This window comes from Lynx rufus, unplaced genomic scaffold (genome assembly GCF_022079265.1).
Source record: "Lynx rufus isolate CCGP_SWC_20201006 ecotype Redwood Valley unplaced genomic scaffold, mLynRuf1.p SCAF_2, whole genome shotgun sequence".
NCBI classification, from domain to species: Eukaryota; Metazoa; Chordata; class Mammalia; order Carnivora; family Felidae; genus Lynx; species Lynx rufus.
This window is the reverse complement of record NW_025814834.1, coordinates 199,821,328-199,891,813: the sequence shown is the minus strand read 5'-3', so window position 1 is coordinate 199,891,813 and position 70,486 is coordinate 199,821,328.

Here is a 70,486-nt window from a genome sequence, read left to right as displayed (position 1 = left end):
AAAAATAAATAAAAATGTTAAAAAAAATTTTTTTAAATAAAAAAAAGAGGAGGACCCTTCACCAAATGGAGATCAACAAAGAGATAGAGATTAGTTTTTAAAAAGCACCAGACAGAAATTGGTATGTTGACCAAGAATTCCATAGCCAGAAAGATCACCCTTCAAAAATGGAGATATTAAGACACTCCCAGATAAACAAAACTTGAGACCGTTGACCCCTAGCAGATCTGCCATTCAGAAAATCCTAAAGGGGAGTGAAAGGCTGAAGTGAAAGGGCACTAGACAATAATTCACATCCTCGCGAGGAGATGGAACGCAGCCTTCAGGTCACGGCCATGCAGGTGGCACCACAGTGGACATCTTGGGGCCTTCCCTCTACTCCCCTTAAACTTCTCAGCTCAGCTGCAACACGGAGCCTTCTATTTCAGCTCTCTTCACATTCATTCCTCCAATTCCATTCCCACAACCACTACCAGTTACGCATTCATTTATTCACTAAGGGATGTATTTATATATCAAAGTATGTATCCATTGGAAAGTCTGTAATTGATGACATTTTGTCGCACAGAGGCCTTGTGAAATCGCAAATCAGATTCGCTATTGAAGCACACCTTGGTATTCTTTCCTCGTGTGCCACAATTTAGCAACATTGACCGACTCCAGTGGAAGTTCTAGTGGCACAAACAGAAATCTGAAATCTCATAAGAATTTTGTACAACGTATGGCCTCCCAGTGGCCTATAAAGTTACATGTTTTTTTCCCATCAGACCCAGACCTCCTTTTTTCTAGATATCGGACCCAAGTGAACTGAAAGTTTATGTTCACACAAAGACCCGTACACAAATAATAATATAGTACGCAGCTTATAACATAAGTAGAAGTAAGATATATGGCAACAATTGCATAGCCATAGGACAGATTTCTGAAAGATTCCTAAACTCTACGGAAGCAGCACAATATCATGTAGGTAGACTGTGTTAGGTTCACCATCTATACTATAAACACTAAAGCAACCACTAACATAACAAAACAAAGAGTTATAGCTAATAAACCAACACAGAAGACCGAGTAGAATCCTAAATGATACTCAGTCCAAAAGAAGGCAGAGAAAGGAGAAAGGCATCCAAAGAACAGAATGGACTTATAGAAAACAGATGGAAAGATGATAGAGTTGAACCCAACAATATCACTATGACCATCTCCTTTGTTTTTTTTTTTTTTCAGGGAAGTAAACCGAGGCACAGGGACAGAAAGGAACCCGTCCAAAGTTACAGAGACAGGAAGGAGTAGGGCCAGCCTTCAATTCAGCCTGTCGACCCGTGCTCATAACGTCACAAGGAATGCGCCCCTGGCCCTAAGGATGCTGGAAACTTCTGTTCCCCAGCCAGATTCCCCAGTCAACGTGGACACGTAACTGGATGGGGCTGTAGAGATGATCTGTTCAACCCTTTCATTTTACATCTGGGGAAACTGTGGCCTAGAGAGGCAAAGGGGCTCATTGAAGTCACAGTCCAAAGTAGGGGCCCAGCTGGGATTGTGACCCAGCCACCAGCCCAGTTGTCTCTCCCCACCTCCAGCTGCTGGGGTCGTCACCGCTGCTCCCAGTTCCTTTCCTGCCCCTCCCAACCTGCTGTGACAGCACCTGGCCCTTGATCCCCTCATGTCCCAGCAGACATTAATTACGAGCGCTGATGATTGTATTTTAATCATTTTGCAAATGCTCCCAGGTGTTTTCCAGCAGACATTTTTCTCGATTATTTTCCTCCATATAAACAGGTTCAAGAGTCATCAGTCTCCCATAATTGGAGAACACCGGGCTCCTCTGATATTGCTGCCTGCTGCCTTCTCAGAGGGCTTCTGGCCTTTGGAGTCAGGAAGCCCATTAGAGATCACTGATGCAGACTGGGGAAACTGAGGCCCAGAGGAGGAGGGGCTCCCTGAGGTCACCCTGCAGGGTAGAAGCTGAAGCAGAACCTGAACTCGGATCTCTGGCCTCCTGCACCTGCTCTGTCACCGCAGCCTCTTTGCCGAGCCTCGAGCGTGACCTTGAGATTCAGTTTCCAGGTGATGTCATGATGTCAAGGTCACCGAGCACAAAGTCGTCTGATTTCCTTTTGCAATAGCTTCGTAAAACAAATGGTTCACCCTCGGAGGAAAATTCAACGGATACGAAAACAGAAAGAAACCAGAAGGCTTTAGGGAGGTCATGATCTCACCCTTCCCGAGTTCGAGCCCCACGTCAGAGTCTGTGCTGACAGCTCAGAGCCTGGAGCCTGTTTCAGATTCTGTGTCTCCCTCTCTCTCCGCCAGAAATAGTTGGGGGTATCCCTTCCTGCTCTCCTCCTGGATTCAACTCTGTCTCTGCAGCTCCTGACGCCCCAGGGCAGGGACCAGGCCAGGTCTTAACAAAGGCACCCACAGGTGGTCTTAGGCCTGACTGCCCGCCGGAAACCGCCTGGACTCTGGCTGCCACCCAGACTGGCCTTCGGCTTCCTCACTTGGGTCTTGGGGGCCCACCCCACCTGGGCTGCAGCCCCAGAAGTGGGGCTTTTGCTGCCCTTCCAGCTCCTCTGCGCTTGCCTCCACTTCCCTCGGGGGCCCTGCTTCCCTCAGCCAGACCTCCGAGACCAGCCGACCCGCTTGCCTCCGGCTCCCTTCTCAACTTCACTCGTCCTCCCAGGCTTGTGCAACGTGGGGTAGTCATGGTGGGGAGGAGGTGACTAAGATGGGGTCTCCCCCACCCAGCAGCTCCTCTCCAACCTGCCGCTGCCCTGCCCTTTCCCTGCATGAGCTTTTGTCAGGGCACGCTATAGGACCTGGCCTGATGGAGCACATCTCGTTTTCCTCAGGCTCCTACGCTAGAATGGAAGAGGTGCGAGGGCAGCAGGGAGGGAGTCTCTGCAATTCGCCTTTACAGCCCTTGTGCCTGGAACAGCGCCCCTAGAGGCTTAACAAATAAGTGCTCAGCGATGTCTGGGCTGTGAATGACTGTGTACAGGCGGAGCTCCTGGTCCAGAGGAGGGGAGAGAGCAAACGCTCAAGTAGCCGCGGTTACAGGGATGTCTAAGAAGGAGTCAAGGGCGTGAAGGAGGAGGGGGACCTGGCCAGCGCTGACGCACACAACGTCGCGTTTGTACCGGGCTCTGAGACCGGAGCAGACGCTGGGCACGTCAGTCCCTGCCCCAGGAGCTCTCCTGCAAATGGAAGGAGACAGACACGTCCCCAGGAAGCCTATCCGAGGGCTAAGCTCCAGAGCAGGACGCGCGGCGAGGCCTGCCGGAGGAGACGCCAGCCTCTATTGAGCTACTCAACTCCGTCCTTGGTGACGGCCGCTTGAGTTGGGTCCTCGGCACTTTGAGCCAAAGGATTCAAGCCGCTTTCACCAAAGAGGGAGTTGCCTAGCCTGCAGAACTGGGAAAGAGCGAGGCACAGCTGGATTCGGGGGCTCCGATGATTCCCCTGGGTCGCTCATTCCGTCTCAACATCTCCTTATTATACTTCTGCATGGGTGCGCCTTTCTCTTTGCTCTTTTTATGAGGCAGGGGAGGGGAGGGGAAGGGAAGCAGAGGCGTAGCTTTCAACCTCGCTTCTAGGGACTCCCAGTCTAGAGAGACGCTCTCTCTCCCGGGGTGGGGGCGCATAGAAAGTCCCCGTCAAGGATTCTGATGGCCTGATTTCGCTCTCATGCTCTCTTGGACCAATCACTAGTTGTTGGGTCACTGGAGTGCTATGATTGGTCCAGCCAAGGCTCGTACCTTGTCAAAGGAGTGCGATAGAGTCACTGACTGATAACCTGGCCAGACTCTCAGGGCCCCGGGGGGTACAAAAGCCTCAGTTTTCTGGAGGAAGGCTGGTAGGAGAGAGGGTGCTGAGAATAGAGGGGGAAACAGATGGGCCGAAACAGCGTGCGTGCCAATTACAGCAAACAGCCTTATTCCCCTGTATCGAGAAAGAGGCCAGGTCTCAGAGAAACGAAGCAATTGCTGTAAATCAGCAGAGGGCAGAACAGGACCCTGAACCCTTCTCCGCTGGACACAGATGCCCTGTGCTTTTAACAGCCCAGCGACGGCGCTCCCCGCCGAGTCCGGCTTCTGTGGCATCTACCAGCTCCACACCCTGAGTTCCGACCGGTTTAAGCGCATAATTCCTACCCACACAGGAAGATCCTCGAAGCTCAGGCACGCAGGCCCCTCGCAGGCCCCAGCACTTACAGATCTCATCCTCGTGATGGATTTAACTGGAGGCTCCCTTTCCTTCTGGAAAACACTGCTCCTGGCAGTTTCTTGTCCACGGAGCAGGGCTGAGGGGGAGCACATCAAAGAGAGGAGAGGCCAGACTGATATTGCCAGAGGCGACATTAGCGGGGAGATAGAGAGAGCATTAAGGTGGCTGAAGGGTGATCTGTCTGACATATGAACGTACCCTCCGGGGAAGCACAGGGCTCAGAACGCTCAGACGAGCCTCCTCTTCTTCTGGGGTGGGGGTGGGGGTGGGGGCTTCCGGCCCGCCCATTTCATCTAAGGGGCGATTCATGGCCATACAGCTCGCTGGGGCTGGAGGGAGCCTCTGGTACCAACTTGTTCCCTTAACAGATGAGAAAACGGAGCCCGGAAGAGGCCCAGGTCCGTGCCCAAGCTCAAAGAGCAAGTTAGGCATCCGTTCCCGTTGACTGAGGTCGTCTGTGCGCCAGGCCCGGGCCTGGACGTTTGCACATACTTATTTAATCCCGGTACGACAGCCCTGCAGGGTGGATGTCATTATCCCCATTTTCTCCGAGGCTCTGAGAGATTAAACGACGTGCTCGGGGACACAGAGCTGAGTTTCCAACTGTTTGGAATTAGCACCAAAGTCCAAGCCATGGGCCATCGTGCGGGGCCCTCCGTCCGTGGGCTGTGTGCTCTGCCCTGTCACAGCGCGGCGTGATGCTGGGGCCTTGCTGGCCCTGTTTCCCAGGTCCCCTTGCGCCCCAGCCTCCAGGTAGCCCCGGACGCGGGAGGGTGGAGTGGAGAACCGAAAAGCAGGAGGAGGGAGAAGCTGTTTGCGTCCCCCTCTCTGCTCCTGGAAGAGGTTCTGGCTGCATCCGGTGGCCGCCAGTTCTGTGGCTCTTTGGCAGCTCTGGGAGGGGGGTCTGTGGTGACAGGGGTGGGGGCGGGGGGGGGTGGAGGGAAGGGATGGAGGCGGGGTGCAAAGCCGGGCTCACAGCGCCTCCCCAGCCAACCAGGCCCCAGGCCCTCTCATCATTCCCTTTTTACCGTTCCAGCCCTTGAACACATTTATAATCAGCTCCCTGCGTCAAATCCCCCCTGCAGCTCCTCGTGTAGTGTCTGTGTTCTCTAAATGAGCCTGAATCATACAGCCTTTGGCATCAGCAGTGACGTCGGGAACAAAACCTTCACTGACGGGGCTTGAGGCCGGGCTGTCTGCCTGATGAGGCTGGAGCGCGGTGGGCGAGGACGAGGACCTCGATGCCAGGGGGCGGGGGGACCGCAGCCTTTGGCCCCTGAAATGCCCCTGTGGCTGGCCACTTTGTCAGACCAGCGGCTGCTGCACTGGTGGCCTCCGTTACAAGACAGAGGAGTGTGGCGGCTGCTTAGGACACGGCCGGACCCTTTGCAGAAGGCCAATGACAAGCGCGGTGTTTCAACTCCCCGCGCCGGAAAACCAGAGGCCTTCCTTCTCTGGTGACCCTAAAGGAAGCTTTGGTTTTGTGGCCAGGAGGCGGACACAAATGGCCGTATCTAAAATGCCATCTTCGAGTTGAACTCAACTGTCCTGCACTTGAAAGTGAAGGCATTGATGGGGAAAGGAGGCACCGCCCAAGAATGAGGTTCAAGGCTCGAGGGCCTCTCTGAACTTTGGCAGCTGCCTTTAGGACACGCGTGTGCCTCGCGCCGTCCGCTTTTTAGCGACTGGCACGGCTGAGCGGGGCTCCGAGCCAGAAGGGGTCCCCGTCTCCGGGGCCTGCTGCCCTGACACCTGGGCCTCAGGACCCAGGCTGTCCGGCGGCACCCGACTCCGTGCAGGTCGGGACGCTGCGTGGGGCCAGCCCCGGGCCCCGACGGGAGCCTCGCGCACCAGCCTCTTTTGCAAAGAGCTGTTGGCTTTTCACTGGGACCTGGTAGAGGTGGGATGGCTGACCTGGGGCTGCCACACGACGGGGAACCCCGGAGGGGCCCATCTAGCCCTGGGGCAGTACCGTGCAGCGTCCAGCCGGGGCCAGGCGGCAGGGGCACCTGTAAACTAGGGCTCCAGCGCGTCCTGGAGGCAGGTGACTTTCAAGAACAGGTGGCGACTCCCCCAGCACCCTGGCCACTTGCATCACCGCCTTGCCTTCAACCCACGCGACTGGCCTCGTGTGACACTTCCCATCACCCGCCGTCCAGGCATACCTTGGAGACCTCACGGGCTCCGTCCCCGACCACCACCAGAGAGCAAGTTCGGTGATTCTTATGGTGTTTCAGTGAATAGGAGAGTCATGTTTACATGATACTCGAGTCTCTGCGTGTGTGACAGCAATTAACATCTAGAAAAGCCACGTATTTACCTTAATTAAAAAAATACGTCATTGCTAAAAAACGCCCACCGTCATCTGAGCTGTCGGTAAGTCATAATCTGAGTTGCTTTTTGAGGGTCTCACCTCAATGTTGATGGCTGCTGACGGCTGGGGGTGGTGGGTGCTGACGGCTGGGGCGGCGGGGGCCGGTTCTTCAAAATAAGACAACAGTGAAATTTATCTCATTGATGGGCTCTTCCCTACACTTGAACACTGAGAGGCCACTGTAGGGTAATAAATTGGCCTAATTTCAAGATGATTGTATCTCAGCGAGCAGAGAGGGCTGAGGAGATGGGGGGCGGTGGGGGGAGGAAGTGGGGGGGGGAGATGGGGGGAAGGGCTGGTCCCGGGAGCAGTCAGCACACACGTTTATCGGTTAAGTTCACCGCCTTCTGTGGGCGTGGTCTGTGGCACCCCAAACCGTTTCAATAATAACATCAAAGATCAATGATCCCAGATCCCCATAACAAATATTGTGATAATGGGAAGCTTTGAAATATCGTGAGAATTACCAAAATGTGATCCAGAGTGAGCAAATGCTGTTGGAAAATGGTGCCGACACACTTGTTCAGGGCCGGGTTTCCACAAACCTTTAGTTGGTAAAAAAAAAAAAAACAAACAAAAAACAAAAAACAAAAAAAAAAAAAACTCATCATCTGCAAAGCTCAATAAAGCAACAAAACCAGGTATTTGTTCCCTGCGGCTCCTGTAACAGATCCTCACAAATTTGGTGGCCATGCTCTCACTAAAGGCATTGGGGGAGAGCCTTCCCTGCCTCCTACAGTTATGGATGCTTCCGGGACCTGTGGAAGCTTCCAGTCTCCAGCTTTCACCCCCTCCCCACAGGACCCTCTGCACCCGTCCCTGGGTCTTCTCTTCTGTCTCTCATAGGGACACACAGGGACATTGTCATTGGATTCAAGGTCCACCCTAATGCAAGGTGATGTCATCTTGACATCCTTACCTTCCTTACATCTGCAAAGACCTCTTTTCCAGGTAAGGTCACACTCTGAGGTTCTGGGTGGATATATCTTTGAGGGGGGCCACAGGAAAGGGACCCTTCAATCCATTGCCCCAGGTGACACGATGGCACTGGCTGAAGTGACCTGTGCGGCACTCCAGAGTGACCCAATGACAGGAAGGAAAGAGCAGCCTTCCGGGGGGCAGGCCTTCAAGCGGTTCATCTCTTTGTCCGCTTAGCCCGGATGCAGAAATGGCCAGAGGCAAAGATCCACCCCATACACAGGCAGTGACAAGTTTGGCTAAATGATAGAGGGCTTTGAGAGAACCAGCTGGAAGGGTTGCTGACAGGCAGGAAGGCGAGGAAGTGTGTGGACGGCCCTCTCCGCACTGCCTACAGGGTGAGGACGTTAGGGACCCCCTCGGATGCTCACTGACTGCACAGGAAGTGGCTCTGGGGGTCCCTGCAGCAGCCACGGGCTGTCAGCCACAGCGGCGCGTGGGCACGGGCTCTAGGGGACGTGGGGTGGGTCTGGCAGTGGAGGCCGAGGCGGCCCCAGAAGCAGCGTCTCCCCCAGCGCCACAGCAAGTGCCCGGGGCGCTGGCTACACGGCCCCTCCCTGTACTGCACTTGGCTCAGCAGCCCCTGCGGGAACTAACCTCTGTGTGGTCTCTGCTTCCCTTTGGCGCCTGCGGCCCTTCCAAAGCTTTTGCAACTGGTTCCTTCTTTCTTTTTTAATGTTTTATTTTATTTTTGAGACAGTGCAAGCAGGGGAGGGGCAGAGGCAGGGAGGTGGGGACAGAAGATCCGAAGAGGGCTTCCTTTGAGTTGCTGACACCAGGGAGCTCGATGTGGGGCTCGAACTCACGAACTGTGAGATCACGACCTGAGCCCAAGTTGGACTCTCAACCCGACTGAGCCATCCAGGCGTCCCACACTGGTTCCTTTTATCAAAGTCCTCTGCGTGAAACACCCGCTGTAGTGTCTGTGAGACCAACGGTGGCCTTGGCCTTCAGGGGTCTCGGGACCTGTACTGCATGGGGTGGGCTTCCTCATGGCTTCAGCAGAGCACCTGTGGCTTGTCTGGGCCACCCCCCCCCTCCACCCCAGAAGAAGGCTGGCCCATCACTGTTCCCACCTGCCACCTTGTAGACGCGGCCCCTTCCAAATCATGAAAGTGGACCTCCCAGGACAGGAGAGAGAGACGGAGACAGAGGGCGATGGTATTATGACACAGCGTTCAATGCCCCATCCAGATGCGGGATCGAATTCACAAGTTCATTGAATGCCAGAGCCAGACCCCCCTCCCCCCGCCCCATCCTAGCCCGTCCCAGTTCTGAGTTCTGAAGACAAAGCCCATAGACGTTAGGTGAGCTCTTCAAGGCCACAGGCCAGGGAGTGCCAGCTGGGGACAAGAGCCTGGGGCTCCAGACTCCTATCCTGGGCACCACACACTGGTCCATCTCAGGCGGGCACAGAAGTAGCCCAGACAGCGTCTGGCATTGTGATATATAACGTGTGTATCTCCCGTGCGGTGTGATGCCTAGTTCGATTTCAATGACTAACAAGGGAAAGATGACATCGCCATCCGGGCGATAAGAACGGCTCCTGACGTGAGGCATAGCTCCTTCCTCCCCAAACTCCCGCCAGCGCCTGCAGTCGCCACAAGGGTGATTAAATTTTACATAGTTTTCTTTTTTAATACTTCAATAAATATTGCCTGTGAAAATCAATTGGCATTTTCTGTACTTAATGCGTAATAACTGGTCTTATAAATTTAAATTATCCCTATAAATCTAAATTAAATGCCCAGGTTTCAGTGTATTTAGGACACTTAATTAATAAAGCGCTAGCACATAACCGCTACTAATCTGTTTACTTCGAGCCGGCTTTCACGTTCGAAGCACGTGGTTCTCCCCGGCGTGTGGGTGGGAGGGAGCAGCAGTTTGCCCCTGGCGGTGGGCACTGCCCGCCTTCACGGTGCCCTCCAGGGCTCCCTACCTGGGTCTCCACGTGTCCAGCTGCTTCCTGCTCCTGGGTCACCTCCCTGCCAGCGCCCAAGGACGCAGTGGCCAGAGCCGCGTGTAGACGGAAGAACCCTGGGCAGGAATCAGGAGGCCTGGCTCAACTACGAATGTGCCGGGTGGCCGTTAAGTTGCTTGCCCTCTCGGGGCCTCAGTTTCCCCTTCTACATAATAAGGAAAAGACTGGATTACCGCGGAGGGCCTTCTCTGCGCCCCTGGGGAGCAAATTACCTCTGAGGAGAGGTCAGCCTGCTCTCTGCTCAGTTCGTGTACATGTCATGTAAATATCAGCTGCTGTGCCTCCCCCAGGAAGGCTTCCCTCCTTTAGTTTCTCAAATGGTTGTCAAAACTGGATAAAAAGATTTGGAGGAAGCGGTAGGAAACCCACGGGGATATAGTAGAGCTGAAACAGCAGTAATCAGTGACTGTGTCTTTCCCTGGTCTCACTCTGCGCCCCCACCTGTTGGGTCCGGGACCCGCTACCTCTGCTCCCACTTTGGACAGCCCACAGCCCAGGGCTCTGCGTGACAGTGTCTCTGAGCATCCGGGAGAAGGAAGGGCGCACCTCCGGGGTGGAATGTAGCACCCGACAAAGCCGAGAGACCCCCCCCTCCCCGCCTTGTGCTGCCATCCCCCAAATTCCGTGGCAGAAACTGGCACAGCCTGTCTTCAGGGTCTTGGCACCCCCACGGTCCCAGAATCTTCCTTGAGAGTCAGATCTGTGCCCCCACCCCTCCCAAAGGACTCTGTCTCCAGGAGGCTCCCAGAAGACATCCCGGCAGTGAGCCTGGGGAGGTTCCTTACTCTGAAGAGGGCAGAAAGCAAAGGGCCGCCAGCAGGAAGAGGCTGAAATGAGGCCAGATTTGCATCTCGGCTGTGACTGTGGGAGCACTGTGGCCTGGGGACCCCCGGGGTATGCACGGGGCCAGCCAAGGGGACCTTGGGAGGTCTGACAGTGGTCCCCCACGGCAAGGCACTGGGGACAGCGATAGGAAGTGTGTGTCCTAGGAGGCACCGTGGAAAGGCCATCCTGAGACCAGGGAGAAACAGTGCTGCCGGACGTGAGCAGCACTGGAATAGCAGGGGCTCGAACAGCTTCTCTGTGCTTCTGCTGGTGCCCAGGCTGCAGCTCTGGTTGTCAGCCAGATAACCCACCCCAGCCCCTTCACCCATCTGAGTCATCCCCATCCGCCTCCATCCCGAGTTTGCCCCGACAAGGTCTGTTTCTGCAGACCTTGCTGCTTCTAGGAACCACCGTGCCTGCCTCGAGTGACCCAAAGGCTTCTAACTGGTCCCCGGCCCACCGTCCTCACCGCCCCTCCCCCAGCCTACCCTCCTGGCCACCCTTCCCCCAAACCACTCTCCCCACCTTCCCAGATCAATTCTCCACCCAGCTCACCCTCCTCCCCACCCTTCCCCACCAGCCCACCCCACAAGCAGCCGGATTATGATCTTTCTAAAATGGACCACCTGCAGAAACTCTCCATGGCCTTCCATCCCCAAGGTCTCTCATCGGACTCAGGGTCAAGGTGGAATCCCTTCATGTGACCCCAAAGATCCCTGGGGATCCAGCCCCCACTGCTTGTTCTGTCTTCTCAATTCTTGGTCACCCCCCATCCTGCACGACCTACCTGGGTCATACGGACCCACCTGCCGTCCCGCCAATGTGTGTCGGGTCACTTGTTCTCTCTTGGGCTTTTGCAGAAGCTCTTCGCTCTGCCCCAGGAGCCCCTCCTCCTTTACGGACCACCGCCCCTGGGGTTCCTGGGGCTCCACAGGGTGTCCTCAATTCAGGGAGGCCTGCCCTGACCTCCCCACACTGCTCGGGGCTCCCTTTGTGCCCCCACATCCCCCGGCACCAGCAACTGCCCTGTGGATGTAATCCAGAACAGACCCCTGTTCTGTCGGTGACTAGCTGGGTGGCCTTGGGCAAGTCACCTAACATGCGAACGGTAGTTTTTCTTCATTTATTCCGTGGAGTGAACAGACCCTACCATGTAGGTACCATTCCATGAGGCAGGGATTGTGTCTGTCTCGCTCCTTGTGGCACCAGCACAATACTGACAATTGCTGACGTTTATCAAGAACTCACTCAGCTGTGCCAGGAATCAACCACAGCACTTTGCATGGACTCTCTACCTTCGTCCTCACCAACACACTGTGAGATAAATAACATTGTTACCAAATCGTAGAGGTGAGAAAACGGAGGCACAGAGAGGTTAAGTCGCTTGCCCTGGGACACACAGCCGGCAGTGGCACAGATGGACTGTGAACCCCGTCGGTCAGATTTCCTCGTGTGCCCACCTAACCAGGGTGCCCTGCTGCCCGGCACGCAGTAGGTGCTCACTAAACAGTTGTTGGGTAGTGGACGAACACAGCACGACTTGCTCAAGGGCGCACGGGCTCTTGGCCCAGCTTCTTCCTCTGTTGCCCCAAGATTTCGGGGAAATGCTGGGTCACCGACGAGGCGGGGGGAGCCCCTGAGCTTGTACCCTCCCCCACCCCCGGGAAGGCCCCACCTCTGGCACACTCAGGCTCCTGGACCCAGAGCTGGGCAGGTTTCTGGACACCCTCTCAGGACCTTCTGTGATGAAGGTAATGTATTTGCTTGTATGTCAGCTTCGGCTACTTTTTGACTTTTCCGGCTTGCTTCAGCTGTGTCTATTTTTATCTGTTTAAAGTAACAGATGCACTCTTTCCCCAACAGAGTGGGAGAGACTGTAAAAGCCAGTGATTGTAGCCAGAGGTCCTTGATTCTATGAATGGGGCCATTCTCTCCTGAGGAAGACAGCAGAAGGGGCGTCCCATCGCTCTGGCCACAATTGCTGGGTGGGGAGGGGCCTCAGGGAGACTGTCCCCGTTCCAGGTGGGTGGGGGGGAAGCTGGGCATGTGGGCAGGCACTGGGTGAGGGGCCTGAATCTAGGTGTGATGAGCAGAGGCAGAGGATTCTGGAAGTGAGGGCAGGACCGCGTCTGAGCAGAGGGAGAAGGTGGGGGAGGGGACGGAACCTCGAGGAGCAACTGAAGGTTTTGGAGGGGGGCGTGCTGTTGGCCACCTTGTAGAAAGGCCACCCGTGCACCCTGCCCTCAGTCTCCACCCCCTCAGAGAGAAGAGCCCCGATCTTCTCCATGGGCTCTCGGGACCAGCACGTGAGGGCTAGCCTACGTCCCACAGGTCAGCTGGGAGCTGCTTTCTTGTCTGTCCCTTCATCTTTATGGATGACGGTTGTTATTTTTAAATTCAGAAGGAACATTGCAACCATAGCTGTGGGCGAAGAAGGAACACCCGCCCACGAATGACCCAAACCCCAGCCACCTGGACCAATCATTTCCATCTTGGAGCCTCAGTTTCCTTGTCCGTAAAATGGGACTTGTAGAGTCAAGGCTCTAAAGCCCCTTCCGGTGCAGACATCGAGGTTCCTTCTGGTTCCACCTGGTCTCAGCCACCTTCGTGGGTCACCGTGAGGTCTGTGTGCAGAAGGAGTCAGTTCATCAGGAATTCACCATCTTCTTCAGTCCTCACAACAGTCCTTCCAGGGGGTGTCCCTGTGACCCCCTCCCCCCAGCCCCACTGCAGATGAGGAGAGACCCAGCGTCACTCAGATGGCGAGGTGTTTAAACCAGGCTGGAGCCGCTCCGGAGCCCAGGCTTCACCACCCTCTACCCAGAAGCTGTGAGGCTTGGAGCAGGTGGCCACACCTCTCTGTGCCTCAGCCTCCCATCCGGGAAAAAAAGGCTAGTGCTTCCCCGGAGGGGCTGATGTGCAGAGGAAACAGGTCAGCGCAGGTCAGGTGTCGGACTAGGTACTGAGTATACAGTTAGTGCTCGTTATGCTATCTGGAGGCGGGCTAAGACTCCTCGTCTCAGCTGGAGGACGATCGCGAGAGGGCCCGCGGAGAGAACTGGGACCGGTGCGGTAAGTGATCAGTGGGGAGACGGCTCCCTCCGCCCTCACTCTCCAAGCCCCAGGTCCCAACCCCTGCGCCGAATTTCGTGGAGAAAAGCAGCGCGAACGCGATGTGTAAGTCAGTCAGAGCCTCTGATCCCGATGAGTTAAAGGAAAGGCCTCTCCCAGAGTCACTCAGAAACCCCCCGGCCAAGTGCAGGTGCAAGGTCCCTGCCTTCCATGTGCAAGCCAGGCCCCGTCTGGCCGCCTGTCCTCCTTGCCACCTGTCGCTCGGCTTGCCTCGGGTTGGCCGCGCGGTACTCGCCACCGGGGATACAATAGCGAGTAATCCGCCCGCGCCCCGGCCGTCGTGCTTTCCCGAAGCAGCTCAGAGTCTCGTGGGGGGAACACAGCTATCTAAGAGTCACAGAAACAAATTGGGAATCAGGATGTGACACATTCCATGGAGAAGGGCAGTGTGATGGGTCTGCATCTGTGTCTGTGCATGGGCACACGAGTGTGTGAATGTGTGTGTGTGGGGGGGGGGTGCGCGCATGCGTGCATATGTGTGCCTGTGCGGGTGCACACACGAGTATATTTTTGTGCACGTGCTTATGCGTGCACGGGATGCAGGTGCGTGCATGCGGGTGTGTGTGTGTGTAGTCGGGGAGGGCAGGGAAGTGTTCTCTCTCTCTCCCTCTCTCTCTCTTTCTCTATCTCCCTCTCTACACACACACACACACACACACACACACACAACTTCTTCTGATTGGCTGACACAGTAAGACCAGTGTCTTCCTGGCCTTCTCTCCCTAGCCCAGCTCCCACCCTCTGCTCTCCCGCCCCCTCTCTCTGCCCCCTGCTCCCCGCTCTGCCTTGCAGGAGGACCCGGCCGCAGGCCCCTGGGAAAGTCAGCTGTATACTTGTCGCTGTGGACCCTGAAGCTGCCTGATTCCCACCCTGTAGAGAATAACTTGGGTGAAGCTCTTTGCTGACTGAGCTCAAAGACTCAGGGGCTGTCGGTGTGAACAGACCTCCTCGCTTTACGGCCCCCTCCTACGAGGGCCAGTGGAGTAAGTTACCCAGGTGACCGGTAACCCCAAGATCACTTGCGTACTCACGCTCGCATGACAATGGGTCAATGAACCCGTTCTAGCTCGTGCTTCTGAGACAATATGGCCCCCTCTTCCCCTTGTGAGGACGGGGCTGAGCTCTCTGCTGTCTGTGCATCCCTCACACTGATGTCTGCTCAGTGAGTGCCCATCTCCTGCAGGGTCCCTGGTGCTGTCTGGGGGGAGCTGAGCGGGGCTGGTGGGCACTGAGCCCTCGCTGTGGCCCTCCCACCTCCTTCCCCACAGCTGGCCGGTCCCACCCACAAACCTCCCGATTTCACCGTGCAGGAGTCTCGCAGAGACCTGGGAATCCGTTAGAGTCCTGATAAATGAACACACAGAGAAAACATGGCCCGTGTCCCTCCTGTTTCTCTGTTATCGATCGGTGCGCGGCTCCCTCTTTCCTATCATCTCAAATCTCCACCCATCCATCTCCTCCTTCCGCCCTCCCTCCTGGACCCGAGTGTTCAATTCCTTTAAAAAACAGAGCAGTGACTGAAGAGCCAACACTGGAGAAAACATCGCCTGCCCCCAAGGTGGGGGGGGGGGGTTGGTGCGCCGAGAGGCTCAGATCAGCCGGGCAGTGGGGCAGCGGGAGGACTGAGCCGGTGGGGCGGGCAGCACCCTCACAGCACGGAGGACCCAGCCTGGGCCTGCAGTGCGCGCATCACTCCTCACCAGTTCCTTCCCCTCCTGTGCCTTAGCTTCTCTGGTGGGAAATGGAGAGAGAATATTGACACCACCTCTTAGGGGCGCAATAAAGAGGAAATGCATCCATTTGGATAACCCGAGGGCTAAGTGCGCAGGACGCATGAAATGGGTTTAGCTGCCACCACCGCCATCATCGTCATCTTACTGAGCCTTCACCTGTCTGCCGGGACAGGTGCTAATGTTTCCATTTCACGGACGGGGACACTGAGTCTCAGAGGGGACCCCCTTGCTCCAAGTCCCGCCTCTCAAAGCCCGTGAGGACAGCTTGCACGTAGGCATAGAGAGAATGTTTCCTGGGAGCTCTCTCTGTGCCAGGTGCTGCGCTCGGCCCTCGGGAAGCCTGTCTCGGGCTACCGCTGCCACGTCACTGGAGGGAGGGGCTATTCCTGATGGTTCTGAGTTAGAGACGTGCAGGTGGGACTTGCAGAGAAACCACCCGCTCAGCGGCCCAGGAGAGCCAAGGCTTGAACCCAGACCTGCCTGATTTCAGACCCCGGGGCGTTAGCCAGCTGTTCATCAATCAGCTCACGTGTTCAGCCGGGACTTTTTGCGCACCGACCCTGTGCGGGCACTCTGCTGGGCAAGGGGACCCCTGTGAACAGGATGGACCCAGTCCCCTGCAGGTGGGACTAGCATTCCGGTGCAGGGAAAAGGAACAAACATCCGACTCTGGAGCACCAGGGGCGCCAAGGGCCGTGACGAAAGTAAAGCAGGGTTAGGGGGCAGAGAGCGGAAGGGCGTCAGGGCACTGAGATGTCTGCAGATTGAAGACAAGCATGCATTTTCATTAGGAGGGATCTGAAGAGATCGACTGTCCCCACGCTGCCTGACTTTAATTCAGGGTTTATGTACCTTCTTTCTGGAGTCAAGCGACTCAGCCTACAACACCCAGAGACTGTGGGAAGGAGGGGGTGTCCAACCAGCCCCCTCCCTGGGGCAGTGCGGTTTCTATTACACAACGAGATCCCCCATCGGGGCTGATTGATGTCACCATGAACCACTCCCTGGCGACCATTGTCCAGAGGGGGAGAAGGACACATGGATGCACCCTAAGCAAGGGGGAAACTGATGCTTTCACAGGAGGACTCTGTCCTGGGTTGGGGCTCTGGGAGCAGAGATCAGGGAAGACTTCCCAGAGCAGGTGACACTTGGTGTGGCCCTTGAACCAAGAGCATACTTTCCCTGATGGAAACGCCATGGGGCAGGTGGAGGCCACTCTGAGAAGAGGACACAGCAGGTGCATCATTGAAGCTCAGGGTCAGAAGCACAGGTGCCAGAGTCAGCAGTTGAGGTGACATCTGGTGGTTGGTGCTGGGTGACACCTCATCCGTAGACCCTGATGGCCCCGCCCAGAAGGTGCGTGGGGACTGAGGGAGTTAGCCCACCATGTGCCCTTCCAGGTGCCCGGAGCCAGTGCTCGGTGACACTAATGATCCGGGGGACAGAGCCCAGAGGCGGCGGGTAGGATGACGGCAGGACAGGGAGGGCGCAGGCTCTGAGCCCAGATGCCAGTGGCCCTGAGTGGGCTCTAGTCCCCCTCGCTGGGCCCCAGCTTCCCATCTGTAAGTGGAGGATGGGGGTCAGGCCCACCTTGCAGGGCTGCCGGAAGCATCGGTGACAAACCGGCAAAACACCGGAGCTCAGGGCAGACGTCCACGTGGTTCAAGGGCTCGGCCAGGCAGATCCATGGGATACGAGGGGTTTGGGGATTAGCAACAGGGAGGTGATAATACAGGTTGTCAAGGGAGAGTTTCTTTACCCTGGCAGGCCAAGGCAAAATCAGAAAGGCCTCCAGGAAAGTCTCTGTTCTACATGCTGCCTTCGGCTCCCGAGGTGGGGACGAAAGCTAGTCCCCCCAGTGTCTTAAGGAAGGACACACGTGCATAACCAAAGCCTGGGGGACGAGAGTCTGAGTTTTCGCACTTCCTCAGCTCCAAAAGGCACAATCGGTTCCATGTTACAGGTGAGGAAACGGAGGCTCAGAGAAGGAGGTCACCTGCCGGAAGTCACACGGTCCAGGTTTGATCCAACCGGTTTTGTAAGGCTGCCTGAACGGGGCAGACTTTTGGGTTTCTGCCTCTTGGAATCCAGTGGCGCATTCGGTCAAGCATCCGACTTCGGCACACGTCGTGATCTCACGGTTCATGGGTTCGGGCCCCGTGTCAGGCTCCACACTGATAGTGCTGAGCCTGCTTGGGATTCTCTCTCTCCCTCTCTCTCTCTGCTCCTCCCCGACTTCTGCTTTCTCTCTCTCTTTCAAAAAAAATAAACTTAAAAAAAAAAAACTGTATACAGATATAGAATCTGAAGTTCAGAGAGGCCTAGTGAACTGCTTGAGGCTGCACAGCGGGTGAGGCACAGAGTCCCGCTCACATCCTGACCACCCGAGTTTCGGGCCACTGACCTATGACTTCCCAGGCGGCTTTCCCTGGCTTTAGCCACACTCATGGGTGTTAGTGAGTCGTGAATGGTGGGTCAGGGGCCAGTGGCCTTCCAGCCTGCTTCCTGCCCAATGTTTCCATGATTCCCATCCATAAAGACTCACCGACTAACGTATGTTCTCTCACTTACTACCCTTCATGGCGGGAGAGGTGAGGCCCACGACAGAGGTATGGAAACTGTGGCTCAGAGAGAGCAGACACGTAGGCCTGGGTTTTGGAGTCACTGGGATTCGAACAAGTTGCGTGGTCGCAGAGCCAAAGTGGAGCCACCTCGTCCCGCCCGCCGCCTTGCTGAGACCCCCACTAACCTTCCACCTGCACAGCGGGTGTCTCAGTTCGGCCGGATCATAAGTGCTGCCCAAGTTCACCAGGTCACGCACGGGCTGTCAGGTCTGTCTTCAAAAGCCAGAAAGGCGGGTGAACCCTGAAGAATACCCAGGTCCCGCCCGCCCCGCCCCCACGGTTCACCTTGAATGCAGGGAGCCTCCTGTTCCTTTGTGGGATCTGAAGACGTGGCCGGGAGCCCGCAGGACTCACGCACGGGTTCCGGCTACAGCCCCGTGGGTTGGCATTATCAAACTTAATATCATGCTCAATTTGATCTCCATGATTTCCAAGCTCAGCAAAGCCGATTTTTCCTCATTAATCTGCATTTATACTTAAAGGCAGTGCACCAAAGTTCAACCCTTTTTGACTTCGTTGAATGAACACGGAAAGGTCAGAAGACTTTTTCACAATCAGAAAGCATCTCCCTCTCGCTGGCTCTCCTCCCTCCTCTTAGCCGTCCGCCCGCCCCTCCACATCCTGCTGCTCTGGTCCTACTCACCGCGGCTGTGTCCCCACGCCCCGGGTCAGGAAGGGCACGTTGCCGCTGGCGATGAAGGGAAAGATGCAGAACGGCTTCGCGGTGGAGAGCCAGCCTGGGTCACACAGATCCAGACGTGAGCTCACGCTTTCCTGCGTCCTCCAGAGCAGGAAACAGCCAATCTCTGAGCCTTGACTTGAACCTGTGCAAAATAACGGTAAGAACTGTACCGCTTCACAGGGCAGCTATCAGGATTCAAAGAGAAAATACACTTGGGGAACTTATCACTGGGCCTGGCGTGAGGGAACTGACCGGTCAGCTGTGTTGAGCAAACTGTCACTTGGGGTGCTAAAGGCCTCTCCACCGGGCATCCGGAGGCGGGGCTTCTAGGTCCGCCTTGGCCCTGACCATGAGTGAGGTACCTAGCTCTCCGGCAAGGTTGGGGGTGGGGGTGGGGGGTGGGGTCTGGTTTCTCAGCCAGGAAATCAGGGGGTAAGATTGAGCCCAATCAGAGCCCAGACAGAGTGGAGCTGTCCCAGTGGAAGGACCATCGGGAGTCAGTCTTGGGATCAGTGGGGGAAACTGACATCTTCAGACTCGCTCATTAGTAAGTGACAAGCCACAGTCTCGTGGCCAGTTCTGGTCTCGGTTCCGCGCCTGGGCTCGGGGACCATGGGAGCTGACAAGGCCCCAAGAAAGTACTTTGACCCGAACGAAGATGAACATGTAACGTGTCAATATGTATGGGATGCAACGGAAACAACTAGAGGGAACTGAACAGCACTGAACGCCGACGTGAGACAAGAAGGGAGGTTTCAAATAAATGACCTTACATCCCACCTTAAGAAAGTAGAAAAAGAATAGCAAATTCAGCGGCACTTGGGTGGCTCAGTCGGTTGAGCTTCCGACTTCGGCTCAGGTCATGATCTCACAGCCCGTGAGTTCGAGCCCCGCGTCGGGCTCTGTGCTGACAGCTCAGAGCCTGGAGCCTGCCTCGGATTCTGGGTCTCCCTCTCTCTCTGCCCCTCCCCTGCTCATGCTCTGTCTCTCAAAAAAAATAAATAAATGTAAAAAAATAAAAGAATAGTACATTCAAAGGAAATAATAAAGCGAAGAGCTGATATTAGTGAAACTGAAAAAAGGAAAATAGAGAAATTCATCAAACCCAAAGCTGATGGTCTGAGAAGATCAACCACATGACATATATATATATATATATATATATATATATATACATACCCAGAGTGATCAGTTAGAAAAAGAGAGAAAAGACAAATCACTGTATCAATAATAAGAGGGGTGAAATCACTCTTCTACGGATATTCAAAGGATCATAAGGGGATAGTAGTGACAGTGTTTTCACAGTACATTTGGCAACATCATATGAATGGTCGAATTCCTTGAAAGACTCAACCTACCAAAGCTTACTCAGGAGGAAACAGATACACTTCCATAGCCCTCCCTTTATCTCGTCAAGAGGTTGAATTTTAACCACGAGCCTTCCTGTAAAGAAAACTCCAGGACCACACAACTTCCCTAGTAAATCCAATCAAACACGTAAGGAAGAAATAATACAAGTTCTATAGGAACAATATCAACTCTACGATTCTATGAATGGTGCCTCCCAACTTGTTTTATGAGGCTGGGATCATCCTGATACCAAAACCTGACAACGACATTACGAGAATGGACATCTACAAGCCGAGAGCCCTCAAGAACACGATGTAAAAATTCTAAACATTGTTTTATCACGTAAAATCCAATGATACATAAAAAAGAAAAGAAGCTAATCATGACCCAGTGGGGTTATCCCACGGATGCAAGACTGGTTTAACATTTAAAAATGAAGAAAGTAAGTTCATTATATTGACAAATGAAGAAGGAAAGATCCTATGACCAACTCAACAGATGCCAAAAAAGCATTTGACAAAATCCAATCTCCATTCCTGGTGATGAGTGTCGGCAAAGTAGGACCAGAAGGAAACTTCCTTGGCCTGACACAGGGACAGGGTGTCTACGACAATCCTAGACCTAACGTTGTGCGCCATGGCAAAAGATTGAATGCTGTCACATTAGGATCAAGGCACAAGAGTAGGATGCCTACTCCCACCACTTCTATTCAACATTGTTCTGGAAGTTCCAGCTGGCACAGCACTATTTGAAAGAAAGAAAGAAAGAAAGAAAGAAAGAAAGAAAGAAAAGAAGGAAGAAAGAAAGAAAGAAAGAAAGAAAAGAAGAAAGAAAGAAGAAAGAAAGAAAGAAAGAAGAAAGAAAGAAAGGAAGAAAGAAAGAAAGAAAAGAAGAAAGAAAGAAAGAAAGAAGAAAGAAAGAAAGAAAAGAAGAAAGAAGAAAGAAAGAAAGAAAGAAAGAAGAAAGAAAGAAAGGAAGAAAGAAAGAAAGAAAGAAAAGAAGAAAGAAGAAAGAGGAAGAAAGAAAGAAAGAAAAGAAGAAAGAAAGAAGAAACAAAGAAAGAAAGAAAGAAAAGAAGAAAGAAAGAAAGAAAGAAAGAAGAAAGAAAGAGGAAGAAAGAAAGAAAGAAAAGAAGAAAGAAAGAAAGAAAGAAAGAAAAGAAGAAAGAAAGAAAGGAAGAAAGAAAGAAAGAAAGAAAAGAAGAAAGAAAGAAAGAAGAAAGAGGAAGAAAGAAAGAAAGAAAGAAAAGAAAGAAGAAAGAAAGAAAGAAAGAAAGAAAAGAAGAAAGAAAGAAAGAAGAAAGAAAGAAAGAAGAAAGAGGAAGAAAGAAAAGAAGAAAGAAAGAAAGAAAAGAAGAAAGAAAGAAAGAAAGAAAAGAAAGAAAGAAAGAGAAAGAAAGAAAGAAAGAAAGAAAGGAAGAAAGATGCACTCAGGTTGCTAACAAAAAAGTAAAACTGACTCTTCTTGCAGGTGACGTGATCACCTACCTAGAAAATCTGATAGAATCTATAAAAAAAATAGCTACTAGAAATAGTGTGTGCAGCAAGGTTGTGTGATACAAAATGAATGTACAAAAATCAATTGTCTTTCTATATACTAGCAACGAACGATCAAAATTGAAATTAATGAAACCATACCCTCTACAATACCATCAAGAAATATAACGTACTCAGGAATAAACCTGGCAAATGGTGTGTACAACCTGTCCCCTGTATAAAACATCGCTGAGAGAAATGAAAAACCCAAGAAATACAGGGATATACCATGTTCGTGACGCAGAAGCCTCAATATGGTTGAGATGTTAATTCTTTCCACATTGATCTCGAGATGAATTTTTGAAATTCGACCCGTATACAGAACGTCAAGTGAATTATACATCCAAACATAAACTATAACTACAAAACTATCAAACTATAAACTTCTGGGGGAAATCATAGGAGAGTATCTCTGCGACCCGGGGTCAGGCAGAGATTTCTTAGCATGCCAAGAACGCAATCCATAAAAGAACAAATTGATACATGGGGCTTCATAAATATTTAGAAGTTCTGCTCTTCAAAAGGCACTGTTAGGGGAATGAGAAGACAAGCCAGAGAAAATCTTTGCTGATACAATAGGCAGTTGCCTGCCGTATATTTAGAGGACTCTGGTAACTCAATAGTAAAAAAAAAAAACAAAACAAAACAAAAAACGAGCAACTTGATGTTAAAAAATGGAAAAAGAGTTGAACAGACCCTTCACCAAACGACCTATATGGGTGGGAAACAAGTACTTGCAAAACGCTTTGCTGTCCTTGATGATGAGGGCTCTGTATGTCAAAGCCACAGGGAGATCCCAACACCACTCACCCAAAAATAAGAAAAAAACTGACCAAACCAAGTGTTGGTGAGGCTGTGGAAGAAATGGAATTCTCCTGCGCTCTGCTGGAGTGTAGAATGTTACAGTCACTTTGGAAAAGCGGGCAGGTTTTTGTTCTTTTTTCCCTGTAAAGTAAGACGTATGCATAACGTTAAGACCCAGCCATGCCCTTCCTAGGTATTTACCGAAGAGAAGTGAAAACATATGTCCATACAAAGACTCCTACGTGAATGTTCATAGCTGTTTTATTTGTAATCGCTCGAAACAAAGCCACTGAAATGTCCATCGACAGAAAAATGGCCAGATGAATTGTAGACCCATGCAATAGAATACTACTCCATTTTAAAAATGAATAAACTCTTGATATACACATGAGAATGAATGAGTCTAAAAAGAACGGGGCTAAGTGAAAGAAACCAGGCAAAAACGAGAGACAGAGAGAGAGAGAATGTCCCCTTTGATTCCATTGACATAACATTCTAGAAAATGTAAGTTAACTTTTGTAGTGACAGAAAGCAGACCTGTGGTTGCCTGGGGAGGAGGGGGCGGGCTTTTGGGGTACATGACAAAGAAGCAGGAGGGAAATTGGGGGGATGATGGCTACTTTCATTATCCTGATTGTGGTGACGGTCTCACGAATGCATACATATGTCAAAACTTCTCAAATCATCACTTTAATTATGTCTTTAAATATGTCGCTTGAAATATGTTCAGTTTATCCTATGTCAATTATATCTCAATGAAACTGTTAAAAATAGCCACGGCGGCTGATGAGCTCTGGAGAGGAAAGAGGTGTCTCCCATCCAAGAAGAAGTGGCCTGAGTCCTCGGGGCCAGGGCGGGAATTCAGCAAGGGACACTGAGGCAGGTGAGGCGGACAGATGGGAGGGCAGGCAGGCCGGTGTCACGGAGTCATAGTGTTTCCAGAAGGGAGGGGCTGTGGTTCCCCATGGCACGTACCTCCCAGCAGAGACGTGGTCCTGAGACGAGGCAGCGTGAGGCTTGCCGGTGACCTTGACAAGTCAGGAAGCTGTGGCGGGTGCAGCGTGAAGCGTGATGAAGATGACACTGTGGAAGGAGCGAGAATGGCCGCAGGGCAGTCGAAGATGGAACCCAAGGGGCAACGGGAGGCTTGACATGCGAAGAAGCAGGAATGTACGACTTTGGGAGGGTTGGGGGGGGGGGCGGCAAGCAGGCAGGCATGACTACCAAGGTCAGGGTAAGCAGGTGCCAGCCGGGGTGCCCTCGTCCCTGCGAGAACCGAGTACGACTAGCCCCGGACAGTCTGGGGCCACCGGCGGTCCTGAGTCCCAGGACTTCTCCCGTGTTTGGGCTCCTCTGTCCGCCCGGCTCGGTCTCTTTCGTTCTGGGTTATTTCAAGTGCAAAAGCTCAGCTCCGTCACTGGTTTCTAAAATATCCACCCACACCAAGCGTTTCTGAATTTATTAGCTTTATGGCATATTTGCGGGGAGACGCTATCACCTCACTGGCTGTTCTCCCCTGAGTCCACACCCCCCTTCCCTGGAAGAGGCAGACCTCCTTATCTCTTGCAGACTACTTTCACCCGCTTCCTTCTAGAAAGTCTCGGCACCTGCCGGCTCCATACCCTTGAGTTACTGGCTCTCGTCACTCCGAGGATTTCTCTTTTTAGCCAAATATACTTTTCCTAAGAAGGATTTGGACGCACAACAGTGTCTTCTTCGTGCTTCATCGGCATTATCATACCTGCTCTGCAGATGAAGAAACAGAGGCCCAGAGAAGGTAAGCAACTTGTCGGGGGTCACACAGCCAGGGAGACTTTCGGGCAGCGGAAGCTCCTTCTGGGGTGTGGTGGCGAGCCCTTGGGTTCTGTTCGGGGGGACCTGGGTGTGATCCCGACTCTACCACTAACTGGCTGTGATAGTGCCAGGTCACAGGGCATCTGTGGGGTCAGTGAGGTGACACATCTCAGGCATTAGCCAAGTCCAGGCACCTTTAGGTCGCCAACTAAATGCAGTACTGTTGATCCTTTTGCTAAGTTGACCGCACCTGCAGAGACCCCCCCTGCCTCAGGCCCTACACCGGCTTTTCCTCTCCCCCACCTTCCCTGCCATCGGATCTCTGTTCCTTTCTGTTTCCCCAAACCGGATTAAAACTCACATCCTGCGGGACACCCTCCCCAGTTCACCCTGCCTGGCGGTCTGGTGAGTGGGGAGATGCGAATGGGGAATTAAACAGACTTAGACTCAAATCTGTCTTCTCTCCCCACCAGTTAGGAGACCTTAGTTCCTCTACAGTGCCTCAGTTTCCTTATCTGCGCAGTGGGGACAGTGCTCGGGACACAGGGAAAGGGCAGGTGTGAGAAGAGCTTTGCAAACAAGTGGCCAACCACCTCCTCATTTGCTCTGTGTCCCTTTGGCAACCTGAGTGCCTAACCTGTGTCACCTCTCTTGGGTTGGGTGGGGGCCCACCTTCCAGAAATGGCCACCCCTGGGGAGGGAGGCGACCTGGAGTTAGAGTCCAGGGTCCTGGATGTGAGTCAAGCCCCTCCCCCGGCCCCGTGTGCCCCCCCCAGCCCTCCTCACTGTGCTCCAGCATCCCCAAATAGCCCTCACGCTGCACCCTCTCCCGCCCGGAACAGCCACTCCCCTGCATGTGTGGAGACGCGAGCACACCCAAGCTCTCTCCTCCTGCTCCTCTTCCTCCCCTGGGAACCCCCCCCCCCCCGACTTCCAGACTGCCCAGTCCCCGTGGCGCTCCACGGTGCACGGAAAATTGGTGGCCTCTCTCCCATCTTCAGTTGTGAATGCCGTGGGGATAGAGGCCACGTCTGCTTGACTTGCCCTTGTACCCCCGAGCTTCACATAACGCCCGCTGTGGCTTCTGTGGACTCTTAATGACACGTGGGGCCACTTAATGACACCGCGAGACCTGGGCCGGTCTCTAGCCCCTTTCTGGAATATTGTTCCCTCAGCAGTTTAAGGAAGGGCTTTGGGGAGGATGGTCTCCATTGCTTCTGCCCTTGACTTTGAAGGTTGTCTTCAGTCCTGTGGAGACAGCTGCTGCCCACAGTGTGACGGTGTCACTGAGGGAAGCCTGTGCCCTCGTTTTAAGTAGCTCTATCTCAGAGCCCTGGGGTCACTCTCCCCAAGGGCAGCAGAGGGTAATGGGGATGGATGTCAATTCTGAGCGGGAGCCCTGGCCCTGGAAATAATCCGCCGGCCCATCTAGGGGACCAAACCAGAAGGTCACTTAGGTCATTGTACTGGGCGCAGGCTACAGCCACCAGCCAATCATCTGTGGCCTGACAGCAGCAGTAACGGGTGGCTCTGAGATTTCCTTGATCTCAGATCATCCAAATCTCCAGCAGGAGGGCCAGGCTGCCGGAGTCCCGTCCTGTTCCAATAGCGATGGGCGGGGCACCCCCTTGGATCGGGGCTGTCCTGGGGACTCAGGCAGCTCCCACTGTCCCCTGGTGTGGTGACCGCTCTCCCGGGGGGGGGGGGGTTGGCGGGTTCTGGCAGGAACAGCCCCAGCAAGTCCCCCTGGACCTCTAGTTCCAACCCATTTGCTCCGGGTAGGTCTGCAGAGACGAGACTTTCCCGGGGCCGTGGGGAAGCTCCCATGCTGCTCCGGCGACCCTATGCTGGTGATCTGAGCTCACTCCCTGTGGGTTTTGTTACCTGTGAAATGAGGGGCTAGAGAGGCCCACCTGGTGGACCTCAAGAGAGACCTGAGGGAACTAATGGAGCAGAGAGGCGGGCTGGCCCGGACGCTGCTGGTCGTGGCAGGAATCAACTCAAACTGGCTTAGGTAGACAAGGGGAGCGCTAATAACGACACGGGAACATGCCTGCTGCGTCCCACAGAGGATGGCCGCCCACATCTCCAGTGGAGAGAACATCCCAGATGGAACCACATTCCCTCAGTCCCAACCACCACCCCCCCCCCATTTCCGGGAGAGAGAACCCACCTGGTCCAACTTGGATCAGTTCTCCTCTATCCTCTTTGGCTTCACGGGCTCCAGCTGGACCTACAAGTGTGCCTTCTGGGAGGTCCCCTGTAGGGGAAGAGGGCTGGGAGGGGGTCACCAGGAGCTGGACAAAAGCTCTCAGAAGCACCAGCCCGCTCTGGAGAGGCTGGCTGACCCCTGGAAGGGCCCTGCGCTCAGGGCATCCACACGGGGTGGGGACCCAGATGCGTCCCAGGGTGTGACACAGGGCGTGATGACCAGCGCGAGCTCCGGGAAGATGAGTACCGGCAGGGCTCAGTCGGGGGTGAGGACCAGGCCCTCCACTCCCTGCCCCCTGCTCCTCCGTCCCTGCCGGGTGGACCCCGGGATCTTCCAGGGGAGGAGGGGCGAGCCTCAGAGCCAGGCCGGGGCAGGGTCAGGACTGTGCACAGAGCCTCTGGTGCAGACTTGGCTTTGGGACAGTGGCATTCAGGCCGCGAGGCAGCGGTGGGGGGGGGGGGGGGTTAGCTGTTTCCTGGCTCTGCCCCAGCCATGAGACCCCATCAGCCCAGGTCTCTTGGCAACTGCTCCAAAGATCCAACAAACCCTCAGCTACAATCCGGAGCCCGGGAGGGAAGCAGGAAATGATTCATCTGCTTTCTCAGACATGAAGGCAACTCTGCATTATTAATATTTACTCAGGGGCTTCTCCAAGGGCCCCACACAGCAAACGAATCACGGGGAGGGAAGGGCACAGATCACAAGCGTTGCTGAGGCAGCCGGCTGTTGCCAAATGGGGCAAGGTGACTCCCAGGGGTCACAGCTGAAAGGGGCCTGGTACCTCTCTCTGCCTTCCCCATTTTACAGAGTGGGAAACTGAGGCCCGGAGACGACAGAGGACCCGACCAAGGAAACCCAGCACGGATATTGGCAGAGGAGGAGACAGCATCTGAGAGCGTGGGGGATGGGAAGCAGTGAGCCTCAGGTCTCTCGTCTGTAAAATGGGAATCCAGGAACCGGCTGGTGGATGATGTTTGACTAAGATGTGACATTGGGTCTGGCAAAGAGCAGGTCCTGCACAGATGGTACCGGAGAGAGGTCACGGCGAGGATGCCGGGGGCGCTCCCTGCCTCCGTTTCCCCCAGCAGCCCCATTTGTGCTTTGAGAGCCTGATGAAAAGGGCTGGCTGGGTCCGCGGGTCATTAGAGCTGATGGGGAATAAAGTTGAAGCGTGTGGGGTAGTGAGAAGGGTCGGGAGTGGGGGTCCTATGGGGAGAGGGAGTCAACGAGAGAGAGAGAGAGAGAGAGAGAGAGAGAGAGACTGCATTCTGGTCAGAGGGGCCCCTGTCCCTGGTCCAGGTCCTGGTGCCTCAGTAGTTCTGGCTGCATTACTTGCACTCTGGCATCGGAGACACCGGAGTCCCTCCAACCCCCTCTCCCTACGGTCACAGGGGTCCAGGCCAGGCAGCCAGCTGACCTCAGGAGGGAGATCACCGCCTGGCAGCACCCAGGGCCCGAGGGTCCCTGCACACCCGGCCCGGTGTCCTCAGTGCCTCTCTCTCTGGATCCGGCTCTTCCCCTCCCCCCAGCTCCCTCTCTTCTTTGCTCCCCGCTCCCAGCCCCCCCCATCGGATCATCCCACCTTCTGTTGCCCACCTCTGCCTGTTCAGCCCCTGGTCTGGCCCCGGGGACACTGAAGGGAAGGAGGCATGTCCCTGCCCTCAGGGAGCCCCCAGTCTGGCTGGGGACACAGAGGAATCCATCACAACCCAGAGTGGTCAGTGCCGGGACAGGGCAGATGCAGGAGGGCCGGGGAGCCTGGTGGGGGAGGGAACCCAGCCCTGGACAGGGGTGTCAGGGAGGACCTCTGGGAGGAGGGGATCATGCTGAGGCCTGAGGGAGAAGCAGGGAGCCAGGGGGAGGGGTCCATGGGGAGAGGTCAGTATAGGCAGAGGCAACCTGGCACCTGCGAAGGTCTGGCAGAGAGGGAGAGCTCCCCCCCCCCCGTCCCCCCCACCCAGCAGCGGGCAGCTCTGCAGGGCTGGGGCCTGGGGTGTGGGGGTGCAGGTAGGGGGGCGGGGAGGTGGAGGAAGAGGAGGCAGGGGGTGCACTGCGGTCGGATCACGGAGGACTGGTGAGCTGGCTGTGAGGTTCCGGCTTCATCCTGAGGGCCCTGGGAGCCTTGGAGGGTCGGAGGGAAGTTAGGGGACAAAGCGCCCGCCCTGTAGACATGGGGGTGGGGAGCTCCAGGAGGACCCGGTTCCTCAAGCCCCTGAACAGGAAGAAGCCCCGGCCTCCCTCCCCTCCCCTCCCTAGCATTTTCTCTCCTTCCCTCCTCTGTGCCCCCAGCTTCTCCCTCCCTCCTCTCCTCCATTCCTTAGGCCCCTCCTCCCCACCTCCCCCTGCCCCGCCCCTCCGCTCCCTCCAGACCCCTCCCCAGCCCCAGGCTCCAGCGGCCCCAGGGCTGAGTGGCCCTTGCGACAGCCTGCAGCGCCACCTCGGGGCCGGAGCCGGCAGCGCCGCGGGGTCGCCACACCCGGAGGAAGGCACGGGTCGCCTCCTCCGCCCCAGGGAGCAGGTGCGGCCAGCCCGCCGGGCCCAGGGCCCCTCCTGCGCCCGCAGCCCGGGCTCCGCGGCTCCGGGGTGATGCTGGCGTGGACAGCAGTCCCGTCTCCGTCCCCCCTGACGACCCTCATGACCAGCTCAGCTCCTCTCGCCGAAGACCAGGCGCCAGAACTGAAGACAGTGCCTCCCCTTTCACCCCCCCCGCGTGGGGCCGTCAGCCTGGGGACGCCAGGGCTGCTTGCGCTCCTGGGAGGTGGGCCCCACAGGGGCTGGCGCACCCATACTGCAGATGGGGAGACCGAGGCTCCGACAGGGGCAGTCGGGGCGCATGGCTCGGGACCTAGAAGCCGGCACCGTGCCCTGTTCAGTAATCACACGCGATCACCCACGCTGTGCCGGGTGGAGCTCTGGGACCAGGGACACAGAGAAGAAAAGGCAGTGGAGGAAGCCCCTGCCCCGGGGGGGAGGGTATGTAAGTGCAGGTTCTAGTGATTGGAGATTTGACCTGAACGTGTATCAGAGAAGGTGCTGGCCACCCAGGGGGCTTCTGGGAGGGGTAGGGGAGGGAGGTCTGAACTGGCTTCAAAGGGGAGATGGCGTCTGGGCTGTCTCCTCCAGGCAGAGTGAGAGTTTGCCAGGGGAGGATGATGGAAGGGCTTTCCAGGCTGGGGGAACAGCCTGCCGGAAGGCAAAAGAGGCCAGAAAAAGCAGGAGGAGGGGGGTCCTCTGTGACTGAAGGGAGGGAGGAGGGTTGGGCCAGACCAGGAAGGACCTCAGAGGCCCTCCTGCTTGCCCTGAATCTACAGGCAGTGCTCACACAACATGAACTAACAACAAGAACAGAATTACTAGCATCACGGTTACTATTCTTATTAGAGCCACTGACACCTATTGACAGCTGCATCCCCCCCCCCCCCCCGGGACTGTCTCAGATACTTCTCGCCGAGCGATGGAGCTGTTTTCAAGGCAGCCAGTGAGGCCGACGAGGCTGGGGAAAACAGGCACAGAGAGTGAGAGAATCTGTCTAATGTTGCTCTGACGAAACCGCAGAGCATCCTGTCTACAGGATCGGCTCTTTCTACCCCCACAGCACCCCGTGCCCACCCCACCTCTCAACTCCCAACCTCATTGCTCTGACATGCTGCGTCCCCGGGGAGAAAGCCACCGCCCATCTCCCCAGAGGGCAAAGAGAAGTTCCATTTTGGAAGAAAAACCCAAGGGCCGGAGAAGGCAGCATCTAACCTAAAGCCTCGGCTGTGGACATGCTGGCTGGAGGGGTGGTTTGAGGGGACCCCTTCCCCTGCTGTCAGCCCCCTTGGGCTGGGCCAAGTGGCCTGTCCTTCCACCGCTGTCCAGCCAGCCTGGTACTCCTGCAAGAGAGGAAGTGACCTGCCCCTGCTGTCGCCGGGGAGGACCGGGGACCGGGGGGGCCCTGCTTGGTGGAGCTTCCAGCCCCAGGAAACCCGGGCTTTCACTCTGACAGCCCAGGGACACAGGGACTTCGAAGACACCAGCCTAGAGGTTTTCTGAGCTGGGCAGAGAATGGGGGTGTCCTCCCCAAACTGGGCTTGTAATCGCACGATCGTCTCTTCAACGACACGAGGGGTGTTTGAGCTGAAATGCTGGGCTGGGGAGAAGAAACAATGCACTCGTGCCCAGAAATGAACCAAGAAGCGAGCGTAGAGTCTGGGTCTCTGGGTGGTTTCTGAACCAGGGATGCAGCCCCCTGAGCAGACATGGGTTCACAGGACGGGGCATCTGGAGCCAGGCTGGGGTGGTCCGTGGGGAGACCCAGCTGGGCTTGGGGGCCACCACCTGGCCCAGCTCTGTGATGAAGGTGGAGCCGGGCCTTGGTGATGGGGAAGAAGGTTCTGGAATGGAGAGAGGCTCAAGAAGGGAAAGAACAGCTGTGCTCCCGCCACCCCCCCTCCCCCCAGCCGCCCCCATCCCACTTTCTGCTGCCGACACAGTGAGTTAGTCCAGGCTCTTCGGGCAAACCAGGCCCGGCCAGGCACTGCTCCTTTGCACATGCTGTTCCCTGCCGGGAGTGCCCTTCTCTCTGCTGGAAAAGCCCCCGCAGCCTTCCAGCCAAGTGCCCCTCCTCTGCCAAGTCTCTGCTCTCGCCACCCGCCCCCAGCCATCCTTCTTCTATGACCTTTCCAGCCGCAGACACTCACTTTTAGAAACTCCTTTCCCCCATCGGATCAAACCTATTAAAATGTCCCAGCGTCGCACACTAAATACAAATTATATGTAACTATGCAAAAGCTGAGTTGGAGTGGATGGTTGAGCAGTTGATAATATTACGCTTTGTAGACATTTGATTAAACATTTATCAATTTCAACTTTGCAGCTTTCCTTTTTTATTTGAAGCCAAATAAATTGTTTTCCTGGGCCTTAAACGTTTTCATAGGCCCTTAAGAGCTCTTGGGTCCTGGCACATTGCCCGGAACAGAGAGTCTGGTGGAGAAACCGCTCCCGCCCTGCCCCCACCGCCCCCCAGGGCAGATCACGTCCATGTCCTCCGCTGGCCCAGGGCCACAGAGTGAGTGAGGTGCTGCTGCAGTTCTCTGCTGGGGCGGGGGTGCCCTTGGACGGGAAGCTCCGGACGTTGGACATCACATCCGACAGTTCTCCGCACTGCACACTCAAGCCCAGGGTCAAACACAGAGAAAAATTAGTTAGTGTTTTCTGAAACAAAGAAGCAAGAGAGGAAGGGAGGGAGGAAGAGACGGAGACAGAGGGGGAGAGGGAAGAAAGGAAGAGGGGGAAGGCGGGGAGGGGGAAGGGAGAGAACAGACAATCTTGTCTGCAGGTTGTGACGGGCTCTCTCTGGCCCCCTCCCCTCACTATTTCCCACAAGGCATCTCAGAGACCCCTCTTGCGGGGGGCAGGCTTGTCTTCCCCAGGAGCTGTTGCCGGGATGGGGCGTCACCGAGGCTCTTCTAGGAGCCAGGTGGGTGTGACTGACAGTGTCTCCCTGCATCCTCTCTCCAGCAGGGCCCAGAAGGTCCCGAGGGGAGAGGATGGGGGGGCAGATGGGGACAACTCTCACGGTCCCCCGCCCCCTCTGCAGGAGATGGACATTCTAGCAGCAGCCTGGCTGGTTGGATCTGGGTCTGGATGTCCCCACTCACGTTCTGTGTGACCCTTTAGGGCGTGACATCCCCCACCGTCACCTCTCCCCATTCCCCAAAGCTAATGTCCACAGGCCCTCCACATCACGTTCCCCTCGCTCACTCTGAGAAAGAGGGCACGCGGAGTGTTAAGAAAAGCCTGGAAGCGGGTGACGGAGAGTGGTCCGTGGGGCCTCGGTGGGCCTGACTTCCCCACTGACCAGCTACGTCCTGGCTTTACCTCTGATCTCAGGTTTCTGATCGGTGAAATGGGGCTGAGAATGCCTGCAGGTGCTCGAGGCTGTGCAGGGGGACTGAGATGAGAGCTGGCTCGTTCTTAGTGCCGCCGAGCACCCATCGGGAGGAGGTTAGAGCCCGGGCTTGGGAGTTAACAGCACCTCCTGGATGCGGTGCCCTGGGGCCTAAGGCCTCAGTTTCCCCACATGTAACACGGGGAGAATAGCCGTGCCAGCCTGGGTTGTTTCGAGCGAGGCAAAGACTATAACGTGCTGTAAATGCCATGTGCCTCAGCACCGGCGTGGAGGAAGCGCTCCCTTGTAATAAAGAGCAAAGGCACAAGTGAGCAGGACTCCGGCTCTCTCGTTTCCAGGTGGGCTTTCTGCCACCTCCAGCTTCCCAGGGTCCAGCGCTCCGGGCGAGGGCGTAGACTGATCACAGCTTGCCTGGTAGATGACACGGCAGAGAACAGCACCAGACAGACCCGGCCAGGACCCAGCGCCGCATTCTGACTGCGCAAATGTGGACAAAACCCTCCCCTTCCCCGAGCCTCGGTTTCTACATCTGCGAAATGGCCACGCTGTCGAAGCACCCCCTGGTGGCACCGCGGGGAAACTGGTGCTCAGAGATGCTAAGGAAAGGGGCCCGAGGTAAGCAGTAGAGCCAGGACTCGAACACAGGTCTGCGGGCTGCCAAGGCCCGTGTTCTAGCCACCAGGGGGTACTGCTCTCTTTAGCTGAGTGCTCTCCCCCGACTCGCCCATCGGGGAACCTTGGCCAGAGCCTTGTCTCTGTAAGCCTTGGTTTCCTCGTCTGCAAACCGCGGCCAGTGACGCTGCCCCGGGAGGTTTCCATTCGGGGGTTTTGATCAGGTATGCGGAGTGCCCGGGACATAGCGCCATCCGGAACCTGGTAAGCGAGACAGTGGTGACGGTGGCAGTGAGGGTGACGGTGGGTGGGAAACGCTGGTGGAAGTGATCTGATCGGGAGAGGAGGGCCCGTCCAGGAAGGATCCTGCGCCTAGCGGAAGACAGGAGGAAGCTGGCTGTCTAGAAACGCCTCCTCCCGCACCTCACCTCCTGCGGCTACCACAGGTAGCCTGCCTCCTGGGGGAGGTCTGGCAGAGGTGGCCCAGGGGGGACAGGGGGCTTCGCTTTTCCCCGGGGGCTGGGCTTGCGAGGACGGGGTGGGGGGCGGTGGGGGGATGTGAGTGGGGTGGGGTACAGCGGGTGGGCGGGCCTCTCGGGCCTGTTGGAGGGAGACCCTTCACCCCCACGCCTAGCAGCCCTGCCCGGGGCCCAGGCTGTTTTCCTGATCTAATTAGCATCCCTGAGAATTACACTCCACACTCAGGCAGGCGCCCGCTCCCCTGAGAACGCCGCAGAACTAATACTGCTTAAATATGAAATGGTTCCTGCCCTCGGGCCCGAGTCGAGGAGGCACGAACCAGAAACACGACTTGTAATTACTAGCTTTGATTAGGCAGTGCGAGTTTCAAAACTAAAAATAACAAAATAAAAAACAAGCCTACTTGTCCTCCGCCCCCCCCCCCCCCCCCACCGAACTAAACAATTAAAACACTTTGAGTTATTTCTGTTCTATTTAAGGGCCACAGTCTACTCATTCTTTACTCTTTTTCCACCCCTATGGTTCCATTTATTCATCCAGGTTATTTGGCGAGCACCTACTATGTGACAGGCACACGCTGTTGGGGGGGGGGTGGGGAATGACATACATCAGACGGGTGCCCACGCTCCTGGGTTCATTGTCAGGAAAGGAATGTGGGTCTTCAAGGAGAAGTCACGCAGACAGCCACACCTCCGGATGGAGCCAGCATGCCGTGTACAAGAGGCAACACGGGAGGACAGCGAGGAGGACTAACTCAGGGGGATCAGGACCTGACATTTCAGGGGGAGACCCGAAGGAGCTGGTCACCTGAAGAGAGGGGGGCAGCGTGATCTAGGGGGCACAGACAGCATGTGCAAAGGCCCTGGGGTGGGTCAGAGGGACTAAAGAAGGAGGCCGGGGCAGAGCGATGGGGAGGGAAGAGCCTTGGTGAAGGGCTGGGTTTGTTCAAGGCGTCCTGAGCAGCATTGCAGATTTTAAGCAAAGGGGGACTTGATGTGACTTGTGCTCCCCACATTCTCCGTGGAGGGTCAGAGTAGGGACAGGAGGCCCGTGAAGAGGGGAAGGGGGACGTCCAGGCAGGAGCTGATGGGGGGGGCTTGGACCAGAGCGGTGCTGAGGGCGTGGATGGCAGAGGGCAGACCCAGGGGGCAGTTTTGAAGGTGGAAGTACCCCACCTTGGGGACGGGTGGGTGTGGGGGTGAGGGATTTGTTGGCTGACGCCCACGGCGGGCGGGGGAGCCACCATTCCTCGGGTAAGAAGGCCGGACGGGGACGGGGACGGGGAGCACAAAGGGTGTGCGGGCCCTGGGCTGTGTCCCAGGGGAAATGGCCGGAGGCGGCCTCGTATCTGGGAAAGAACAAGGGACAGACAGCTAGAGACCCCACCACTGCGAGGGCTCCATCAGGGGACAGCAGCTCTGCCTCGCGGTGGGGAGAGAGGTCGGAGAAGGGGGAGGGGGTCAGGGCAGAGTGAGGGGACCCACCCCCAGCTGTGGGCTAAGGCCACGTGGTGGGAAGAGCCCTGGCTGTCCCCAAGGAGGATGCGGTGGGACCCTGGCTGGAGGGAGGATCAGAGGGAGGACTCTCCTCATCCTCCCTCTGTCACCCGTCAGCTCGGCCGGGGCCACAGAGGCACGGGCCCCCGCCAGCTCCCAGGACGCCCCACACAGGTTTTCCTCACACACGCCCAGGCAGGGGGAGAAGCCCAGAGCTGACGTGGAGGGGCCGCCGGCTCGCAGGCCCCCTGGCCCAGAATCCTGGGCGTCCCCACGACGAGGCCCCCGTGCCTCTCAGCGGGACCACAAACCTTCCACGCCCCCTCCCCTCTCTCCCCGGACTGTGCTGCATTCCCAGGTCAGGAGGGGCCTCCGTCCCTCGGGTTCATGTGATTTGCTGTGTTTCCGTCTACGCTTTCTGTTCCTTGAGCCTGAATAGCCCCTTCAAGTGACTGAAATTGCTCTGCCAAGGACCTTGACGGGCAGTTACGAACGACACAGGAGAAAAAGCTACGAACAGGTTTATTTTTAAACCGCGGGCTCTCAGGGACACCCCGTCCAGCCGTCCATCAGCAGAAACCCTGGCTGATGGTGTGACGTGCTTGGACCCGCGCTGGGCCCGGAGCACAGGGATGGCCGGCCTGGCCCTTGTCCCGGGGGAGCCCTCAGGGTGCTTGGTCAAGGGCAGAAGGGGCGGGGCAGGAACAGACTCTGACAGTTCAGTGTGATCCACACATTCGTGCCTGCGTTTTTCTCTCCACAAATACATCGATCGCGGTGTGCGGGCACTCTTGAAGCCACCGGGGTAGAGCTGTGAACGTGACAAGGAAATCCCTGCCCCACGGAGCCCACGGTCTAGCGGGGGGACAGAGGACGAACAAGTCAACGAGTCCGTTACCTTCTGTCAGGTCCCGGTATGTATTACAGAGGAGGAGAAAACAGGGGAAGGGGTGGAGAGGGATGAAGGGTCCAGGGGGAGCTCTCTGAGGAGGGGACGCTTGAGTAGGGACCTGGGGGAAATGAAGCTGTGGGTCATGCAAATGTCTGAGGCGTCCAGAACAGGATGCAGCAAGTGCAAAGGCCCTGAGGTAGGCCTGGCAGGCTGGAGGGAGAGCAACGCCCGGGCTGCCTGACAGGGGAAACACAGGGGATCTGGAAAGCACACCGGAAGCTCTAACCCTGCCCTGAAGAGTAACTAGGAGTGTGGGCGGTGCGAGGAAAAGCACCTCTGAGGAAGGCCCAGCGCAGGTCGCAGAGCGGCGAGACGACCGGCACATTTGGTGGCGGGAGGCGGTAGGAGGCGGAGGGGGTCGCTGTGGGGTGAGGGTGGCGGCCGGAGGGGAGCCGGGCAAGGAGGCCGCTTGAGTCGGGGCTCTCCGAGGGAAGCACGAGCAGGCTGTACCACCATCCCATCGCCTGCCACGTGCAGGCTGGGGGCCCGGGACGGCTGGCCGTGTGGCTCCAGTCCAAACCGGAAGTCCTGAGAAGCAGGAGGCCAGTGGAGACCCGGTCTGCGTCCGAAGGCCCAGGACTCGGTGGGGTCAACGCCGGAGGGGGCGGGGGCGGGGGTGGCCCAGCTCAAAGCGGAGAGAAAATTTGTCCTTCCTCGGCCTTTTGTTCGCCCTGGATCCTCAGTGGATTGGATGATGTCCACCCGCATTGGACAGGCCAGTCTTCTTTATTCAGTCTGCTGATTCAAATGTTAATCTATTCAGGAACCGCACCCCCCCCCCAAACACACACAGAAATAGCTTGTTACCAGCTTTCTGCACATCCCCCAGCCCAGGCAAGTCGACACATTAGCATTAACCATCGCAGAGGCCCCGCCAGGCCGAGGGGGAAGGCGCTAACGTCCTGGTCCTCAGACACACCAGATTCGTTCTTACCCCAGGGCCTTTGCACTTGCTATGCCATTCCTGCAGCCTGCAATGCCCCTCCTTGGATCTCCTCATGGCTCATTCCCTCCCACTCTTTTAAGCCACCAGTCAAATGCCACCTTGTCCCTGAGGGCTCCCCCACCAGCTCTCTATGTGCGAACGCTTCCGGGTACCTTCTACCCCTTCTGCTTTGCTGTCCTTCTTAAGCTTCTACCCATCCTGATGTCGTGCACGGTACGTCCCAGTTAATCACTGTCTGTCTCCATTACTGGCAACGTACATTCCCCGAGGACAGGAGTCTGTGACTGTTTTCTCATTGCTCTATCCCCAGAGGTGTGTGGCACACAAGAGTGACTCAATGAATATTTGTCAAACGAATGAGTGAATAGACTTATAAGTCATACCAAGGAGCAGCGGTCTTATTGGCATAATATTGGCATTATCCTCAAAGCAGAGGACCCAAGGAGGATCCTTCCTTCCAAGGAAGGAAGTGACAGGGTCTGATTTAGGAAGATCTTCCCTCTGAATTATAGGAGCCTAGAGGCTGGGGGCTGAGAGGAGGCTGTGTTACTGTTGGGATGTGAGCTCATAGGTCTGGACCAGGGCAGAGGCGGCAGAGAGGCCAGAAGGGGAGGGGACATGGGGACCCCAGGGGATCTCGGTGCCTGCCTGGCCTTGGGCAGTGGGGAGTCGGGGGCGGGGGGGGGCAGCGTGAGCAAATGTCCCAGATGCTGGTGTTGGGGGCTGAGAAATCAGAGCAAGCTCAAGGGGACAGAGACATTCAGAGGGAGCCTGGCTGTGCTGGGGGGGCTGGGGACATCCAGGTCACACAGCAGGTCCCGGTGAGAAAGAGCAGGACCCTGGTGAACTAGGACAAGGGCAGGGGAGGTGAGGGGCAGGGGAGTGCAGAGCCTCAGTGTCTCTGCAGAGGGACAGGGAAGGAAGAGGGGCTGCCCATTGCGGGTCGGGGGGGGGGGGCGGTAGAGACCTGATGCTCAGGTTGTGGGACCCTCTGCCTGCCGCCCCCCCACCCCCACGCCCAGCTCAGACTGGAGCACAGCAGGGCCAACATTTCAAAGCTATGCGAGAGAGAGACAGAGAGAGAGAGAGACAGAGAGAGAGAGAGAGAGAGACCCGAGGCTGTGTGCTGGGGACCTGCCCTGGAGAGAAGGTCACAGACAGCTGGCAGGGACCCAGGCCACGAGGGGGCTTCTGGGGAGGGGACGCTCCCAGGACAGGACCTCAGGCACAGTGACGGGGCCAGGGTGACTCAGTCCTCACTGCCGCGCCCACCTGCCCTACAGTGGCCGTGCCCCACTGCTTTCACCCGCCAGGCACGTGGGGCCCGGAAGGACCGCGCCGGGCTGGAGGCCTGCTCCCGGTCTACGGCCAGACCGGCCCTGCCCCAGCCTCCTGCCAAGCGCGCGGCCCGGCCTTGCTGACGACTTCTCAGGGTTCCAAGGTGCAGCCTCCTTTCCTTTCCGTCCAGCAGTTCCTGGGCCTCCAGAGGGGCTCTGCTCCCAGGTGGCCGCACGTCCCTGTCGACGGCTGTCGGCGCAGACGTCCCGTCAGGGCTCCTCCGAGAGCTGGCCCGGCCACAGGAGCCAATCAGTCCACGTGGAGACAGCCCGTCCAGACGGGGGACGCATTCCCAGCCAAGCCCGCATCGGTCGGCGCGGGCACACGGGCGAGGACAGGAGCTGAGCCCAGGACTGTGCCGGGAAGCGGGAACGCGGCTCTTGTCCGGGGCTGAGCCTGCGGGTAGACACGAGGTGGTTCCTGCCTCTGCCCCTTCCTGTGCTTGTGGGGAGAAGTGCTGGCCCTCTCTGAGCCCTGGGTCCTCACGTGTACCGCAGGGATGCCAAGAGCACCCGGGGATGCTGGGAAGCTCTTGCCGCGGGGCCCGGTGTACCGTGGGAGCTCCGGCCGTGGCAGCCGCTCCTGAGATGAGCCGGTTACCCTCCTGTCACTGTGGCCACTGTGCCTCCCGGCCTGGCGCCCCAGGGTGGAGCTCCTTCCAGCCAAGAACCGAGGCCAGCGAGCAGCTCAGGTCCCCCGGGCTCAGGCCCGAGGATCGGAGGCTGGTGGCCGCCTGGCTCTCAGATGGCGACAGGGGGGCAGGGGGGAGGCTGCACCGACCGCAGGTATTTTCTGAAGCCTCCATAATGTGCGCTGAGCCCACGAGCCCCCTAAACCACCCCTCCCTGCCCCCGTCCCATGTCCCAGGCTCGCGAGTGTCCTGGGGACGGGCCCCCTCAGGCCTCAGACAGCGTGAGCACCGCAGGCCAGCGCCCAGCACTCCACCCGCCTGTGTCCCCGTGTCCCCAGGACCCCCTCGCAGAGAAGGGATCGGGGAGGGGAGTGACCCACCTGAGGTCACACAGCAAGGAGACGCTGTGTCAGGTGGCAGAGGCCCGCAGCCGCTGAGAGCCTGTGCCCGGACCGCGCCCTGTCCTGCCCTCACCATGCCGTCCTTGTGCCTTGAGTTACCCACTGTGCCCACTGGGGCCTCACGGCCACCCTGAGTGGCGGGCTTCATCATCCCGCTCTACCAGTGGGGAACCTGAGGCTGGACGGGAGGGAGGAGGCTGGTGCCAGGCCTGGGGCCAGAATGGAGATGTGAACTCGTGGCGGCTGCCTCCAAACCCGGATCTTACCTCGGCCCCTCCCAGCGACCCAGCTGCCCACTCGGAGGGGTCCATGGTCACCGTGGGGCAGAACCAGGGCAGGGTCAGCCCAGAAGCAGGTGAGCCCCGGGAGGAGCCAGGCCTCCCCGCCCCCCAGCTGTGCTCAGGCCCCAGGACTCCCCAAGGGGCTCCCGTCCCAGCCCCGCCCGCCCAGCAGCCTCCAGGCCCCCACCGGGTGCCGCTCCCAACTCTGGGCCCCACCTGCCCGAGAGACCTGTTCTGACGCCTCGGAGGGGACAGTACATCCAGCTTCACAGGCCAAGGAAAAGCAGAAACACCTGCCTCGCTGCTGTAAGACCGTCCTGATTTGTCTCAAAATCACGCAGGGGCCGAGGGCGCCTAGATCTGTAATCACCCCGACGCATCACCCGTCTTGAGTATCACGGCCCGCCTGCCGTCCACCCAGGTCCCCCTGAAAAGACTGTGTCCTCCCACCGGCATCGGCACAAGGACAGGCTCCCTTCCCAGTGGCAGGGGTGGGGTGGGGTGGGGCTCAGCCCAGCCAGAGGGCTCTGGTTGCCATGGAAACGGGGTGGCTGGGAAGGCTGGCCCCGGGGCAGAGGCCCTGAGTCAGGCTGAGGCCTCCAGAGCCGGGTGTCCCCGGGCCCAGGCCGGGGTCTGGCCCTCAGCCCCCTGCGGTGCAGGTGGGAGCGGGTCCCTTCCCGCGTCAGAACCCCCAGCGCAGATCAGATGACCCGGGCTCCTTCTGGATCAGCTTCGTCTGTGCCCCCAGGGCCTGCCAGCAGAGAGGTGAAGTGCAAAGCTGTGTTGGCTGCCTTTGAGCTTAGAGACCAGGGCAGCTGGGGCTGCTGGGGGGGGTGGGGCGGAGGGGGGCCCAGGACTTGGGGGTGAAAAAGCCCCCGGAGGCCTTGGCTTGGCCTGTTCCTTTCCTGGATGGGAGAGCCGGCCCTGGGGGGGTGGGCAGTGCCCCCTCAACCGGGAGTGAGCCCCAACTTCCTGCCGCTGCTTCTCTCTGACATGCGCAGCCCCTGAATCCTGGCCAAGCCTTCTGGTGCCTCCTTCCACCTCCTCCCCAGCAGGTGGGCTCGAGGCTGGATGTGCCACTGTTGACCCCGAGTTGCTGCCCTGCCAGTCCGGAGCCCTGGAACCTCGTCCTAAGTGGCTAGGGTGGCCATGATGGGAAGGGAGCCACCCTGTGGGTGCTGGGCAGGGATCAGTGTGACCGTCCCGTGCCTGGACATCGCTGTCTGGTGGGTGGGGTGGCCCCAATACGTGTGCCGCCCAGGACAGGAGAACCAGTGAGGCCCACAGACCAGTAGGTAAATATTAAAAGTCGTGATTGAAGCCAGTTAAATCCCGTATGTTCTATCCGCCTCCCTGAACTGATACGTTTTTGAAGTGACCTGGAACACCAGGTTTCGATCTGGAATTCTCAGACTCCTCAGAATCCTCAGCCTTGGACTATGTTGTGTCGGGTGAGCTGGCCCCTGAACCCTGACCCCCGACCCAGCCCTCCCTCCGCTCCCTCCACAGTCTCGCCCGCAGCGTGCAGACACCCCGGCCGGCAGGTCCAGCCCTGCACCCCCACACGGCTGCACTCCGCGGCTCTCGACGGTGTGCACACAGGCCGCGTGGTTCACCCTTGGGACAGCAGACCCAGGGATGGGGTCCACACGGGTTCTGGTCGGTCAGGAAGGGAATCGGGGGGTGCGGGCGCCAGACCTTGTCCCCTGTGTCCTGACGGGAGAGGCGCCGAGGGAGGAGGGTGAGGGGAGCCCCCCTCGCTCAGGTCTCAGAGTCGTGGGGTGGATGGACGGAGGGGCAGCGGTGGGGCTGAGGGACCAGGGGGAGGGCGTGGGGACATCTGGGCCAGAGATGACGGGACCTGAGATGGGCTGGGCGGTGCGGCGGGGGGTGGAATCCAGAGGTTTGAAGACATAAAAATGGGTGGTCCCTGGAGTGTAGGGGGGGCAGGGGCAGGGGTGCCCCGTTGTCTCTGACTTGGGTGAGCAGGTGCCGCGGGGGCAACTCGGGGATGAGAACGGTGCGGGGGGAGCAGGTCTGACAGGAAGCTGAAGGGTTGAACTCAAGGGCGGAGGTGGTGCCCCCCCCCCCGATGGCAGAGGCTGAGCCCCCGGACGGGAAGGGGCAGGAGGCGGGCGGCTTGTCTAGCTCGGCTCTGTATGTCTAACACTTGGGACCTGCTGGGCACATCACAGACTCGCAATGTGGATCTCGGCCCAGGGTCTGGCAGGAGGTAGAGCCCTGGGGTTGTAAGCGCCTGGACGGGGATGCGCCCACGGGTGTGGTGAGCTCACGCAGGGGGAGGTGCAAGGGGGAGAATGAGGGCTCTGAATTAGCCTGGGGCTTCCGTAGCAAAATATCACAGCTCAGGGGCCCAAAGGACAGAGCAGGACGCTGCGAGGTCAGTTCGGTGAGGGCCCTCTTGTGGGCCACAGATGCCACCTTCTCACTGTGTCCTCGTGGAGGAAGGAGAGCGAGGCAGTTCTCTTCCTCCTCTGGAGGGGCACGAATCCCATCACAGGGGGACCTCCCTGAAACCTGATCACTGCCCCCCGAAGCCCTTCTGCTAATACCAGTCCACCGGAGGTTGGGACTTCAACATACAAGCTTGGGGGTAGGGACTCAGTCCATGGAGGGCATCAGTGTGACAGAACCGGGAGAGACGGGGGGTGGGGGGTGGGAGGTGGCTGGAGAGGTGGGAGGAAGTCCAGGAGGCTGAGGGCAGCAGGGGCGGGGCTAGGTCGGGCCAGGAAAGAGGCCTCCTCCCTTCGGGCGTGAGGGGGCACACGGTTGCTGGGATGGTGACTTACAAAGCACCCCGGACGCACTGAGCGTGAGGACCCTGATTGCCGGGGGGCTGAAGGAAGCCTCACCAGTCTCATCCTCTGCCTTGGGGTGGCCTCGGGGGTCAGGTGTTGAGGCGGGAAACGCAGCCCTCCAACCGAGAGACCTGGTGCATCTGGGGCAGAGGAGAAGGAGAAGAGGCCAGATGTGGGCCCAGGGGACTGAGGAGGAGCGGCAGCAGACAGCAGGTTTGGAGAGGGAAGAGGGACCTGCCCGGGACCCACGTGACAGTCCAGGACGGGGGACAGGCAGCGCCGTCGGTGGGAGAGCGCATCTGGGGCCGCCCCGCCTTAGATCCCTAAGGAGCCTTAGATGAGAAGGGTCACAAAATCACACTGTCTTCAAGCCCTAGAATTTGATGAAGTCCTTTCATCTTTGGATAATTGAATCACAGAATCTCGGAGATGTAGGTTTTTAAAATCACAGATATTTTAAATCTCGAATTGCTTGAAGGTCAAAATCTTGGTCACCTCCCCCACCTGATAATGACAACGTGCACCCTGCACTGAGCGCTGCGCACACATTATGTCCTTTCGTCTCCATGACAACCCCGGAGAGTGCGAACTATTATTTTGCCTGATTTTCCAGATGAAGAAACCGAGGCTCCGTGAGTGTAAGTTGTTGCTGAAGGTCGGATGCCTTGTAATCGATGCAGCCGGGACCCGGCCCGGAGCTCTTGGCCTCCGAAGCCCCAGCTTCTCAGCCTCTCGGCCAGTTTGCCTCCTGTAAGGCCTCTCTGCTGAGCGCTCAGCTGTCCTCTGTGCACACCTCCAGAGACGGGGAGGTCATTACCGCTCCCCAGGGCCATCCACGCATCCCAACGGTGGCCGCGTCTCTCCTTCGCGGGGCGTCCACCTGTTGTCTCCCCATCCGCCCTGGGAGACCCCACAAGTAGACAGACCTTCACCCGGGACCCCTGGGGGCGGGCAGCTCCCCAAGGTGGGGCAGCGATCGCACAGGAAGGGTGTCAGGGAAGAGAGCCCCCGCAGCAGCCCCTCCCTGGTGAGAGAGAGCGGGGTTCACCTGAGGGAGGGAGTCAGCAAAGCAGGCCCCCTGAAGACCGGAGATGCACCCGGATGATGAGAAGAGTGGGGGGGAGGGGGTGCAGAGCAGGGAAAGTACAGTGTAGACAGACTGCCTTGCTCCAAGGGTCAGAGTTATGGAACCTCGTAAGATGGGCGTCCTCAGTGCTGTGCCTTTGTTTTCTCAGCTCTTCTCCCTGAAAACTTATTCCACAAAATGTGTCTGTGCCATCCATCCATCTTCCCAGATGGCTCTTTAAATGAAGCTGTTGGTTAAGAGGGAGAAGAAAAGGCAGATTGATTGAGAGGGCTAAACAGGCAGAGCGGCTTGGTCCCCAGGGGAGGCGGAGGAAAGGCGGGGGTGGGAGGGCCCAGCCGGCCTCCCAGGTGGGACCTCGGGCACAGCCACGCCCACATGACCAGGGTCCCCCCAGGCGGCAGCTCACGGTGCGCCCCGGGAAGGGAGGGGGGTGGTGAGTGCTTTGGATCAACACGTCCTCACACAACCTGTGCACCAGATCCCGTGGCTGTCTTCGTCTGGCTTCTAAACAACCGAAATTGATTTCTTGCAGTTCTCTGGAGACTGCAAGTCCCAGATCAGGGCGCCCCGTGTGGTCAGGTCCTGAGTGGCCCACGGCTGATTTCTCGTAGCCTCACGTGGAGGAAAGAGAGCGAGGTAGCTCTGTGGTCTGATAGGGACTCTGGTCCCCTTCGCCAGGGCTCCCCCCCAAGACCGAATTACCTCCTTACAGCCCTGCCTGCAAATACCATCTCACTGGGGATTAGACTTGAACACGCAAATTTTGGGAGGAGACCAGAGAGGTACGGGCACTTGCCCATGGTCGCTCAGCTAAGGGAGAGGCCGGCTCGCAAGTCAAGCCTGGAACTAACTGACTCCGGAGCCCTGGTGCTGAACCAGGGTATCACACAGCCTCAGGCTGAGTCTGAGTCTCTGGGCCTGGGGTCTAGTATCTGCAGTTTTAAAAGCTCCATCCCACCCCAGGGCATTCTAATGCATGGCTAAGGCTGGGAACCCCTGAGTGGCTCCAACCTCCTCCCTGCGCAGGTAGAGGAATGGAGATCCCCACAGGGGTGGTGCTTGTCCGAGGGTCTGGAACCTACACTCACTCTCCAGTCAGTTCTCCAAGTGTTTACAGAGCCCGTCCCCAGGGGGACGAGGGAAGAGACAGACTTGGCCGTTAAGACAGGCACATCCAAGGCAGTCTAGAGGGCAGGGGCTCCATGAAATGTTTTTTGCTCCCTTCTCCTTCCTCAGTGCCGCCCACCCCTTCTAAGCCCGGACTCTAGAGACCTGGATGGATCACCTCTGTCCCTGCCACGGATGGCTTCCCTACGCCAGATGCTCCAGCCTGGTGGCTCTGGGACTGATCTGGAATGGGACCGAAGCAGGGAATGCCTGGGGAGGGGTGCTCCGGGAGGGGACTGCATCAGGCACGGCCAGCAGCTTCCTCTCACGGCCGCCCAACTCCAGGCCCTGCACTGTATTCTTCCAAGTGTCGAATGAGGTATGCTCCACCCAAAGAGGGGGATCAAGAAAGTCTCAAAAATACATAATGCTGGGAAATGGCACGTGCCTCCTACTCGGAAGTGGGAGCTTTGCTTCTCCAGGGGAAAGGGCGTCTGGCCCATTTCTCAGAGGGGCAGTGCAAGGCAAGGGCTGAGGCCCCCTGCTTCATTACCTTCCCCCTAAAGTTGAATTAAGTCATTCCTGCCCTTGTTTATTCACCAAACATACCAAGTATCTACTGTGTGCCAGCCCTGCACCAGGGACACGGCCATGACCGAGGCAGCTATATGCCTGCCCTGTCAGCACGGAGCTCACGCTCTAGCCGGGGAGACAGGAACAGGTAAGTGCACTGGTCATGAAACATAGCAGCGAGGGAAGGGTAGGCCCAGGAGGAGGGGATAGAGGGCAAAAGCTGGCGGTGGGGAGAGCTGGGGAGGGGTTCTCTGCAGAGGGATGCCCTGGGGTCCCCAGCTCAGAGCAGCCCCACCTTCTTCCCTGTGAACCTGGGTCCTTCTGGGTAGACTGTCACCCGACTGGATGCTGTGACCACTTTTCCAGTCTCTAAGACAGATAATTTGAGGCCCCAGGCTGGCCCCTCCCACAAGATGGGATGACCCCGCCCACAAGCAGGCTGTCCACCCGAAGCCTGTGTGCTTCCTCCCTTACTGCTACGCTCTGACCTCTCCCAGCCTCCTGTGCAGCCCGAGATACCCCTCAGTGGACACAGGGCTCAAACTCATGATGTAAGATCATGACCCCTCAGGGACCCCCACTCCTTTGGGTCTGTGGGGACAGAGCTGTGTTTGACACGGCGTCTGAGAGGTCACTCGCACTTCCTAGGCCTTTTGGTGGCAGTGCTCTGGTCTATAAATGGGCATCATGACCCCCTGATGGGGCCTCCAGAGACTGGGAGGCAGGAGGCCCCTGACTCTGTGCCAGCCCAGGAGACCCGGGAGTGGAAGGACCTTCACCCCATGAACCCACAGGGACCTGGACCCAGACTCTGAGGAGCAAAGGTCCTGTCCTGTCCTGTCCTGAGCCTCCGGGTCCTCAGGTGAATGGGCCCCTGCCTTCTGTTTCTCTGTCCCCAGACACGGGGCCTCCCTGGACGGGGACCGCGTAACTGAACCATGGCCAGAGCTCAGGAGCATATTCTGGAACCCCTGGTAGCCTGCGAACAGTGGGGAAGTAGGTGCAGACACAGCCAGAGAGCACGGGCTTCAGTCCAATGCATTTGCTCCCCCATATTAGTCCCGATTCTGCCTCTGGTCCCGGGGGTGGGCAGGCCAGTAGCTCTGGGAGCTTCGGAGGATGAGGGACAAGGGCAATCCACAGCCCATGGACATCTGATGCTGCTTCTGAGAACCATAACCAGCCAACATCCCCCCCACTCCCCCTGCCGGGACATCATGCCTGGGATCCTCTAACAGCTTTGTGAGAAAGACTCCACCATTGATCGCATTTTGGACACGAGGAGGCCGAGGCTCAGAGAAGAGCCATGCTGTCTTCCCCTCATCTCAGAGTTTACCCCTTAAACCAGTAGGTCTGCTGAGCAGCACCGCCTCACCTAGGCCACAGCCCCCCGGCCCGAGGGAAGACCTGGAAACAGTGACTGTCCTATGCACAGAGTGGCTGCAGAGGCAGGTGTCAGCGGTGAAGGGACACTGGTTGGCCCTGCACCGGCCTTCTCAGAGGCTCATTCTCTACGCCTGCCGGGGGAGCACAGACGAAAGTGCTACAAGACCAGCGAAGGGAGAGGAGAACCCACCAGCCTGGGCAGGGGGGCGGGCTTGGGGACAGGAGGCTTTCAGCATGGACTCCGAGGACGTGAACTACTGGGTTCGGAATCGACTCACACAGGCCCAACAGTTGGACCTGAGAAGTCAGCCTGGGGGGGGGACTGCAACCTCCCAAAGGGGTGGGATGCCTTAGAGTGAGGCCAGCCAGAGGGAAACTGAGCCCAGAGAAGGGTCTTAACAGAGCAGTTTAAGCAGGGGTGGATTCAGCCACCCCCCCACGCGAGCCTCCGCCCTGCATCGGGTTTTACTAAGCAGAAGAAGAAGAAGAAGAAGAAAAACAAACACTCGTGTCCTGGAACTCCGCTGTCCTAAGCCCTTTGCACGTGTTAACACATTCACTTCTCAGAATAACCTTGTTCAAGTGTCACAGAGGGGGGAACTGAAGCACAGAGAGGTTGGGTCACTTGCCCACGGTCACACAGCGATGGAGTGGCACAGCCAGAATTCAAACCCAGGCTGTCTGATGCCAGAGTCTGCGCTCTTAACCCCTCCTCTATCATCCTGCAGCGAAATGCAGCCGGACGCAAGTGAGCACATTGAGTGAGCTCTGGCAGAGGCCGGAAGTAGGTGTGTGATGTGTGCAAATTGTCTTCTATGAAGCGCACTTGGGTCGTTCAGGCTTCAACAGTCACTCAATACCTACCGGGTGTCAGGCCTTGTGCCGAGCACTGGATGGACCGGGGGGAAGGGGTCCGGCTGGGGGGCTATTACCACAGATGGGGAAACAGAGGCCAGGTGATGGAGAAGGGACGTGCCACAGCGCAGGGCAGGGGAGGGCAGGCAGGCTGGGCCCGGCCCCTCCGACTTCCCCCTGCTGCCGGCCCCGGGCTGCGTCTCATCTTCATTGTCAGACTTCCAGACACGCAGGAATCTGACCTAACCCTCATGTGGCCAAGAAGCAGGTGCCACAGGCCAGGGCTGTGTGTGGGGAGACACAACCCTGGTCGGCTGCTTGGGGTCAGGTGGTGGGGGGGGGGGGGCGTACCTGGGGAACTTTCAGGAAGGAAGGCGATTGGATGACAAAGCCCCTGAGCCTGAGAAACATCGCTTCCCTCGATGTCCCGATTCCACCTGCAGGAACCGTGCTGAGGACGTGGTCCAGACCCCAGGCACACGGGGCCCAGAACGGCCATCAAAGCCTGACGTGCACGAGGAAAGACCTCCATCCTCCACGCGCCTGATGATGGCGAGGTCATTGTTGGCGCATCTAAATGAGGTACAATTACGAAGCTGTTAACATCGTGCTTTTGAGGAACTTTCAGCCATGTGAATCCTGATGGCAGAATGCTGAGAAAGAGAGTTGGATATAGAGTGCGTCCCAGTTCCGTATCTCAGTACGTGCAGAGACAAAGCCCAGAGGACGATGATGGTGACGATGGCATGCCATTGCAGATGAAGGCTGCTATTTACTGAGCCCTTGCTATACGCCCAGTTTTACTTCCGGTAGCTTGCTTAAACCTCACGACAGCCTTGCGTGGTGGGAACCCTACGGTCCCTGTTGCACGGATGAGGACAGTGAGGCACAGAGAGGTTAAGTGACTTCCCTGGGGCCTCACAGCCGAGATGGGACTTGAGCCCAGGTCTGATGGCCTCTGAAACCCCCCTGTCCTGCCTACTGTTCTCTGCACTGCCAGGCGGGAGGCAGGGTGTGGGGCAGGCGGTGATAGGGGTTCCAAGCACCTTATGGAGAGGGTGGTGGTTGTAGATCGCTCGTTTCTCTGAGGACCAGCTCAGCAAGTGGTAATAATGGGGCTTGGACCAGGTCTGCAGACCATCCGTCCCAAGCCCCTGCTTCCGCTGGGAGCGGCTGGATGGGGCTGCAGAGGGCCAGGCACCTGCTTGGAGCACCAAACACTTCTAGGACTGCTCCGGGGCTGCGTGGAGGGTGCACGGAGCTCCCCTGTGACCCCACTGGGCTGAGTGTGTCCCTGCAGAGTCCTCAAGTTTATCCAGGTGTCGCCCTTGGGGCCACAGTTGGAGCTGGGGGTTGGGGGGGGGGACAGATGTCAATGGCTGCCTGCCCTAGGCTCGTTAGAGAGGCTTTTGCACCCATCACCTTAAGAAAAAGGCAAACGCCAGAACATGAGTATCTGGGAGCCACAAGCCAAGGTCTTGGGGGTGCGGAAGCTGTAGTTCCTTCCCCGATTTCTACCCGACACCCCCACCCCCACCCTGCTTCATGCTCCCCAAATCTCCGGGGCCGAACCCGGGCCGAGGGGCCCCGCAGGAAACTCAGCAGTGGCCGGCTGGCTGTCCACCCAGGTCTGTGTGCTCATTCACACACCGCAAGAGGAATGACGCGAGGCCCCCAGGGTTTTATCCTCCTCGACCTTGAAGACCTTGAACGCGTGACCTCACGTCAGCTGCTGGTGTTGACAGACCGCAATGTGGTCCCAAACGCGGTCCCACCGCCTGAGCTGGGAGTGAGGCTGCCCGAAGGAAGAAGAGGTGGTTAGTTGTGGGTCCCTCCCTCCACCCATCCCCTCCCGGACGCCACCCCCGCCCTCCCACGCCCTCCTGTGTCCTTGGGACGCTCTACTGGAAGCTTCACTACAGGCCAAGCTTGCCTGCTGGAGCCCGGCCGCCCAGACCTCTTGCCCAGCGGAAACTGGTGCAGCCAGACCCCTCCCGTGTGGCTCTGCAAGCCTGGAACACACCCGTTCACAGACCCCGGGAACACCGGGATGTCAGTGTCTGCGTGCGTGCATTTTCCCTTTAAGAAGCGGGTCCCCTCCCTGATCTCCCAGCCCTGGAGATGAGGGTCTCAGGGATTACCAGTCCCACTTACAAATGAGAGAAGTGAAGGGCGCCTGGGTGGCTCAGTCGGTTAAGCATCGTACTTCGGCTCAGGTCATGATCTCACAGCCTGTGGGTTCAAGCCCCACATTGGGCTCTGTGCTGACGACTCAGAGCTGGGAGGCTGCTTCGGATTTTGTGCCTCCCTCTCTCTCTGCCCCTCCCCAACTTGTGCGCGCATGCTCTCTCTCTCTCAAAAATAAATAAAACATAAAAAAAAACACAAAAAACCCTCAGCGGAACTCATGTTTGATTGATTGACATCAATCCCTGCCTCCACCTGAGAGAAGGTTCCAGAATCTCTGGGCAGAGCAGACAGGAAGGGGTGCACATGCGGGGCTCAGTATAAGGTTCTAAGAGCGGATGTTTCCCCCCAGTCAACACCCGGATCTCCTCTCTGTGCCTTCAGACCCTGCAGAGGCAGAGGGACTCTCTCTCTTGTGAACATTCATTCACCCTTCTCTCACCCACCCATTGCTTGAGCACCTACTACGTTCCAGGCACTCTTCCGGGCCCAGACACAGAGCAGTAAACGTGGTCAGCATGCCTTCGTGGAGGTGACGTTTCACTGAGCACAAAGGCAGTGAGCAAACAGATACACAGTCGGTCAGATGCCCAGATGACAGTGGCTCACAGATCAGGGGAAAGGCGGCGTTGCTGTGGATGCCGACCCCGCCGGGAAACGTCCACACCTTTGCCCGACCCGTGCCACTCAGCTCACGAGCCAGGCGGCCGCCATCCCCAGACCCACCCCCCCCCAGGCCAGTCTTGTCCACACCTGGGATCCTCGGCCAGCAGATGGGGGCTGCCGGGGCAGCCATGGGGCCACCGTGGTCACCGCAAAGGACGGGTCTGCAAAGCCAGCCTGGGCTCTGCCTTGCCTTCCCCGGACCGCAAGCTGAGCCTTCTAAACTTCATTGTTTCTGCCACGAAAACAGCGCAGAGAACGGGCAACGCAGTTACGTTTTCAGAAACGTGTTCAGGAATGAAGCGTTCGGGCGTTGGCCGCAGCTTTTAACGGATTTCTCTGCCCACCGATCTGGGCCGCTCACACAGCTTGACCGTGAGAATTTCTCATTCTGCCTTCCTTTTTCGGGTGTCTCGCGGGGTTCGGTGGGTCCTTCCAATGCTTCTGGTTGAGGAGTGAGCTTAACGGTCTCCGTCTTGTAGACAAGGAGATGGGGTGGGGGGGGGTGGTCAGAGAGGTGCAGTGAGTAGCCCCAGGCGCACAGCAAGGCCGGGGCAGAGGAGCGGAGGCCCCGGTCACGAGCTCGGGGTTCTGATCTCACTGCTCTTCCGGTTCCAACGCATGTGTAGAAGGCAGAAACGTCTCTGGGCTCCGGGACAACGGGATGCTTCCTCCGACCAAATCAATGAGAAAGGGAGAGTGAAGCCTCTCCGGATAAATAGAACCACCCTGAAAGAGGCACACTGTGTGCCTAGAGGACATTTTTTAACACGTACTGTATGCCCGGGGCTCTGTCGGACCCTGTTCTATCTTTTTCATATTCGATACTCCCGACAGCCGTGTCAGGCAGACGATTCATTCCCATTTCACGGAGAAGGGAAACCGAGGCGCAGGACAGTGCCGGAAAGGCACTCGGAGCCACGCAGTGTGCAAGCGGGCGGGGGCAGAGTTCGGAACCAGGTTCTGACCCAACAGCGCCTCCCGCACAGGGAAGCACCTGCTCTGTGGTCCCCGCGGTGAATGGGGACATGTGTCCCTCTTGTTCACGGACTGCTCCCCGCCGTGCGTTCATAGGGAAAGGGGTGGGGTAGAGGGGACAAGCCACAGTTCGCGTCTGCCGCATGATGGCGGGAGCAAGTTACCCCCCCGGGCCTCAGTTTTCTTGGCTGTAAAATGGCACATACCGGATTGTCTCATGATGTCACTTGTTTGCCCCTTTGAGCCGTTTTTACCCCCCATCTTCTTCACCTGCACATGAGCCTCGTGAGGGTGGGGACCACATGTGTCTCAATTCCCGTTGTCTTCCCAGGTCTCAGCACGGGGCGAGGCTCGTGGCAGGTGCTCCGTGAAAGGTGTGAGTGGATGGACGGATACATAACTACCTGGCGCACAGTAGGTCCTCCGTCACCAGCAGGCGTGTTAGTAGCTCCGAATCCCACAGAGACCTACACACAGCTCTGGGTGACCCTCCGCTCACCTCTCCTGGCCTCTCTCTGCTCCTGGCTCCCCCCTTTCCTCACCGCTGTCTCCCAACACTGTCCCCCAGTACTGTCCCCCAGCATCGTCTCTCACGACTGTCCCCCAGTACTGTCCCCCAGCAGTGTCCCCCAGCCCTGTCCCCAGCATTGTCCCAGCACTGTCTCCCAGCCCTGTCCCAACTGTCCCCAGTACTGTCCCCCAGCCCTGTCCCCAGTATTGTCCCAGCACTGTCTCCCAGCCCTGTCCCCTAGCACTGTCTCCCAGGAGTATCCCCCAACATAATTCCCCAAACCTATCCCCCAGCACTATCTCCCAGCACCTGTCCTCCAAGACTAGCCCTCATCACTGTCCTCAGTACTGCCCCCCAGGACTTTCTCCTAACATAGTCCCTCACCACTGTCCCCTAGGAGTGTTACCAAGCACTGTTTCTCAGCACTGTTCCCCAGCACTGTCCCCCCACTCCCTCATCCAGGTGAGGCTGAAAGGCAAAAGTGGCCCCAGGATACTGGTGTCACCCCCACGTCTAGCCAGCAGCCTTTGAGCTTGCTTACAAGTTACAGAAGCAAGTGCTGAGCAATCCAGGGTCCCCCTCATTGGGCCGCCCATTACGCTCTCGGTGACGGCGTGGCCCGAGGTCACTCTCATAGGGCATCCCTGACCGAGCTTGGCAAGATGATGGCTGAGGTCCTTGAAATCCTAAAATCCTATGATCCTAGCATTTACCTTGAGGTTTTATATTTTAAGATTCTATTTATGTAAAGGTTCTAAGACCCAGTAATGTACGATTCTAGGTTTTGATGACTTCCGGGCTCTAAACTGCTGAAATTCTCATGAGTGACCATTTGCCACTGGAAGAACACGCATCAGAACCTCCCAGAAGCCGGTGCGGGTTTTTCCCTCTTCAGGGGTCCCCACTCAGCCCTGTAACCCACCACGGAGCCGTGGCTTTTCATGGCTTCGGATGCTAAATGTATTCTGCCTTTCTCAGCACCACACAACTCACCTTATCTCATGCTCTGGTCTCCAGAATGAATAGGAAAGATGACAGATCTTTGGAGATATTCTGCGTGCAGAGAACCTACGTCCTCCAGGAGGCGATTTGGACACGCGGTGCCCAGTGACCGGGCTGCAGCGAGCCCGGAAGAGGGACTAAGAAGAGACAGAGAAGCGTCCTTCATCTGCCGAGGCTTCTGGGCTGCCGAGGGGACGCGGCAGGAGACTGTTTCCCCTTAGGTCCGCACATCCTGGGAGGAAAGAACGCGCTTGTGCAATAGATATTACTACCCATTTTACGGAAAAGCAGACTGCAACCCAGAGAGGTATTGCGGGTTGCCTGAAGCCACAAACGCAGCTGGCAGGCGGCAGTCCCCTGATGTCTCGTCCCTTCCAGGCTGCAGAGCTCAGTGGGAGGGACTTAACTGGGGAGCCGTTGGCAGCTGAGGCTTTAGGAGTGTCCCCTCCCCTCACTGATGCCACCTACACCTTCCTACAGGCACTCCGCCTTACGTGGCTGAAGGACCGCCCTCCCGTTGAGTCAGCCGGTGGCGTTCCTTACGTGGGGGTTGCCAACAGAGGCGTGTGCATGCCGTGTCATTAACGCACAGTAACCCGGGAGGTAAACATGGGATCTTATCAACACGATCGCCTTGCAGACTCCACGTGGAGCTCTGCTTTGCAGCCCCTGCGCTTAGGGCCTCAAACGCTATTGCCCCGTCCTTACCGATTAGCAGACCACTAGAAACTGATGGAAAATTTGACTTAACTGGGCCCGTTGTGGTGCGGCTCGGGTGAGCCTGAAATGGGGCGAGTGAAAGGGAAGCCCCGGCCACACGACACGGACGCCTTCTGGGGTCATCGCCTCTCCAAAGGCTATCACGGGGTCCCCAGCCCGGCCGGCTTTCTCCCCTGCCCACCTGCGCCCTGGCCCCAGCCTCCCGTCTCCTCAGCAACATCGCCCCCCACCCTGGCCACGTGAATGGTCCTGCTAAAAGGCCAGCCTCACTGAGCACCCGGCAGGGCTCCCTATTCCCTCAAAGTAGCTTGGCATTCGAACCCCTCGTCATGTGGGCTGGACTCTCTCTCCGTCCCATCTCCATGGCTTCGGCCGCTCTGAGTTTTTGTCCCAGTGTCCTGTCCCGAGGCCCAGCCAGCCTACAGACTTGCACATCTCTGCTCTTCTGCTGTCCCCTTGTCATTCCTCTGGCTGGTTCACCCCCAACCACGAAACCCCGCCTTGCTTTCCCTTTTCCGGGAAGCCTTCCCTGATAACCCCCAGCAAGTTCCTGCGTATAGGGCCAGAATCGGTGACCTCCTGCCATGAGCTGCCTAGCAAAAATTGCAGCAGCTCATTGGCTCACGTCCAGACACATTTCTTGCTCGCTTCTGTGAGCGGGCTGTGGGTCGGCTAGGCGGCTCCGCTGATCTTGGCTGGACGCTCACGTCTGGTGGGGCAAGGGAGAGTTCCGTGGCTGCTGGCTGCTGCCGGCTGACCTGGACTGGGGCGTCGGGAGCATCCTGGCTGGGCTCCGTGAGTCCCTCACGTTCTGGAAGGCCGGGCCGGGCACGTTCTTCCAGCCATGGTAGAGACGCAAGAGGCAGTCCCAGCACACAACCCAGTCGACATCTGCTGACATCCCACTGCCAAAAGCAAGTCATACGGCGGAGCCATATGCTTTCTGTCAAGGGGCGGGACGGTTGCCCATCCAACAGTGGGGGAGCACCGCGAAGCTGCCCGGCACGGGGCGCAGATGGAGAGACAGGCTGAGGGACAGGGGCCGAGGACGCAGCCTACTGCCGAGCACTGGGCGTTCACCTCTCAACGCTCCCAAGGCACTGCGATGTAGCAGCCTTTCTAAGACTTTGCATTATGGTTGACATACGATAAACTGTGTGCATTCGGTGTGTATTCGATGCATTCACTTTGATGACCCGTGAAATCACCACCACAATCAAGTTAATAAGTAGACCTGTCTCAGTCCCCCTGGGTTGCTGTAACGGAAATACCGTCCACAGGGTGGCCTGAGCAGCAAACGTGTATTTCTCACGGTGCTGGAGGCTGGGAAGTTCAAGAACAAGGCGACGCCGGATTTGGTGAGATCTGGGAAGAGCCCACTCCCCGGTTCGTACACAGCCACGTTCTCCCTGTGTTCTCACGTGGCAGAAGGGGGCCCTGGGGTTGCTTTGATAAGGGCATCAATCCCAGTCACAGGGCTCCACCCTCACGACCCAGTCGCCTCACCCCCTAAGGGCCCCACCTCCTACTAGCATCAAAAGGGGGGGCAGGTGTCCACACGTGACTTTTGCGGAAGACACATACATTCAGTCCTATCGTAATCCTTCTCACCCTCCAACGTTTCCCCTGCCCGTTGGAAATCTCTCCCTCCCATTTCTCACCGCCACACCTCCTCCCCTGCCCTAGCCAACAATCAATCTGCTTTCGGTGACTCTGGTTCTCATGTTCCAGAATATTCTCTCACGGAACCGTGCAGTATGTGCTCTTAACCGGCTAGCTTCTTCATCGGTGTTGTATGTATCGACAAATCCTTGCCTTTTATTGCTGAAGAGTATACCATGGCATGGAGAGGCCACGATCCGTTTACCCGTTCACCTGCTGACGGTCACTTGTGTGGTTTCCCAGCGTACGGCTTTTCCAACTGAGGCTGAATATCTGCGCGTAAGCATTGCCATGGACACATGCTTTCTTCTGTCCCGGGTAAATACTTTGGAGTGAAATGACCAGATCTGGTGGCGGTGTAGGGTACGCTTTTGAAGAAATTGCCCAAACTGGTTCCCAAAATGTCTATACTCTGTCAGAGCCCTGCTGGCTGAAGGTGGGAGTTCCAGATGCTCTTCATCCCCAGCCCTTGGTGTCGTTAGTCACTTTCCCATCTTCGCGGGCGAAGCGGTATCTCACTGTGGTTTTATCTTGCGTTTCTCTAATAACTAACGAGGATGAGCATCTTTTCACGTGCTTACGGCCTCTCCCTCTCTCTTTGGTGCCGCGTCTATTTTAATTGGACTCTTTGTTTCGTTATTAGTGAGTTTCAAGACTTCTTCCTGCCTTCTGGATACAGACTGTTCTCAGATACGTGTTTGGAAAACATCCCCCCCTCATCTGCGACTTGTGCTGGGTGAGGCTTTTCAACACATGGATCCCCATTTCCCCCAGTGATCACGGGGAGGGCTTGGCTGAGAGGCCAGTGCTGACAGGATGTGTCAGGGCCTGATCCCTGCCCTCCATAAAAATAATTGCCGACAATTTGTGAGGAAAGCAACTTCCGAGGGCTCATCAAATTCATCTCCCTGTCCCAGACTGCCCCGACTCCGTGAGGCATGGTCATGGACAGGCATGGCCGGTGGGAGTGGGTGGATCGGGTGCCCTGTCCAGCATTGTTTTGCTGATCCAAGATCTCTCCCCATCCCGTGGGCCGGGCTCATCTGGCCGCTGAGCTCAGCCCCACTTCGGGCTCTGCGAGGCGCTGGAAAGGAGATAAATGGACGCATCCGCGTCTGCTCCCAAGTTTCTGATGAATGCAAGTGTTTTCATTCGCCAGGGAAATATCTCAGCGGAGATGGATGGAAATAGAGCCTCGATTGGGAAGAGTCAATTTCCGCTTCTCCCTATGAGGCTGTGGAGGAAGGGGGGGGGGTCGGAGGGAGGAGGGGACTGGGGAGAAGCTTGTGTGTGAGCATGCACACACACATGCACACGCAAGAGAGCATCACTCCCATGTCCCAGCCGCCTGGGACTTTCTTACGACACCCTTTCCTCTAAGGTGCGAATACCTCACGCCCAGCAGGAAGCCCTGAGCCTGAGCTGGGCGACTTCACCTCGGTCCCCATAGCTCCATCCAAGCCCTCCGGTGGGGGGACAGGGCCCCTAGCGCCTCTTGCTCTGAGGCTCAGATCTGGTCCTTAATCCTCCAGACCCCCTCCTCCCTGTCTGGCCTCTTGCAGCCACAAGCTCTTCTCTGCCGCTGCTCCTGCCCGAGCCTGGGAACCCTGCCAGCCTCCTCCTTTCCCTGTAGGACACGAAGAAGAGGCTGTGACCTGCCACTGACCTTCCAGAAGGTTAGGGCACAGTGCAGGGAATCACAGCCCAAGAAAGAGACAAACTCCCCTGCCGTGGCATTCTGGCAATCTCCCTGGCCATCCTGTCCCTGCTTTGGCCCCTGGCCTGCTGCTCTGGTAGTGTTAAGCCCCGCCCTCACCCCACCTTCCTTTGGATCCCTCTTCCAACCCCCAGATACCATATTCCCATCAAACCCCTCCCTCTCTGGCTGTCAGGGCCCCGTTCTAATCTCCTGTGGCTAAGGACCCTGCTTTTGCACGTTCCAAAGGCCCAGGAATAGCTTTCTTTTACCCAAGAAAACCATCTGCCCCAGACCCTGGCAACTCCGTTCCAAGCAGGCACGAAGAAGTTCTGAAATACAGTGTCACAAACCTGGCCCTAAAGCCCGGGGCCAAAACCCCTACCGTACCAACTGCTACTTGGGGGGTGTGGGCAAGTTCCTTAGCCACTCAGCGCCTCAGTGTCCCCACCTACAGGAAGGGGAAACAGTCTATGATCCATAGTTTCTGAGAGGATTAAATGATCTCAAAAACGTTTAATGAGTTTAGCAGGGTGCCTGACACGTACTAAATGCTCAGTCAGTGTCAACCCACACTCTGCCCCTCCGGTCCCCACAAACAATTTGCTCTAAGTGAATCAGGGCTGGCCCCCTTTCTCTGTCGATGGATGCTGCAGGAGAAGGGGGTGCGGAAGGTGAAGGTCAGCCCCTGCTAGAGGTGCAGGGAGGAAGGGGCTGTACTTCTGCACGCACCAAGGACTCGCCAAGCACCTTCTTCTGCGGCTCTGAGTGCTCAGCCAGGGCCCAGATGGGCTGCAATGGCATCCAGGGAGGCGTGAGGGGCGGAGAGCAGATGGGTGGGCGGGCAGAGGGTCCCGTGGTTGGGGACACACCCTTGGAGGTCGAATCTCTCCAGGGACACACAGCTCTGGAAACTGTCAGTGATGGAGTGAATAAAAGAAGCTCACTCGTGCTCTCCCTTGCTTGTTCCACATGGATTTTTGTTTTTGATTTATTTTTAAATTTTTCATGTTTATTTTTGAGAGAGAGAGAGAGAGAGAGCATGAGCAGGGGAGGGTCAGAGAGAGAGAGAGAGAGTGAGATACAGAATCTGAAGCAGGCTCCAGGCTCCGAGCTGTCAGCAGAGCCCGACGCGGGGCTCAACCCTTGGACTGTGAGATCATGACCTGAGCCAAAGTCGGATGCTTAACCGACTGAGCCACCCAGGCGCCTCATTTATTTTTTATTTTTTTATTTTTAACGTTTACTTTTGAACACGGATTTAATTGAGCATCTCCTATGTGCCAGGTTCTGCACTAACACTGGGACACTGCGGTGAACAAGTCAGAAACCGTTTCCATTTCCAGGAAACTTCGAGGGTAGGGTGGAGGAGGGACACAAACACCAAACAATTAGGTGCGGATTTGATGATTTACGGAGAGAACTCCTGTCCCAGTGGGGGCAGGAGACAAAGGCGGAAGTAGCTTTCCAGTGGAGAAAGAGAACACAGGAGCTCTCTGGATAAGTTGTGCCGCAGGGACAGGGAGAAAGGACACGCACGAGGCAGAGGGCCTGGCCTATGGGACGGCCTGGGCACACAGAGCCTGGCTCACAGGCGGGAGCACGTGGAGACAGGCGGCTGGAGGGTGGTGACCCATGGGGGTGAGACCCAGGATGCAATCAGAAAAGGGGCCGTCGTCACCTCCGTGGCAATGACATGATCCGTAAACCTGTCACGAACCCCAGGCCTCGGAGGCCCCCTCCCACGAGTCTCCAACGCAGACGGGGGGGGGGGGGGCGGGGATCCAGGGAGATTCGCACCTTTCAAGAATTCCCGGGGCCTGAGCCTGGTCCCCGGGACCCGCCGCGCAGTAATGCACCAGACAGCTTGTTAAGAAACGGAGGACACGTGAATTAGGAAGAGAAAAGTACCCAAACCCAATATCCCTTAGGATATTCCTTTCCCGACTGGGGCTAGGACGTTCCTCAACGATTTCAGGGCTGCGGGCGCACGGGCAGGGCCGGGTCCGGCACCGCGGCACCTGCCGAGGGATGATTTATGGCCCCCCACGGGCCGTGGAATCGCGGGGACCCCTGTGCACACCTCCCGACCCTGAGCACCTAAGTGCGGGGAAGCGCCACCAATTCCGCGAGGGTTCCCTGACGAATCGCGCTGAGGTTTAAACGCCAGCTCTCCCGAGGCCAGGGGAACACGAGTTCCGGATGGTAGCAATCGATTTCAAGAACAAAGAGTTACGGTGAGTTTGAGGAACGTGACATAGCATGCGCGTCCGCAGGCGGAACGCTCAGCGTCCTGCAGCGACAAAAAAGCTGGCAGCTGCAGAGAAAGTCCCAAAGCAACAGCTCAGACCCGCTCGCACCTCCCCTTCATAAAAGAAAGGCAAGTTTAACTGAAAATGTTTCATAAAACAAAACAAAACAAAACACAGGTGTTTCGAAAATGAGTAGTTTGCATTTTTACACCTGCAGACAACGTTCATCTTGCTTCCGTTTCCCCACGAGCCTGTGACAACACCGTCCCGGGGCCGCCATGACATGGGGTTCAGGTCTGTGCACTGGCTTCAATCAGGACCGTTCAGTCACTGTCCCCTCCAGAGCCCGGGGGGCCCCAGCGTGAGGCATTCACCCCGTGGGCTTAATTCCGTCCCCTCCACCCAAGTCCATGCCTTTCCTCCAGCCCCCCCTCCTCTGCTCCAGACTTGGGATTCGCATCACTAAGGGAGCGGGGACAGCATCAGCCATGGGTCCGCAACACGAGTCCTGGTCCCTGCTTTGCCGGCCACTCACTGAGGGACCTGGGGTAGGTCACATCCACACTCTGGGCCTCAGTTTCCCCAACTGTGCCATGAAGCGTCCGACTGAATGATCTCCTGGGGCCTCCTCCCCAGGGGTCCCCGAATCTGCTTCTGGGCAGGAAGGTCTTGCTCAGATGTTTGTGGGAAATGGCACAAGCCCTACCCTGACGGTCGTCTCTCCTCGGGGGATGACGAAGGACATTGTCCTGGGTTTGAACCGTGAACGCCATCACCAGAGACCGGAAGACCCCCAGTCACACGCCCCTCACGGCTGCCTGGCTGCAGGGAGCCTTCACCCCCAGGGGGCGCTGAGCAAGATAAAGCCCCGAGCAAACAACGAACAAACGAACAAAAAATATGTCCCTCCCCAGAGATGGGGGTCTTAGGATGAACTGAGCCAGTGGCAAGGAGTGAAGCCCCTCCTGGAGGACAGAGCCTTGGGGGAGACGGGCCAACGGCGGGTCAGGAGAGAAATCTGATGGCGGGAGAGAGGACACGGGACGGGACGGGGAGTGTCACCAGCAGCAGCGGCAACGGCGGCAGAAGAACAGCCAAGAATTATAAGCCTGCTGGGCACCAGCATCCTCGGCAAAGCCGCAAGCCCGGGGCCCAGCCCACAGTAGGTGCCCGTGCGGGCTGCGCGGATTAATCCGGGGGCGGCCCGCGAGGTCTATTTTCAGTCTTGGTGAGACAGCACCTCCTCCTGGGTCTGCAGTTCACAGCACAGCTCTTGGCAAACTTCTAACAGTGACATGAAAGGAGAAGGTGGACAGCGCTGCCCACGTCCCCGAGACAGCAGTGTCATCCGTGAAGGCCCCGCTGCTGTGTGAAGCTGTCCCCTCATGTCGCTGAGGCCGTTTGGCATCTCTCTGCCCTGAACACAGCTATAAAGCAGACATCTCTGAAAGGCCGGGAATAAATCCCGCCTGTGCGTCCCTGCCCTTCTCAGGCGCCTCTCGGGCCCCAGCGGCGACAACTACTTTGTTTCCATCAAGGTCCAGCTGTTTTAATGGAGGTTTTAAATAACCCCTTTGCTGCCAAGAAATTTATGTCCTGCGGAGACGTGTGTGGCGGCGAACAGACGTTGAGCGAGGTTCAAGGCCCGGCGGCCGTGGGACTATGACCGTGACGTGCCCTCCGTGCCCTTCCGTCCTCTGGGATGTCAGTTTCCAATGACTCAGCGGATGTCACCGCCTAGCGCCAGGCCGTGTGCGGGGCTCTGGGCACAGGGGGAAGGATCCGTCACGTTCCCGTGCTGGAGGAGGTCACGGTCAGATGGGGGAGGCAGACCCGCCAGCGGCACGCACCATCCAGCCGGCAAAGCACCAGACTCCTCAAAGGCGGCCGCTCTGTGAGCACCTCCTGTATACACCTCCGCCCCGTGAGTCCCTACTGTGTGCTGGGCCCAGGGGCTGTGCGACCCTGGAAACGACCCTCCCTGCTCCAAGGTCGTTAACCATTCCCATTTTAGAGATGAGGCCACTGCGGCTCAGAGAAGTTGAGGAACGCACTCAGGTCACGCAGCCAGGGAGGCGGGTCAAGTCGGCGTGTGCTCTGGGGACAGCCAGCTTCAGAGCTGCCCACTCCCGCCCCCGCAGAAGGAGGCCAGGTCGGCTGGGTGGGCCACAGGCAGGGTGGTCACCGGATCAGGTGGGCCGAGTCTGAAGGCAGGTGCAGGTGTCTCCCGATCGTGGAGCTTCCTCGAGGTCACCCCACATTGGCCCAGCGGAGTTGGGCTGTCCCAGGCCGGCCGCCAAGCAAGACGCAGGGTTTAGGTTCACCTTATACATTAAGCTTGTTTTCACCCGCTCAGGATCCATCCCCCGCCTCCTCGATCTTGTCGTTCGTCCTTAAAACCACGCCCCCCTCCCATCATGCACACCGTGTCTTTGCCGCCTCGGAGCCCACCAAGCGGTAAGGGTGAACATGTGACTTGGGCTGGCCAGTCAGGAGCTTTTATTCCCCTGGACTTAGTGATTGGCTCAGAGATGGGCATGTGACCCACGTTAATCCAATCAGAGCTTGGCCTCGGCCTTTCGCTGAAAGTAACATAAAAAAGGCATTTCCTCTAAGGGGCTGCTAAGCTGGTCGCGGGCGGGACCACCGTCGCTGGTGGCTGTCAGAAGAGCCTGTCTAGAAATGAAGGCAGCACAGGGAAACAACTCTCCGAAAGCTGGAGTGAAAGAGGAAAAGAGGGATGGCCGGGGAGGAGAGTGTGAGCCCCCGAAGGCGGATGCCCTCGCCCGCTTGGCTGCTGAGGTGCGTGTAGAGCCAGAGCGCTTCCCGTGTAGACGGCGCACGAGTGCCCCGAGCCCCTGGATGGATGGATGCAGGCCCAAGGCCAGCAGCCCGCAGACATTACTGTGTCAGGAGCCCCGGGCATTTCATGTCTTGCCTCAACCAGTGTGTGATGTGTTTCTGTTACCACGCCCTATGAGTCCCAACCGGACTCCGTGGCCACCGCCCGGAAGCACAGTGCTTGCTTGGCGCATAATAGATGCCCAGAAAATGCTTGTGCAATATAGAAAAAAAAACACAGGAACCTGGCCATTTCCCCCTCTCTGCCTCCCTCAGCCTCCCCCCTCCTCCCCTCCCACTGCCCCTGGCCGCAGACCAGCTACTGGGACCATCACTCCAGGGACTAAGAGGGATGCTTGAGAAACATTCAGCTGCTTCCTCCCCTCCCCTCCCCCACCCTCCCCTGCCCCATCCCTGCAGCAGTGCTTTGGAGGAGGGAACGGGGCTACAGAAGTGACCTGCCCCTGCCCCGAGAGTTGCAGAGTTGGGAAGAGCAGGGTCCAGGGTCAGGGCTCTCTGATTCCCGGGCCGAGGCTCCACACGTGGCATCCTGGGTGCTCGGGAGGAGGGTGACAAGGAGCTGCCTGCCATCTCCCTGAGGAGCAGGGACATTCTTCCAGCGAGTGGCGGCCTGAACAGGAGTCACTCAGATGGGCTCCGGGATGCCTAGAAGGGCTGGGCGCTCGCAGAGCACCCTGAGGGCAGGTCCCAGGAGGGGAACTGGGCCCACAGTGGCCAGACTGTCATCCCCCACATTCCCACTGGACACTGAGTTTTAACAGAAGCATAACTAAATTTCCATCACCGTAGAATGCGTGGATGTCTGGATGGATGGATGGATGGATGGATGAATGAATGAATGAATTCAAATACATCATTTTAAATGGAGTTCCAGAAAAGTCAAATGACGTGGCCGACACCACACAGTTCGGGATGTCCGAGCAGGTCCAAAGCCCAGGCGTCCACCACTAAGGCCCAGGCTCCTCCCCCCACCCCACCCTGCCCCACAGAGCATGGGAAAGGAGATAGGAAAGGAAGAGGGCAGCATGGGCTGGAGGCATCAGGGAGGGCTTCCTGGATGAGGGGGACCCCAGACTGGGCCCTGAAGGACAGACCAGAGAAGAGCACATGGGGGGATGAAGCAGCTCCTAGTTTGCTTCCCCCAGTTCCTTAGGCCTCTGGGTCTGGAATTCTCCATGAGGAAGTTCAAGGTCTTCCTGGAGCAGGTGCCCCAGGAACCTCTCCCCAGAGCAGGTGGAGTTGAGTCCCGCCCAGGTTGGAGGCGGCTCCCAGGTAAGGGGTGGTGGGCAGGGCGGAGCAGGAGCTCCTGGGCACCTCTGTTCTCTTGGCTTCTGTCCCAGGTGCTGCTGAACGGGAGCGAGGAGGGCAGTGTCCTTGCCCGTCTGCAGTGCGGGGACAGCGGTATCACCCGCACCCTGATGAGGCCATCAGACCACGTTCCATCAGCGTGTCAGCCCCACACACTGTGCGCCCCAATCCCACAGCGTCTCCTCGCGGGGCACCTGCACCGCCTGGGGCCCTGCCATTTCCCTTGCAAATTCCCCAAGGGAGCAGCACCCCACGGAGGTGAGAACCCCCTCATTATGTCCCCAGTCGGGGATAGGGGTCCCTTTCCCTCCCTGCTCTGCCCCTGAAACCCACTTCCCCGTAATAAGCCCGGGGTAGGGGGAAACCCCACACAACACAAAAACACACAGCAGCTCAGCTGCGGGGAGGTATTCTTGGGACTATTTCGAGAACTAGTCACCTGCGTCGGTGGGAACTTCATCCCTTTTCTGAACAGATGAGCTTTCCAGACATCAGCTTGGAAGCTGAGTCCGTGATTCTCTTCCATCTCAAATCCCTCTTTCTTCTTGTCGACCCGCTCTCCCTTCGTGTAGCATTGAACGATGCCAATTCAATCCAGGGCCTGAGGTTGGCACCAGGCACTTGAGGATCGCGGAGCATCTCTTAAAATGTGCCCTAGACACCTGTCTTGCCTGCCCCCCACCAACAGCCCTGTGACTGAGACATGTTCCCACCCCGGGGACCCTCTGAGTTCTTCAGGGTTGCAGCAGCAGCCATTTATGTATTGAACACATTTGTTGAGAACCTACTAGGTGACTGCTGTTGCGTTCCAAGAATCCAAGTTGGCAAAACTGTCACGGTCCTTGGCCCGTGAAGCCCACAGTCTAAGGGGGGAGGACAGAGACTAACCTAGATTAACACAAAGAAGACGTGTAAAGCTACAGATGCTGTCAAGGAGGGGCTCGGGGTGTCATGAAGCAGATAATGGGAGATTTCTCCAGAGGGGGGGACCACCCAGCTGTGATCTGGAGAGCGAATAATTATCAGATGAGCTTGAGGCCGAGGAAGAGTGTTCAGACCAGGCAAGAGCACGTGCAAAGGCCCGGTGGCTGGAGGGATCTTGGTGACCCACAAGGAACTCCAAGGCTGCGGGCTTGGAGGGCAAGGAGAGAACGGGAGCCTGGAGGGGGGAGGGGAGGCGAGACCGCGTGAGGGTGTCGAAGGCCGCTCTCAGGATCCGTGTCTTTTTTTTTTAGTTTCAATTTTTTTTTTTAACGTTTATTTATTTTTGAGACGGAGAGAGACAGAGCATGAACGGGGGAGGGTCAGAGAGAGAGAGGGAGACACAGAATCTGCAACAGGAGGGTGCATGGGAACACAGTCACTGTCCTCAAAGATCTTACAAGGGAGGGACCCCGACGTTCCTAATGTCGGGAAGGGCCGGGGCCCATGGGATAGTCAGCCGCTGGCTTACAGCTGAGAAAGAGAAGACCAGCCAGGGCCCTTGCGGCTGCCAGCGAGGGAAACCCCATTACCCCAAGGCAGTCAAGGAGTTTGCTGACGGACATTCGGTAGAGCCACGCCTCACGGGCCCCAGAGTCATCGGGCCTGGGTGTCCGTCCCCTTCCCTGTACAGTCGCTAAATGGTTCCCTTCACCGTGGGCTCCCACACTCCTCCACAGCTCCCAGCAGCTCCGCAAGGCTCACGGCCTCCTGCCCACGTCGCAGATGAGTAAACACAAATTCAGAGAGGTGAAGACACTCCCCCAAGGTCACACAGCCACAAATAGCAGTGCCCTGGTGTCCGTGCCGCTAGTGATGCACGAGCTTTGAGGATGTTGACCAACCAGACCTGGTTGGAAGGAAGGAAGAGGCCCCTTCCCTCCCCCCTCCCCCCCCCCCCCCCACTCAGCCTTCGGACAGGGCAGGCCTGTTGCAGAAATGATAGCTAATGCCCATTTAGGGCTCACTGGGTGCCACGCACAGGCCCCAAGCATTTCACACCCACCAGCTTATGCCCTCTTGACGATAACCACAGAGAGCATATTCCAGCCGTCCGCGGTGTGGACGAGAGCCAGGAGCTGAAGTCCGCGGATATTCGTCAAGTTCGCGAGTCTTCTGGTTGGCCGGACAGTCCTGCCGGCCTGGCCAAGCTCTCTGAGGCTCGTGCCGTCAGCTGGCAGTTCATCGGCGGGTTGGCTTTGCTGACGCTGGCTGGTTTTCGTGCGTATTCTGAGGCCTGATGTGGTCCTCGATTCTCCGGCAGGTGGGCCCGGGCTCTCCCAGACGGAGGTTTCGCGTTTCCAAGAATGGGAACAGAAGTACACCGAAGCCCCCGGGGGCACAGGCTTGGAATCGGCACACGGTCACGGGCCCGAGCAGGTCACCGGGCAGCCCTCGTGAAGGGGGAGGGAAGAAGTCGCACTTTTCGAGGCACGTCACAGAGGGTGCGGCATGGCGGGCAGGTGGCACATTTTGCCGTCGGTCCCCCGGAAGGTGGGCATCACTGTAGTTGGCCCTAATTTCCAGATGGGAGCACCGGGGCTCAGATGGGCACAGCGACTCCCTCCAGGTCACACGGCTACTAAAGCGCAGAGGTGAGGTTTGAGCCCAGGTCTGGGCCCTTCTCGATGATCCTGCTGCCTCTTGAAAGCCACGGACAGGGAACCCTGGGGCCGTGATAACGTGGGGCTTCCAGGATCCGGAGCAGAAGGCCGTTGGATGAAGGAGGCCCCAAGGCCTCAGGGGGGCCTCCGGCAGCAGGAGGAGAAGGGCCTTTCTCTCCCCGAGAGCCAGAAGGGCTCCTTGGCTGGGTGTCAGAACTTACCCGGCTCTGCCAGGTCCCAGAGGGCACCAGACCCAACTCTGCTGCCACAAGGAGGGTCCTCGTGACACGCTGGCCCCTGGCATGGCTTTCTCCTACTCCTGCCCATTCATCCGAACACTCGGCTCAAGCGTCTCCTCCTCCGGGAAGCCCTCCCTGATACTCAGGTGAGTCGCCCCTCTCCCCTTTGTGTTTTGACTGCACCCTGGGCTGTCTCTGGGTTGTCATTGCTGATTTATGTGCTGCTTTCCACCCCCAGGGTCTGTGAGGGCACGAGTCTGCAGAGGGCAGGCAGACCGCCACCCTCCCCCCTGCCCACCTCCAATCATCTCCCTCTGTTGCCTTCCCTGGGCTGCGCTTTGCCCATCTTACCCCCTGGTGTTTCCTTGGGGCCCAGAACACTGCAGGGCACAAAGCAGGATCAAAAACTTGGGATGGCAGAAAGCAGGGAGGGAGGAGGAGGAGAGGGAGGGAGGAGAGGAGAGATAAAGGGGCTTCTGCAGGGCGCGGGGCAGGGCAGGAGGTGGAGGGGAAGCTTGCAGATTCATAGGTTGTGAGAGGAAAGGAAACCAGCAAGACACAGACACTGAAAGTGGTCCCACCGTGACCTATGATATTTCGCTTAATCAGAAACAAATTATTCTGCGCCCCGGGTAGATCTAAGAGCTCTTCAGAGTTTGCTCTCGGAAGAGTCTTCTGGAGTGAAACGCCTCCCATGAGACCTATTTCGCGCTGGGCCACGAATGCCCAGATTCCGCAGGTCAGAGAACTGCGGCCCCGTGGCCTGGAAGGGGGTCCTGCCTCGAGCCCGCCTTTGGGTATCTGCTCCAGCCAGCTGTGTGACCTTGGACGGGTCACTCGGAGCCGCCGACCTCTGCGACCTGCCACCCTGCAGGTGCCTGGCCGGCGAGCCCCCCTCCCGTTCTCACCGCCCCTCTAACACCTGCGGTCGCAGGCCCAGGTCGGAGGTCAGGTCTGCCTCTTTGGGGAAGTCCCCTAGACTGGCCTTCTCTGGACTTGAACAGCTCCGGGGGCGTGGCCTGGAGGCTGCGTGCCGGACTGTGAGGTCAGACCAGCTGGTCCAAATCCAAGCGTGTCCCTGTTCTAGATGGGTGTTGCTCACAGGGGTGACTGGCTGCGGTGACATGGATGGGCACTTACAGACGAGCGGGCCCTGCCCCCGGCTGGCAGCGAATCTGAGTCTGCACTTGAGCAAGCGCCCATGGTGGCCGGCGGGCACCTGCAGGTGTGAGCAGTCCTGTGGGAGGAATGACAGCAGGAGTGACAGATGACCGGCGGCGGGGGCGGGGGGGGGGGAGCTGACTTTGCCAGGGCACCTTTGACTCTCAGACGCAACCCCACGAAACCTGCAACAGACACACTTCCTGCCCGTGTGATGTGGCCCTTCCCTCCCCGTCTCTGGGGCTGCAGTGCCCTCCCCTGAAAAAGGGACAGTAACAGCCCCCCAGGGTTGTGGTGCAGAGCAGGGAAGCCATTTGCATACCGGTGGCCTGCAAGGTGGGGGGGCATGTGCTGGTGTCTCTGCAGGGAGCCTCTCCCACCTCCCTCCCCGGGTCCCCCCCATAGCCTCCCCAGCTGGCATTGCTGTCTTCCCGCCCTGGTTCTTTCCTTTGTAATATTTTGTGCTTCTCGCTTACTCGTGTTGTTTGGCCGTTTCCCCAGTAGCAGCCAAGAGCTCCCTGAGGGCAGGGGCCCCGGGGGTCTCGTTCACGGCTGCGTCCTGGTGCTCGGCGCCCCCAGGAGCCTACGAGTGCCTGCCGGGTGAAGGGTTCGGACGGGGCGTGGGCTGGGTTGTATCCGTCGGGATGGGTGAGGTGCTGTGACGCACAGTCCCGAGTCCCCGTGGCTTCACCCAGGAAGAGCTGGTTTCTCTCCCACGTGAAGTCCAAGCAGGGGAGCTCCCCCGGGGAGCTGCTTCCTCCCAGCAGTGACAAGGGGATCCAGGCCCCTTCATCTGTGCTGACGTCATCGATACACTGGGCTTCCAGGCGCCCCAGGGAAGGGCAGTGAGTGAGGGGAAGGTCACCGGGTCATTAACCAGCTCAGCCCAGCGGGGACAGCGTCATCTCCACCCACGTTCCCCAGGTGCCACCCGGCCCCCCCTGGATGCCCGATCCCACGTGCTCTGTGAAAGAGGAGTGTGACCCAGTCGGCAGCAACTGTCCCCGGCCCTCCGCAGTGGTCGTGGAGGACTCCTGTCACTTGGGTCCTCTTCCCGAGACCCCTGGGCAACGAGCCCTGTCTCTGCCTCCGGCTGATGTGATACAGGGGTCAGAGGGCAGGAAGGGAGGGGCAGTTACCCGGGGGAGGGCTGCCCGCGCTGCTCCCCACACTTGGCTGGGGAGGGAAGAAGTTCTGGGCTGTTCTGAGCCGCCTGTGTTTGGAACCTTCTGCGTCTGCTGGGCTGCAAATTCTGGTGCCATCTGCCTGTGTTTCCAGCCCCAAAGCCCCGGGATGCAGAAATTTCCTTCTGTGGTTCTTAAGGAAAGTTTCAGCGGGGGTGGGGAGAGAGGAGGGAGGTCTCAGAATGACTTGTTCTCTGAGAAGGAGGCCCTGCCCTGCCCAGGGATGGCCACCAACCAGGACGTCATGTATATCTGCCTCCTGCTGAGAGATCGAGTGGCCTGGAGGGACGAGGGCACTACCGTGAGTTCCTACCTCCCCCTCACCAGACCGGTGGCTGCCTGGGGCTGAGTCACCTGTCCCCAGTGCCCAGCGCGGGGCCTGGCACAGAACAGGTGCCCGTAAACACGTGCTGAGTGAACGACGGAGTAAAGGAATGAGCCGTGATGGAAAAGGAGGAGCGGGCGGGGTGGAATGGGATGTGATGGTAGGCAAGGTGACCGCGGCGTTAAGAGCTTTAATGAATTATCCTGTGGCAGGGACCCTTCTGGGATGGCCCCATGGTCCCCTGCCTCCCGGGATGGCAGGCAGGGCATGACCTGGGACTTGTTTCTCATGAACAGAATGCAGCCAAGGTGATGGATGTCACTTCCGTGTTTTGGTTACAAAAGACGGCGGCTTCTGTCTCACCAGTCGGCTCTCTCCATTGCCTTTGTGGTGTGTGGGAGACACGCCCGTGGCGAGGGACCGAGGGCTGCCTCCAGCCACCAGCCGCCCACAGCCTGGACCCAAGGCCCTCGGTCCGTGAGCTCTCGGGGAACAGCCCTGCTGACCCCTGCACGAGCCCGCCGAGCAGGTCTTTCCCCAGTCGAGCCTTCAGACAACATCCTGGCCTCGGCCGACAACCTGACCGTAACCTCGTGTGAGCGCTGAAGCAGAGGGTCCAGCCAGGACAGGGATGTCACCCCCAAATCCACAAAGAACAGGTGGATCTGAAACTCGGAAGAGCCTCTTGAGTACAAACCAGGCGTTTCGCTCCATTGCCCACACTCTGCTTCACCCTGAGCTCGTGGGTTCGCCATGGGGAGGGGATGTGCCAACCGTCTAAATGCAGATGGCCTTGGGCCGCGGCGCCCCTGCCGTTCGCGTGGGGAGTGGCGCGGGCAAGTGCGGATAAATAGTAGCGAGACCGTGTCGGGTGGGAGCGGTTTCGGAAGCGGATGCTGGCACGGTTTCCCTTTCCCCGCCCCCACTGCTCAAGGGAAACAGACTTCAGGACGCCCACGAAGACAGCTCCGGAGAAGGACTTCACATCAGGCTCTGGGGCCGGCTGGAAGAGAGGCACTTGGGGGAAGGGCCTGGAAGGCTAGAAAACGAGGTGGCTTCAAGGGGACGGCCACCTGGGCCTCCCGGGACACCCCTTCTCGGGCAGGTGCTGGGAGAGGACCGTCCCTCCCTGCGGAGGGATGATAGCGCAGAAGCCCTGGCCTGAGGGTCGGGCCCCGTGGTGCTGAAGGTGGCTCTCTGTGGGCTCCCCGGGGGCCACCCTGACCCCTCTGACCTCTCGGAGCCCAGCTGCAAGGCGCAGGGCGAGCTTTGAGGACCTGTCACTCGTGGAACCCAGGCCTGTAAGAACAGGGGCTCCCAGTTCCCGCTGGTTTCTGTCTTTCCCTCTAAGCATCGGAGGACACTCCTGCCCAGTCCCCCAGCCCCGCAGGAGACGTGACCGCACCTCACACCCCACCTGGCTGGCACATGTGTTACTCTTCAGGGGCAGTTGTACGGTTGTCAGCGAAATGCACCCGCTCAACGCGGCCTCCTGCGAGCCGGGCCCAGCTCGCCCACATCCACATCCATCCCGCGCGCTCGCTGCCTCTGCCTCTGCCTGCAAGAGGTGCCCGTCGGGGTGCCGGTCCCGAGCCTGTCGCTGCAGACGACGGGCCGACGGGGGTGGGGTGGCTGGGTGCGTGGCCCAGCCTCCCGGGCAGGCCCTTGTGTGGCCCTGATGCATTCGTGCGGATCCCGGTAGTGACGCGGATGCTCCGAGATGACAGCTGACCTGTGTCCCGTGCCTGCACCGCCTCGGGTCCTGTGTCGTCCCTTTCTTTTCCAGGCCTTTCTCGTTCTGTCTTCAAGCTGTGATCCTTGTCTGCGGCCAAAACCCTGAGGCCTGGGCATGTGAAGAGCGTTGCCCAAGATGGCACGACAAGGAAACGACTGGGCCGGATTTTGAACCCCGGAAGCTTGTGCCCTTAACACTGTCTGTATCACATGCCCTTCAGCGAGGCCCCACGACAGACCCAGCTTCCGGCGGGAGACAGCTCACCATGGCCACGCCGTGAGCGCTGGGTTTCAGGTCAAGCTCCCGGATCC